At 43.9% G+C, this 56,819-nt stretch overlaps 3 protein-coding genes across 4 annotated transcripts; 1 reads left to right on the forward strand and 2 right to left on the reverse strand.

Annotated features, from left to right (window-relative positions):
- On the reverse strand, positions 1,901-10,965 carry LOC102181962 (acyl-coenzyme A thioesterase 1). Its single transcript, XM_018053994.1, has 3 exons — positions 9,940-10,965; positions 5,811-6,013; positions 1,901-2,884 (listed from the first exon to the last, which is right to left on the reverse strand). The coding sequence occupies exons 1-3, from the start codon at positions 10,523-10,525 to the stop codon at positions 2,279-2,281; spliced, it is 1,395 nt and encodes a 464-aa protein (XP_017909483.1). The 5' UTR covers positions 10,526-10,965; the 3' UTR covers positions 1,901-2,278.
- HEATR4 (HEAT repeat containing 4) lies at positions 17,550-55,279 on the forward strand. 2 transcript variants are annotated; one of them, XM_013967282.2, is made up of 16 exons: positions 17,550-19,298; positions 20,247-20,437; positions 21,686-21,826; positions 24,626-24,829; positions 26,604-26,747; positions 30,139-30,318; positions 31,158-31,318; positions 32,080-32,184; positions 34,249-34,367; positions 35,030-35,210; positions 35,754-35,823; positions 36,850-37,039; positions 37,719-37,797; positions 38,788-38,947; positions 40,331-40,389; positions 54,993-55,279. In XM_013967282.2, the coding sequence occupies exons 1-16, from the start codon at positions 18,346-18,348 to the stop codon at positions 55,149-55,151; spliced, it is 3,096 nt and encodes a 1,031-aa protein (XP_013822736.2). In that variant the 5' UTR covers positions 17,550-18,345; the 3' UTR covers positions 55,152-55,279. The 2 variants fall into 2 exon arrangements, with proteins under 2 accessions (XP_013822736.2, XP_017909484.1); XM_018053995.1 differs by lacking the exons at positions 35,754-35,823; positions 36,850-37,039; positions 37,719-37,797; positions 40,331-40,389; positions 54,993-55,279 and having other exon boundaries at positions 38,788-39,927.
- On the reverse strand, positions 40,030-42,582 carry C10H14orf169 (chromosome 10 C14orf169 homolog). The gene has a single exon (XM_018053996.1). It carries the CDS (start codon positions 42,473-42,475, stop codon positions 40,502-40,504), a length of 1,974 nt encoding a protein of 657 aa, XP_017909485.1. The 5' UTR covers positions 42,476-42,582; the 3' UTR covers positions 40,030-40,501.

The raw sequence follows: 56,819 nt of genomic DNA on the forward strand, positions 1-56,819 counted from the left end.
TGGTGGTGTCATCTGCATATCCGAGGTTATTGATATTTCTCCTGGCAATCTTGATTCCAGCTTGTGCTTCATCCAGCCCAGCGTTTCACATGATGTACTCTGCATAGAAGCTAAATAAGCAGGGTAACAGTATACAGCCTTGATGTACTCGTTTCCCCATTTGGAACCAGTCTGTTGTTCCATGTCTGGTTCTAACTATTGCTTCCTGACCTGCATACAGGTTTCTCAGGAGGCAGATAAGGTGGTCTGGTATTCCTATCTCTTTAAGAATTTTCGAGTTTGTTGTGATCCACACAGTCAAGGGCTTTAGCATAGTCAATGAAGCAGAAGTATATGTTTTTTCTGGCATTCTACTTGCTTTATCTATGATCCAGTGGATGTTGGCAATTTGATCTCTGGTTTCTCTGCCTTTTCTAAATCCAGCTTGAACATCTGGAATTTCTTGGTTCATGTACTATTGAAGCCTAGCTTGGAGAATTTTGAGCATTACTTTGACAGCATGTGAGATGAGTGCAATTGTGTGGTAGTTTGAGCATTCTTTGGCATTACCTTTCTTTGGGATTGGAATGAAAACCGACCTTTTCAAGTCCTGTGGCCAGTGCTGAGTTTTCCAAAGTGTACTGCTGCTGCTGCTGCTGCTAAGTCGCTTCAATCGTGTCTGACTCTGTGTGATCCCATAGACGGCAGCCCACCAGGCTCCCCCGTCCCTGGGATTCTCCAGGCAAGAACACTGGAGTGGGTTGCCATTTCCTTCTCTAATGCATGAAAGTGGAAAGTGAAAGTGAAGTCACTCAGTCATGTCTGACTCTCAGCAACCCCATATACTGCAGCAACCAGGCTCCTCTGCCCATGGGATTTTCCAGGCAAGAGTACTGGAGTGGGGTGCCATGGCCTTCCCCCCAAAAGGAGAAGTTATCTGCTAGTAAATGGATTATACGTAACTCCTTTTCTACTGTATAACTGTCTCTATTTTCCAAGTTTCCTATGAATTTTTATTACTTTAGATTCAGAAAAACTAAAGAAATCCTATCAGTTAAGACACATATCAAAAGCCATATCTCTGAATTCTTTTCTAATTTTCTACTCAATAGTAGGTAGTTTCACTGGTCCCCTGCATAAGGCATGCCTGTGGCATCTCTATTCCCCCTTTTCTTACCTCCTCCATTGCAAAATAATTTGAAAAGGAAGCCATCTTTGTGTCATTTGAAATACATGGTCTACAGATTTGACTTGGTCATTCATTTGCTGCCAAGTCTCTGATGCTTTAGCTTTTTATCACTCATGTCAGCCCCAGAATTTCTAGAGAAGCTGGATTCTCCAGCCTGGTTAACTGGAGATTTCTTCAATTGCCATGGAACATGCTATTTACAGAAAGTGGTGGACAGAGAAATATGGAAAGAGGAAGGGAGGAGGGCAGATCACACACACATTGTTAATAATGAAGGGAAGGCATGTAGGCATTTTGAGGTGCCTGTCAGCTCCTGCAAAACCATACTACTAGGTAATGGCCAGGATTTAAACATGGTTCCAGAACTATACTTTTAACATTAGTGCCCTGAAACCACCCCTACCCTCACACTGCAAGTCCAGGAAATCCACTGAAAACTTAGGTAGAAGAAAGAAGAGCCACTTCCTTTCCCTGTGGCTGCGGCTGTCACCCTGCAGAGAGCATGGATGAGCTTAACAAAGAGAGAAGAAACTGGATGTGGGGAGACTGAGCCCCAGCTCTACAGGTACCATGCAAAAATTTTTCTGAGTCTTGGTTTCTTCATCTGTAAAATGGAGGTCACACCTGCCTCACAGTGGGACAGAAGAAAAACTACTACTAAGTAGTAATCTAGCTAGTAATTTACAGCTAAAATGTTCACTTTCATTCTTAAATGAGACACTCAGTCTGATATAGTTTTGATATTTTATATGATTTGTATACATATATAGCAAAATCACTTATTAATAAATTATACAAATTCAAGTATAACTGATTCAAGAAACTTCCGAGCAGCAATTGTACACCAGGTATTATTCTTCCTTTCAGAACTAAAGCCTTGTCAGTTATGTGTTGTTAGGTATTAAAGGGTATGCTTTCTCCACCTGCTGTGGTGTCTGTAGAATCATTCTCTTCCCAAACAACTGAAAAAATATGGAATATATAAAAATCTTGAGAATTTCTCGATGAGTTCACTTTAATATTGAAGGGGGAAAATGTAATTATAGAAAAGAAAAACTACACACGTATACTAACTGTGGCAGCTGTTCCCAGGAAGATTAGCATAAAAGATCACCGCTTTGCTGGAATTGTCCCCTTTTCCCCACCCAGGTGTTTATGGAAGAAAGTCTGGAGCTGCTGCCAAGCATCTACCTGGGCCCTGGCATGAGCCCTGGGCTCCCCTCCCCAGATGACAGGAGCGCCCACCAAGGTGTGCAGGGAAGCCGGGCACAGGGGGAAGTAAGGAGGCTCAATGTAGTGCCCCGTCCCTGGGTAACAGATGACCTCGGGTTTTGCCTTCCCATGGGCCTGCAAGCGCTTAGAGGCCTCGTTAGCATAGAATTCACTCTTCCAGTTGTGGTCATCCTGACCCACGAGAAACAGGAAGGGGCACTCAGCCCTTTCCACAGGAATGAAGCTCTTCCGGTCAGGTCCTTCCAAAGGGCTGTTCAGGACTTCCACAACGTCTACAAAGCCATCTTTGGTCATCTTGATTCGATTTTGGTTGAAACCCACAGGCGGCAGAATCTCACCTTTGTAGTGTAAGTTTCCACCGACACGGGCCACAGAGCCATTGATTATGACGGCCGCAGAGATGCCCTTCAGGAAGGAAGCCATGGAGAGGCAGAGCTCGCCTCCTTTTGAAATCCCAAGCAGCCCAACTCCTGGACCCTTCACCTGAGAAAAGGTCAAAGGGAAAAGGAGAATGAGTCCATGAACAGTGTAGTGTGGCCAGTAGTGCCTGGACTTGAGAGTCGGGGAACTGAGCCTGAATCTGGGCTCTCCCAGTTATCAAGGTCTTCAGCCTTCGGATGGAGAAGGCAATGGCACCCCACTCCAGTACTCTTGCCTGGAAAATCCCATGGACAGAGGAGCCTGGTAGGCTGCAGTCCATGGGGTGGCGAAGAGTCGGACACGACTGAGCGACTTCACTTTCACTTTTCACTTTCATGCATTGGAGAAGGAAATGGCAACCCACTCCATTGTTCTTGCCTGGAGAATCCCAGGGACAGGGGAGCCTGATGGGCTGCCGTCTATGGGGTCGGACAGAGTCGGACACGACTGAAGTGACTTAGCAGTAGAAGCAGCCTTAGGATACTGGCCTATCCTTCCTCTGTACTTGCCTTCCACAATTTCTCCATCACCAATCCTTGTGTCTTTAACAACCAAGTGGATGACAACTGAATACTTTGGCCTCATAGTCCCTTGACCTCCAAACCTCCAGTGATCTTTTTCTCTCTCCCACTGAAGAGACACACTCCCATTGTCATAACCTAAACTGAGTCATCAGTAAGTACATCATCTCCAAGATCTCAGCTTTGAGCATTCTACTCTCTAATCACCCTCCTATTTACCTCCAGTTTAGCCATTCTAGTAGTGCCCACTGCTATCTCTTTGAGACTCTGACCACCATTTCTTCACCATCAGTACTTCTCTCCTGTTCTCACTTCCCACCTCATCCAGCTTAGATTTCAAGCTTCATCATTATTTTTACCCTCCTGCAAACACTGTTAACTATTTTAATTGGTCATACTTGCTTGAAAAAGTTCTAACCTCAGTTAAATGCACTTATAATTCACATCCTCAGGGCCTGCATTTGTGCAAATGAACACTGCTACAGAAAAAAATCACCGCTTGTGTTGACACAACTTAGGTTTATGTCATGATCACAAATTTCAAATAAACATCCATGCTGCCCCTTAGTCCTGAAACACATCACTGATATTTGCTTTCCACTTCTCTTAAAGACTGTTTCATCTTGTCTCCTACCTTTGTAAGCCACTTTAACCCTTATTCCCCATCACTTTCATCCCATCCTACTTTATGGAGAAAATAGAAGCTATCAGGTAGGAACTTGTCTTCATTTCCCCTTCCAAGTGTGCTTAGTTCCACATGAAGCAAGCTCCCTGCTTCCCTCCTGTTTCCTAAGTAGCTCTGTTCTTCTCCAAGGCCATCCCTCTGCTTGTCCTTGGAATCTCATCCATTCTCATCCTCAGTGACTTTGCTCCTGCAATGACTTCCTCTCTCTTTCCTTTGTAACTTTCTTCTCTACTGGCTCATCCCCATCGGTGTACCTCTTATATTTTAACTCTAGGTAAATTTTAGCTCTAGTTCAGTTCAATTTAGTCGCTCAGTCATATCCAACTCTTTAAGACCCCATGAATCACAGCACGCCAGGGCTCTCTCTCCATCACCAACTCTCAGAGTTAACTTAGACTCACGTCCATTGAGTCAGAGATGCCATCCAGCCATCTCATCCTCTGTCGTCCCCTTCTCCTCCTGCCCCCAATCCCTCCCAGCATCAGAGTCTTTTTCAATGAGTCAACTCTTCGCATGAGGTGGCCAAAGTACTGGAGTTTCAGCTTCAGCATCATTCCTTCCAAAGAAATCCCAGGACTGATCTCCTTTAGGATGGACTGGTTGGATCTCCTTGCAGTCCAAGGGACTCTCAAGAGTCTTCTCCAACACCACAGGTCAAAACCATCAATTCTTCAGCGCTCAGTTTTCTTCACAGTCCAACTCTCACATCCATACATGACCACAGGAAAATCCATAGCCTTGACTAGATGGACCTTAGTCAGCAAAGTAATGTCTCTGCTTTTGAATATACCATCTAGGTTGTTCATAGCTTTTCTTCCAAGGAGTAAGCTCTAGTACCTCTTGCATTTTAACAGTCCCTTGACCTCAAATCCACTCTGACCTAGTTTCTACTCCCTTCACAGCAAAACTTGTGGGAGTCTTTGTAGTTATTTTATTTCTTCATTCACTACTCAGTCCCCTCCAGAGTAATTTGCCCTGTTCCATAAGCACTGCTCTTGTCAATCACCAAACACTTCTGTTATAAATGGCCTTTTGATTAGCCTTCGAACAGCAGTCTTTTTTTTTTTTTTTTTTTTGTCATGGTTTCTACAAGAGCACCCTTAACTGATTTCAACCATTCATTTCTCATAAAGACACTGGAAATGGGATATGACTGTCATCCCAGTTTTTGAGAGTAAGAAACAGGCCCCAAGGTCATAAAGCTAGTTAAGTGGCAAAATGAAATCTCAGATTTAACTTTTCTCTATCAAACATATTGTGCTGGTTCCACTACACCCTGCCACCTTTTCTAAGAGCTCCAGTGGCTCTATTCACCTTGAACACATTGAATTATAAAATAAGCAATGTTCATGTTCTATTCCTCTGATATCCTAAACCTTTATTTCCTACTAGCCAGGTTCTTTGCCACCAGGTACCTCCTTAAAACTGAATACTCTGCTCTCAGATGGGCACATTAAGGAGAGGTTTGTTAAACACAAACATTTAAACTGGAGACAGTGATTTCCTTCCCCTTTTCCTCAACTTCCTGGGTCAAACCCAGGGTTCTCAATGTGTTTGGGCTTGTAATGAATTACTACAAAATACTGGAATATAAAATTCCATAATTTCAACCAGGACAACTTTACCAGCAGGAAATCTAGCAGTAATACCTAATTGCATGGAAACTCTCTGGGAAAAGTGACTATGAAAGGTAGTCAAGAATTTGGTCAAATTCTGTGAAAACCAGGAGCCTTTCAGAGAAGGAGAACTGATATGTAGAACATGAAACTAGAGAAGTTCCAACCTGAGGGTGATTAAGCAGGTAGTTCACAGCTTCTTCAAAGTACTCCAGGTGGAGGTTCTCCAGGCCCTTGGGGAGGTCTTCATAGTTATAATAAGCCAGCGCCATCACAGCAAAACCCTTCCCAGCCAGCAGACTAGCTCGATATTCCAGAAGGCCACCTCCAGCTCCCAAAATGTCCACAATCCCAGGAAAGGGCCCAGGTTCTTGAAAAGAAACAAAACACAAAACTAAACGATACTTGAAACTCTTTTCAATGGTGGCAAAAGCCATTTTTGCCTATTTGGAGATGTCAGAGTTTTCTGTTGCTAAACAACTCAGGTCTTCAAAGGTCCAGACTGTGGCACAGGCTAAACCCACATTCCCCTCTACACCCAGTGCCTCAAAGCCGCACAGAGTTTTTCAAAGACCATATACTATTTTTGTGAGTAAAAATCAGTTACAGGACTTCCCCGGTGGTATAGTGGATAAGAATCCGCCTGCCAATGCCAATGCTGGTTCCATCCCTGGTCCGGGAAGATCTCACAGGCTGCAGATGAGCTAAGCCCCTGTGCCACAGCTACTAAGCCTGCCCCCTAGGGGCCGAGTGCTGCAACTACTGAAGTCTTCATGCCCTAAAGCCTGCATGCCACTGCAACTACTAAGCCTGAGTGCTACAGCTACTGAAGCCCAAGCACCCTAGAGATCGTGTTCCACAAGAGAAGTCTCCACAAGGAGAAGTCCGAGCACCACAACAGAGTGTAGTCCCCGGTCAACGCAACTAGAGAAAGCAACAAAGCAGCAGTGAAGACCCAGTAAAACCAATAAAACAAAAACAAAAAGAATTTTAAAAATAAGTTACAGATGGGACTTCCCTGGTGGTCCAGTGGCGAAGAATCTGCCTTGCATGCAGGGGACAGGGTTCCATCATGGGTCGGGGAACTATGATCACACATGTTGAGGAGCAAGTAATCCCCTGCACCACAACTACTGAGCCCATGTGCTGCAAGTATTGAGCTCAAGAGCCACAACTAGAGAGTCCATGCACCGCAAGGAAAGATCCCGAATGATGCAGTGAAGATCCCATGTGCTGCAACTGAGAGCCAATATAGTGAAAAAAATAAATATTTTTTAAAAACAGCTACAGACAATGGAAGCAGCAAAATCACTGCCCTCTCCTGCACCCCCTCCCAAACTGACAATGCCAAATGCTAGTGAGGATGTGGAACAACTGGAGGCTTTACACATTGCTGGCAGTGTGAAAATTAGTAAAGGGGAACCTCACAATGGATCTGGAGGACCGAAGGGGAGCTCTCAGCAGCACCACTCCACATCAATTTTAGGAAGGACTGTCAATTACAAATCACAACAGAAGAATCATTAACAGGAAAGAATCATCAGTCACAGGTCCCAACAAAAAAAGATGTACATTGCATCCCCTCCAAGAAACTGACTACCCCAAGAACTCAGCCAGTAAGAAACCACCATCACCCTAAACTGTCACGTTTCGCCAATGGACTTTTGTTCAGAACAACTCCTCCCACCTTCCTCCTTTTTCTCTATTAAATAAGTTTCCTCTTCTTGGCTTGTTAGGTTTGCCTGTGGTTTTTGTCATGTCTTGCTTGTCTCAAATTGTAATTCTCTGTTATTTCCAAATTAACCCATTTTTTACTAGCCAAGTAACTAGCTTTTATTTTTAAGGGCAACAGTGGGGATGCACACTGATACAGTCACTTTGGGAAAAAACTGAGCAATTTCTTATAAAGTTAAACATACTTTATAAAGTCAAACATAACTTAGGTTATAACCCAGCAATCTCACTCCCAGGTATTTGCCCATGAAAAATGAAAATGTGTGGTCACACAAAAACTTAGATGCGTGTTTGCAGTGACTCCAAAGTCTTGGAATTCAAATATCCTCCAAAAGGCAAATGAAATAACAAACTGGCACATCCATTTAATGGGAAACTTCTAAGCACAAGAAGAAGGCGCTACCAACATATGGAACAAGAAGAATGAACCTCAAATGTGTTATGCTAGGCCCCAACAGCTACCTACTGTGTATGATTCTAGTTATTTCACCTTTTCACTGTTTGTAAGCACTTTATATTTTTTTATAGTTTTATTTATTTATTGACTAAGCTGGGTCTTTGTTTCTGCTCCAACTTTTCTCTAGTTGCGGCAAGCCAGGGCTACTCTCTGGCTGTGGTGCGAGGGCTTCTCATTTCAGTGCCTTCTCTTGTTGCTGAGCATGACTCTGCGGTGTGGGGGCTTCAGCAGGGGTGGCGTCAGGGCTCAGCAGTTGTAGTTCCCAGTCTCTGCAGCACAGGCTCAATAGTTGTGGTGCACAGGCGCAGTTGCTCTGCAGCATGTGGGATCTTCCCAAACTAGCGGTCAAACCCATGTCTCCTGCATTGGCGGGCAGATTCTGGAGCCTTAAACTTTTCTTCCTAAAGTTTTTCAGTTTTACAACTTTGCTTCTAACTTCCACAGTGTAGGGAACAAGGTATAAATAAGGTTGAGAAGTGCTTGCAAACGAGACTCTCAACCAGGGCTGAACATTCTTGCAAACGAGATGTTCAGCTAAGAATCCTGTTTGTTCCCATGGGAAAAGAACATTGCTTGCACACAAGGATGTTTCTCTGATTCCTCAAAAGGAACAGACCTTGGGACAAAACGGATTCTAAGTTGATAAGGAAGTTCCCCAAAACAAAGTCTTAGCTGCAGTAAATAAGTCAAGGTAAAGGTAATCTCGCCCTGCGCCTGCGCACTGTATAGTCTCTGAATCATAGCGCTTGGCAGCTTGCCCTGTAGGTTGTTGTGCAAGGGATATAAAATAAAGTAGCTGTAAGAAGCAAGTGTTAAAATATAAAGATTTAAACCACTTTGCAGTGTTGGTGATTCATTCCGTCGCCGGCACACAGTATATTAAGATTTAAGAAAGAGTAGATGAATAGCTATGTTTCTTTTTTAGCAGTGTATGCGAGTTCCTTTTCTTCCACATACTGGTCAAACACGGTAATGTTAAACTTCTAAATTTTGAGAATGTTTAATGTACTGTGTAGTCTTATTTTGCATTTCCTTCATTCCTAATGAGGATAAGTTGTTTTTTTTTTTTTTTTACTTTTTATTGGCTGGCTGCTTTTTATGAAATGGTAAAATTAACTGATAGTTCAGAAGCTCTCTGGTGGATAGCAAGAGACCCTCCACGCTGTTTTTGTTGTTTGGTTGTTAAGCCGTGTCTGGCTCTTTGTGACCCCATGGACTGTAGCCTGCCAGGCTCCTCTGTCCATGGGGATTCTCCAGGCAAGAAGACTGGAGTGAATTGCCATGCCCTCCTCCAGGGGATCTTCCCAACCCATGAATCAAACCCGCATCTTTCAGTCTCCGGCATTGGCAGGCAGGTTCTTTACCACTAGCGCCACCTGGGAAACCCACCATCTCCCGGAGTGTGCTCAGCTTCACATCCATTGAGTGGGTGACGCTATCTAACCATCCCATCCTCTGCTGCCTCCTTCTTTTGCCTTCAGTCCTTCCCAGCTGGTCTTTTCCAATGAGTTGGTTCTTTGCATCCTTCACGCTAATTTTCTTAAATCTTAATATACCATGGAAGTTAGAAGCAAAGTTCCAAAACTGAGAAATTTTAGAAAATGTTAAAAACTGGACACTACATATAGTTGTTGTTGTTTTCTCCTATTAAAACTGTCTTCCCTTTCTCTGAGATGTCATTGCCCTGACCTCTGTTTTGGAGCGAATCACCTTCCCAGCCAGCTTAACGGTCCAGTCCCGTCTCGGGTCCATTCCTGTTTCAGGCCCCGCGGACCTTCCGAATGTTATGAGCTACCTACTTATTACCTTCCTCTCTTACATAGAACCCCACTCCAGTACTCCTGCCTGGAAAATCCCACGGAAGGAAGAGCCTGGTAGGCTGCAGTCCATGGGGTCGCAGAGGGTAGGACACGACTGAGCGACTTCACTTTCACGCCTTGGAGAAGGAAATGGCAACCCACTCCGGTGTTCTTGCCTGGAGAATCCCAGGGACGGCGGAGCCTGGTGGGCTGCCGTCTATGGGGTCACAGAGTCGGACACGACTGAAGCGACTCGGCAGCAGCAGCAGCAACTTACATAGATAAACAAGGAAGCTGGCGGCTCACCTGGCGGCAGGAAGAGCGTGCCGCGCACCCGGCCCGCGCGCACCGGCTCGCGCCGCACCCCGGGCGCCAGGAAGTCGCGCTCGTGCACCGCCCGGCCCAGGAGCCGCTGGGCCTCGGGTTCGTGACCGTCGAGCACCTCCAGCTCCACGGCGAAGGGCGTCTGCACGTCCCGCTTCACCAGGCGCAACAAAGGCTTCTCGGGCTCCATAGCCCAGAAGAGCCCCATGGGCTCGAGCCCCGCGAAGCTGCCGCCCAGCGCGGGCGCGCGCTCCAAGTCCAGCAGGCCGGCGGCGTCGGCGCAGTAGCGCGCGTGGGCCCTGAAGAGCGCGCCCTTCTCGTCGCGCAGGGACGCGCGCAGCGTGACCGGCTGCCCCGGAGCCAGGCCGCGCACGGCGATGCGCACGGGCTCGTCCCAGCGGCAGCGGCCGGCCGGCTCCAGGCTCACGGTTGTCACCAACCGGACAGTGGTCCAAGAGACTGGGTTACCAGTCCTCAGCTTTAGAGGTCCTGCCAACTGCACCCAGGGCGTCGGGCCCCATCGGCAGAATCCAAAGTGCCTCAGGAGAGCCTGAGAGGAGGCTACCATTTTGCGCCTTCTTTAAATCTGGGATCAACTGAAGATGGCTGTGAAGAAAGTTAGAAACCCTCTTATTGGTAGGCTAAGCGCCCAATGCGGCGGAGCAGCTGCTGTGTCGTTTGGAGGGCCTGGGAGTCGTGCCAATCAGTGGCCTGCATTTGAAAGCAAGAGCGAAAACAGACTCACAGGAGCTTTATGCTGCGAGCTGTAGGAACTGTAATTCTGCGTCTCAGGAGCTCTTTGGCTTGGGCTGCGTGGGCTGTACGAGTGTTGCCCTTGCAGGCAAGTGGCATTTAACTGAGCCAGACATGACTGAGCGACTGAACAACAACATATCTTAGGTCTTTTCTTTTAGAATGTGCACTGTGGAGTTTTGCTTGTATATTATTTGTGTATATACTTATTTTTCCACACCATTCCACAACTAACGGGCCTGGCATCTTACTAGCTGTGTGATCTTACTTTCATTCCTTCAGTTCAGTTCAGTCAATCAGTCATGTCCTACTCTTTGCTACCCCATGGACTGCAGCAGGCCAGGCCTCCCTGTCCATCACCAACTCCCAGAGTTTACTCAAACTCGTGTCCATTGAGTCGGTGATGCCATCCAACCATCTCATCCTCTGTTGTCCCCTTCTCCTCCTGCCCTCAATCTTTCCCAGCATCAGTGTCTTTTCAAATGAGATATGAGTGTAAAAATAGCCCAATGAGGTGATAGTTATTATTTTGTTTTCTGGAGTCTCATGTTGCTCCTTTTAGGCAAGCGTTATCTCCCTTCACCCTGGACTTCTCACCTTTTCCCACTTTTTCTTAAGCTGTTGATTCCACTCAGTGGTGAATTTTTTAGGAAATTTAACTGCAGGCCCCTTCTAAGGTCTCATACTTGATTTTACATTCATGAATGTTCATGCTTTCTATTAGAGAAACTTGGAAATTGTATAAGCTTCAAGGCCACAAAACCTGTGTTTGCCTCTGTTCCTAATAAAAGCCACCTCCATGAACTTCCCAGACGAGACTTTTTGCCTAGTTTCAAATATTCACAACTGCCTTTTGCTCTAATTTTGTAACAGTTCTGTAGGATACTTTGCAGTATATTTTGTGCATAAGAATCTCAGAAACAAGAAATTTATGAGCAAATTAAGTCCCCAGAGAGGTGAACTGATTTGCTAAAGGTCACAGAGCTAGAAAGTGGAAATTCTGAGATTTATACCTTTGCAATCCAATTCCATCTGAACCATCATTCTTTGCTTCTCACATGATGATGTTCTAGTTGAGACGATGTGAGAAACAGGCTCATATACTGTAGGTGGATGCATATACTGATATGATCTTTTCAGAGCAACCTAATTAAAAATATTTAAAGGATACATTCCTTTGATTCACAATTCCACCTCTGGACATTTCACACATTTATAAATGTGTAAATATTTGGCTATAACAATACTTGCCATATCCTTGTTTTAATAGAGGAAAAAGAAAATAACAATATAAATTTGGTTTAGTCGGTTTAATTGTGATGCATTCATATAACAGAAGAGATGTAGCCATTAAAAATAATATAGCAGAATATGAGGAGAAAATTTTCATGACATTGAAAGCAGGTAGAGAACACTTTGTAGACATTATATATATTAAAACATTTTTAAAAATAAAGACTAGTAGAAAACTACCCTAAACTATTGTCTTAGGCTTTGGGGTATTATGGATAGTTTTTAATACTTATTTATTTGGCTGAGTTGGGTTTTAGTTGCAGCACGTGGGATCTAGTTTCCTGACAAGGGATTGAACGCAGGCACCCTGCATTGGGAGAGGAGAGTCTTACCACTGGACCACCAGAGAAGTCCCATATGGGTAGTTTTAATTTTCTTCTTTGTGCAGAATTTCACACACATGGCTTTTATAATTAAACAGGTTTTTTTTTTCCACTGTGGTAATACACAAAGATAAAATTTACCATTTTAAAATGCAGTTACCTGAGTATGTTCACATTGTTGCGCAGCCTTTAACACTACCTCTTTTTTATCACCTAAACTGAAATTCTATACCTATTAACTCATCATTCCTCCTTTTCCACCACAGCCCCTGGAAATCACTATTCCACTTTCTGTAGCTATTATTTGACTAAAGGAGATCCAACCAGTCCATTCTAAAGGAGATCAGCCCTGGGATTTCTTTGGAAGGAATGATGCTGAAGCTGAAGCTCCAGTACTTTGGCCACCTCATGCGAAGAGTTGACTCATTGGAAAAGACTGATGTTGGGAGGGATTGTGGGCAGGAGGAGAAGGGGACGACAGAGGATGAGATGGCTGGATGGCATCACTGACTCAATGGACGTGAGTCTGAGTGAACTCTGGGAGTTGGTGATGGACAAGGAGGCCTGGCATGCTGCGATTCATGGGGTCGCAAAGAGTCGGACACGACTGAGCGACTGAACTGAACTGAAGCACCTCTTAGATAAGTGGAATCATAAAGTATTTGTCCTTTTGTGTCTGGCTTATTTCACTTTACATGATGTCTTCCAGGTTCGTCCATATATGTAGCATATTTCTGTATTTTATTCCTTTTGAAGGCTGAATAATATTCTGTTATATATATATACCACATTTTGGTTATCCATCCATCCACTGATGGACATTTGGGTTGCTTCCACCTTTCGGCTGTTGTGAATATACTATGAACATGGGTGTGCAAATGTCTGTATGAGCCTCTGCTTTCAATTCTTTGGGTATATACTCAAAGGTGGAATTGTTGGATCATGTGGTCATTTTAATTTTTTGAGAAAACTTGACCAAGGTTTTAATACTTAATTTTAAAAATTCTTTCAGTTGTTTCATCTCAGGGAACACATCCATTCACTCCTTTGTGAGGGTCCCAGTGTCTGAGCACAAACTGAGTTGTGGCACTAAAGTCAGTGCTCAGGTTGGTCAACAAGAGATGGTGATCACTTGACTAGCACTGCCCCAGGTCAACTGGGCAGAACTTGATGGCCAGAAATTTTCTTTACTGTAAGGACAAATTCTTTTCACAAGGGGAATCCTGAAGACCAGTATTCTGTAGGCCTGGAATTTTATTATTAAAAATATAGGACTTGAAGAATCTCCTTGTAAAAACTATTATTGGCGGATAACCCAGCCAGAATTGGGGAAGCAGAGGAGATGGAACTGAACTATGTGAAGGAAGGAGATTAAATAGGAGCAGAATAGAAAGAGAATGGGAAAGGCCCCAAAGACACTCATTCTGCTTTACCATTTGTTTCATCAGGCTGCTGGTCTGAAGCATGCCAGAGCTGGGTGTTCATGTGTTCCCCTGCTTTGTCTCTTTCTCAGTAGGACTTTTGAACTGAGGTGGAGGGGAAAATATTGAGCTGCATAGACCTAGACATTATTTTTCAAAGGAGGACCGAGAAATCCATTTTGCCACCAATCAGTAAGTACAGTATAATTTCCCAAAGCTCAATTTACAAAGAAAGAAATTTAATAAATAGCGGAAGATACTCCTGATTGAACCTGTAGGTTCTGTGAGTAGACTTGTGGAATCCTAAAGAGGTGGTTGCCTAGTAACCAATATAAGCAGCTTTGGAATCTAAAACTAAGGAAGGTTTAAGATGGCAAAACCTTGTTTCCCGTTGAAGGTTGTGTGTGGGAAGCCACTTTGAAGGTAATTTCAAAATACTGCTGCTGCTTCGTCAGTACGTGAAAGGAGCTTATTAGCATCAGATGAATGATGAGAAGCAGTCAGGAGTAGTTGAAAAGATTTTGGATTAAGTGTCAAAGTGTCAGTTTGGCTAGGTACTAACTGGTACTGTGATCTTAGTTACATGTCTTCTCTCTGGACCTCAGTTTTGGCATCTATTAATAAAATAGTTGCAACAGATCGTCTCTATGCCAGAGTTTCCACAATAATCTGATGAGACAACCCTCTTGGTTTAGTGGTTAGGACTTGGCACTTTCACTGCCATGGCTGGGGTTCAGTCCCTGGTTGTGAAACTAAGATCCTGCAAGCCACGCAGCACAGCCAAAAAAAAAAAAAAGAAAGAAAGAAAGAAAAAGAAATTAAAGGGGAGAAAATGTAGGGAACTTTCTGTTAAGAAAGAGGCAGCAGAGAGAGGATATTTGAAATAAGCCTGGTTAAGTGTTCCCTGATCCCACTCTTCTCACTAACTAAGCTTCTTTCATAAATCCCATGGATACCTCCTGGAGCTATAGTTTCTCTAAATTTAATGTATATAAAAACCTCTGAGATTTTGCTAAAATGCCGATTTCTAGGCTTCACTTGCAGCCTCCTGAATCAATATTCTAGAGTGTGGGACACAGGAGTCTGCATTTTAATAAACTCCTCCGGTGATCTTGATAAGTCTTTTAGCCATATCTACAAGCACTGTCCCAGAAGCTGAGTGTCCCCTCTTGGGCCCTACCTCAGAACTTCAGAATCTGGAGGTGGAAATGAGAGTGTACTACTTTTTTAAAACTCTCAGAAGATATGGTGCTATGGCTTATAGCTTTTCCTTCTGTGGCAGTTTCTACTGCTTTAGTAACAGCAGGAAAAAAAACAAGATAATATTCCTTTTGTTGCTGTTTATCTGCTCAGTCGTATCCAACCCTTTGCGACCCCATGGACTGTGGTCTGCCCAGCTCTGCTTGTCCATGGAATTCTCCAGGGAAGAATACTGGAGTTGGTTGCCATTTCCTTCTCCAGGGGATCTTCCAGACCCGGCATTGAACCTGTATCTCCGGCTTTAGCAATGAGCCAACAGGGAAGCTCAATTATTCCTTTTAGCATGCATTAATTAGCCTGTTTCAACTATTTCTGCAGAATAAAGACAATAGACCAGGGGGTGAGGACACAGGTCTGGAAAGATGAAAAGAAGAGTGGAACTAAATTTGGAACTTCTCAGCACCCATTTTGAGTCTGGATTCTTCTATTGGGTTTTAACTGGAGGCATAAACCTTCTAGCCCCACTCCTGCCTATCCAGTCAGTTTCCTAGAAGTGCAAGAGATGATGCTGGTGGTTGCTGTTTACCAGATTACAGGGCCTCGGTCTGCAGTCATGCCAGATTTGAGTAATTGTATGATGCCATTTATTTAATTTTTTATGTTGTCCATGCACAAAAGCACCTGGGGACCTGCCATTCTGCTTTTGCTTCTTAAGGGCTATTTGTTGGGAGGGGACCCTGCCTCCATGTTGGTCTAGGTAACATTTAAGTTTGGATAAATGGAGCTTCCAACTCCATTTGTAGGTCTTTTTTTCCCTCTCTCTTAACTACCTAGGGCCCTAGTATTCCTAAACTTTTCCTTTAGTGCCCAGTGCATCTAACTGTGGGGTCCCAGAGACTTGCCTTCTAAAGGATAGTACTCTATGTTCTAAATCAATAATAACAGTTTCTCTCAGTTACATAATACTTTGCAGCTTGCAAAGAACTTTCATACACGTTCCCCTAGTTTTACCTTCATATCAACACTAAATTAGAACAGGTGTCAGACTCTATTTTCAGATTGGTAAACTAAGGCAAACCTTAGAGGACGAGATAGTTGGATGGCATCGCTGACTCAATGGACATGAGTTTGAGCAAGCTCTGGGAGATGGTAAAGGACAGAGAGGCCTGGCGTGCTGCAGTCCATGGGATCCCAAAAGTCGGACATGACTGAGCGACTGAACAACAAGGCAAACCAGGGTTATTGAATCATTTGCCAAGAGTAACATGGCTGGGAGTTGCAGAATCTGCCTGACAAACCTCTTTTGACCAAATCTTAGAACATTTTGTCCTGTTCCAATTCCTTTACAAAGACATGTCCACCTGTGTTTCCTTCTTTTTCAACAAGCCATCATCTTAGATGATGATAACTATTCCTTGAGAATTTATAATAACTGATAATGATAATATCATGTTCTTTCTGGGATAACATTGTGACCAAAGATTGTATATGTCACAGGCTAAAGGGCTTATATCTGGGGACACCCCAAATCATTCCGTATTGGTGAACCTTGGGGTGAAACCAGTCCTCATCCAGTTTTGCAAGTGTTTGGGCTCAAAATGCCCCCTGACTTAGAAACAAGATACTAACACATTGATAGGTTAAGAATGATGAGATGTTATATTAGGCAGTACAAAAGGCAGGAGTGCACTAATACTGTTTTCATCTAAGCAGTTCATTTCCCACCAGGCAGAACAGACACTGTTCAAAGAAAAATATCACCTTGTGAACACGCTTTACCCTTGACCTAATTTTTTTTAAATCTCACTTTAAAAAATACTCAGTGCCCTGTGGCCATGTGGCCTTTGTGATTGTGAAGAGATGAAACAACTAAATTTAATCTTATGTTCAAACACTCATGGAGGGAGATCACATTAATCATGTGTGACTTAGTTTATTAATTAGGTTATTAATTAGGTTATTAATTCTGGCCTAGTGACAACTATGTCAAAGCTGGCCCTTCACAAAAAGAAACTCACCAAAAGGTCAGATTTAATACACAGAAGACAGTGGGATAAATCAAGCCCTAAAAACAGCAGGTACTGTTCTGGGTGTTGTGAAGGAAAGAGAGAGGAGTCAGATCTAGGCTAAAGGGTACCCTGTGCACAGGGCAGGAAAGGCAGGAGTTGGCACTCAGCATGACAGGAAAATGATCTCACTTTCATGAGTACATGTTGGGTGGGGAGGCCCTACCTGCCCCTGAAAATGGCAAGGCCAACACCGTGCCATGGTGGGGAGTGGAGTGGAGCATGGGCCTAAGCCAGTGTGGCACAGAGTTAAGTGCTCTGAGGTTGGATCTGATAGGTAACTGTGAAGCCTGACTCTTCTATTTATGGCCAGTGTGATCTGAAGTAATTTACCAACCCCTCTGAGCCTCAGCTTCTTCCCACAAGCAATAAAGACCATAATATCAACCTGGTGTAAAGCTCTTAGCAAAGTACTCTATAACTATTAATTATCATTATTAGGCTAAGGAAGTGCTTCAGAAGGAACATTTCTTTAAAAACAAAAAAAAAAGGCATGAACTCCAGGCATTTGTCTATAGAATTTTCCATGCTAGCTAAAACCCAGAAACAGCTTGCCCAATAGTCAAGAGCTAAGGTGATTTATCTCCTTGATAAAACATTCTGCAGCTGTAAAACATTTTAACAGTGTAGACAGTGTAGCAATATGGAAAAGTGCTGGTGATACTGAAAGAGCAGACTGGAGATACTGTCCTTATGGTGCTGTTAAGGAGTCAAATACTTAATGGCGCAAGGTGTCACAGGGTAAAAGTTAAAATAACTGAAATGAACTAAGAGAGGCTTGTAAATTTATGTGTGACATGGAGGCCTGGATAGGTCAACAAAGAATTCCAGAGTAGGCAGGAACTGAGCTGTCCTGGAAGAATGGGCAGAATTTCATGTACAGGACACAGAAGGAAGCTCTACTTGTGATGGGAAGGACACCCAGAGAAGAGCTAGAAGAGTCAGGAGAAGAGGTTATGTTAAGACAAGATCATCAACAGGTTCTCGAGGAGAACCCTGAATGCCAGGCTGTGTTGTCTGAACTTTGCGCTGTAAGTTTTTTGAACAGGGAGAAAGCCACATTTGGGGGAAAACTGGAAGCATGGGATACTGTTAAAAGGCGGTAATCTCTCAGGAGATGAGGGGCTGAGTTTTGGGACAAATGTGAGAACCAGAAGCAAAGGTCTGACACAAGGAATATTTTGAATGTTGCAGCAACTCTTCGTCTTTCTAACTCACATGGCTTCTCCCTGCTCCCTCATCTCTTCTCCAAGTCTTTTCTTACTGACTGCTATGGGCCACCAACTTCTACTGACCTAGAGCTCTCATCAGTTCTTCCCATCCCCTTAACAGATGCCTGGCCGCGCCCCCAGGCCCTCCTCTGGACGCGGCAGCCTGGAAGGAGGCATTTGCTGGGAAACAATGACTAGAACAGAAAAGGGAAAGACCATTCTTCCACACCGTTTCCGTCAGTCACTCCTCCCACGGCTGGGATGGGGCATGATTTTCTCCAGTGTAAAACCAAGAAACAAAAAGGAATGCACCTCCGTTTCCGGTGTGCCTCCAGTCTTCCACTTCAGCCCACAGCACTGTGCATACCTCAAGAACAAATACCTGAACAACGCCGGTGCAAACCTGACGTTTTCTCAGGAGGTGGTGTGGCAGCGAGGGCTGCCCAGCGTCCCTTACAGCCAGTACAGCTTTGACCATCTCTACGACGCCAGTGGCATCATTCAGCCTCGCCAGGTCAGGAAGGCCCGGCCTGAGAAGAAGCCCGTCTACCTCAAGGTCTCAGATTCTCCAGGTCCCCCAACAAAGGTCACCTCCCCGGCTGAGAACACGGAAAGCTATGCCAATCTTACAAAACTGAAGAAGTCAAAGCCAGCTAGTGCAGGCCAGGAGGCATCTAGCCCCCTCAGTCTTCATCCAAGTGGGGAGCTGGACATGCTGGACCTGTCACTTGCTCCAGAAGTGAACCTGGAGGAGAGGGAAACCTGGCTTCCACCTCCTGAGAAGGAGGCCAGAGCCTGGGAGGCCGTGGTGCTGGAAAAGCTGAACAAGCGCACTGCCCGATGGATCCAGAGCAAGCGTCCTCCAAGGCCAGGGGTGTCCGCCAGTAAGTGGCAGAGCTTCTTGCGCCAGCAGTACGACTGGAGCCACATCCGTGATGAGCTCACTTCCTCCAGTGACCTGGACCTCTTGAAACAGCTGGAGGAAGAAGAGACGGCAGAATTTGAGGGTCGAAGTGTCATCCTGCCCACCCAGGAGGAAAAGAAGCCAGAGCTGCTGGTTCCTGTCTATTATCGGTAGGCTAGCCAGGGCCTCGGGCATGCCTTTGAGAATCCCTCGTTCCCCGTCAGGAACTCCCAGGTGGGCTCGCATCCCTCATTGCAGAACTCTCCCATTAACCTCGTGTGTTTTCCACTACCAACCTACTAAGACTTCCACAAAGTAAGGTTTCTCAACCTCAGCCCTCTTGGCATCCCGGGTTGGATAATTCTGTGTTGGGGGTGGCCGGCCCTGTGCGCTATAGGATGTTTGGCAGCATCCTGCTGGAAGCCAGTAGCACTCTCCAACTGTGACGACCAAAGATGTCCCCAGATGTTGACACATGTCCCTCTGAAGGACAAAACTGCTCCCAGTTGAGTACCACTGCCTTTAAAGGAAGGAGTTCTTAGCCTTTCCCAGCAGAGCCATTCTGCTGTTCCAGGTACTAACCAGGGGCTCCTAGAAATGTGTCCGTGGTGAGAGTGAGGAAGGCAGAGACCTCATGGTTCTGAGGTCTGGTCCCACCTTACTCTGAATAAGGAGCCAGTGTGTCACTCACTTAAAAACTGACTGGCAGCAGGATGGAGAACTAAACAAGCTGAGAGAAGAGGAGGATTGCTATGCATTTCTCATGTGGCTTCTTTTTCATTTATAACTAGAAGGAAGACTGGAGCTGTAACAGCCCTGATTCCTAGAAGTGAGCTAAAAATAAGTGGCAATATTTATTCCTTCATTTATTGCACAAATATACATTGCACTCCCACTACTTTCCAGGCACTCTGCTAAGTGCTGGGAATACAACGTAAATGAGACAGCTGTGGACCTATCCTTTAAAAAGCTTACAGTCTGTCCTCTGAACAACCACACGTGAGAGAAAGTGACGTCATGGAGGAGGTGGGCTCCCTTCCCCAAGTCCAGACACCCTCTAAGGGCACCGATTTTAAAGCTACCTGTCCCCCCTTTCTCCCCCTCTCAATCCTTCCAAGACTGCCAAATTACTTGCCGCAAGGGCAGACAGCTGAAACCATGCCTGGCACGAATAAGACAGCTGAGGAAATAGATGAAAAGGGGAGCGTCTACAAGTCCCCAAGCCAGAGCCACGTTCGACAGGTGAATCCCCGAGCTGGAAAGTTTGCTTACTCCACAGACAACACCTTTGAACAGGAGATTTATTTCGGTAATGAAGCTGGGTCCTGTAGTTGGGGCTGAGGGGACATGGAGCAGGGAGGTGGAAGGTAGCAGGGAGCTGGAGGAGTCATGGATGTGGGTGAGAGGCCCTGGAGGAACCAGGTGTTCATGGGAATATCTCCTGGTTAACTAACATGGGAAGGTTTTGGGCACGGGGTAGGGGGATGGACGGTGGGGATAGGGAGTAGGTATCCAGTGGGGACGGGACTTCTTCTTCCCCGCCTCTTATGCTGCTGCTTCTTCCCCTCATGCTTACTGAGGAGGTAGTGGAGGGTAGGATGGCAGAGCAAGCAAGATGTGGCTTTGGGAACAACCTACCTCTTCTCTGCACCCTTATCCCTTCTCTCACTGAGATTATTCCCCGACCGAGGTGTTGTGTTTAAGAAAAATCCTAGACTTTGGAGATCTGAGTTCAAATCCTGGCTTAGCCCCCTCCTCATAACCTTCAGCAAATTATATAATCCCTATAAGCCTCATGTACCTTATTTGTAAAACAATATCAACTAAAATGCTCTTCAAAGAGATGGGAACTATATAGTGCCCACCAGTGTCCACCAGCTTTCCCATCAGTCCCACTAGCTTTTAGATGCCTGGGCTTCTGGGATACACAGTCTAGGCCCACATGCTCCAAGTTGTTTCTTCTTCCCTACCCCTATCTTGTTCCTAAACTGCTTTCAACTGAAAGTTTTCTTAAAGTGTTTAACAAAATTATTTGGACAAAGGTATTTATGACTGCTGAGAGATGAATTAGGGAACTCTTCATTAGTATCTAGCTTTTCATAGGGAACAATACCTGTAAGTTAGGTTCTGACTTGGTTTCTGAGCCATTTTGAGGCCACCAGCTCATACTTCCAAGCAGTAGTCACCTTCAGGGGATGTCCCCAGAGCACAGTAGCCATGAATACCAGAGGCTAGAGTAGGGCAAAAGGAAACTGGGTCTCCTGTGTGCTTCTTGCTGAATCCTTTCTCCATCGTCCCCATTAACCAGGCATACCCACTACCTTGCTTTATTTATAGTTTGCCATCCATGTACATATCAATATGCAATAATTTTCATTTAGCATTTTAAAACTTCATATGAAATGAGATCATTCTATATTTGATTTGGTTTTTTAAATGGATTTTTCTGGGGAAATAAAAGGAAATTTGATCTGATCCTGGTAACCAAAAACCCAGGAAGAGAGGAGGAAGGGGTTCTATATATATGAGGACTCATTATTTCTTTGTCTGTTCACAGATGAAGTCCAGATCGTTCACCAGATTGGTGCAAAGAGAGACCAAATTCTCCTGGAAAATCTCAATCGGTACATCAAGCAGTTATCTAAGGTCTTCCCTGAAACCCCAGAAAGGTGGACTTCTCAGCCAGTTCCTGAATCAAGTAAGGAGGAAGCTGATACTGATAATGGGAGTAAAGATGGAAGTGGGCCTATTTCTTTAAGGTCCCTTTTCTGCAGGTGGGGACACCATCACATCTAGGGGAGTCCCTCCCAACTAACGAAGAATCATCTCATAAAATTATAAGATATTAACTGTAACAAGGAAAAGCCTCTGTGGCCCATACAGCTGAAATTAGACAGAACTTAAGTATAACCAAGCAGTTTAGGGCCAGTAATTACTAACAAGACAGATCTGGCTTAACAGTTCCAAAGGAAGTACATTAAACTTCTGATGTAGCACTCTACCCTCCCACTCCATTCTCAGGCCCATACCTGCTTCAGGCCCTAGGGTCAACCGGTGTTCCTTCATTCTGTATGTTAGGTAAGGAAGAGGGAAAGGAGTTAATCAAGAAATCAGCTTCTGAAACAAAAAGTGCCCATCCTCCAAGAGACTATATCTCAGTTCAAAAGCGTCAATTCTTCAGTGCTCAGCTTTCTTTACAGTCCAACTCTCACATCCATACATGACTACTGGAAAAACCATAGCTTTGACTAGATGGACCTTGGTCAGCAAAGTAATGTCTCTGCTTTTTAATATGCTATCTAGGTTGGTCATAGCTTTTCTTCCAAAGAGTAAGCATCTTTTAATTTAATGGCTGCAGTCACCATCTGCAGTGATTTTGAAGCCTAAGAAAATAGTCTCTCACACTTTCTATTGTTTCCCCATCTATTTGCCATGATGCCATGATCTTAGTTTTCTGAATGTTGAGTTTTAAGCCAACTTTTTTACTCTCCTCTTTCACTTTCATCAAGAGATTCTTTAGATCTTATTTGCTTTCTGCCACAAGGGTGGTGTCATCAGCATACCCGAGGCTATTGGTATTTTTCCCGGCAATCTCAGTTCCAGCTTGTGCTTCATCCAGCCTGGCATTTCACATGACGTACGCTGCATAGAAGTCAAATAAGCAGGGTGACAGTATACAGCCTTGATGTACTCTTTGCTCAATTTGGAACCAGTCTGTTGTTCCATGTGCAGTTCTAACTGTTGCTTCCTGACCTGCATACAGATTTCTCAGGAGGCAGGTCATGTGGTCTGGTATTCCCATTTCTTGAAGAATTTTCCACAGTTTGTTGTGATCCACACAGTCAAAGGCTTTAGCATAGTCAATAAAGCAGAAGTAGATGTTTTTCTGGAACTCTCTTGCTTTTTTGATGATCCAGCGGATGTTGGCAATTTGATCTCTGGTTCCTTTGCCTTTTCTAAAACCAGCTTGAACATCTGGAACATCTTGGTTCATGTACCGTTGAAGCCTGGCTTGGAGAATTTTGAGCATTACTTTGCTAGCGTGTGAGATGAGTGCAATTGTGCGGTAGTTTGAACATTCTTTGACATTGCCTTTCTTTGGGATTGGAGTGAAAATGCCTTTTCCAGTCCTGTGGCCACTGCTGAGTTTTCCAAATTTGCTGGCATATTGAGTGGAGCACCTTAACAGCATCATCTTTTAGAATTTGAAATAGCTCAACTGGAATTCCGTCACCTCCACTAGCTTTGTTCATAGTGATGCTTCCTAAGGCCCACTTGACTTCTCATTCCAGGATGTCTGGCTCTAAGTGAGGGATCACACCATCGTGATTATCTGGGTCGTGAAGATCTTTTTTGTACAGTTCTTCCATGTATTCTTGCTACCTCTTCTTAATATCTTCTGCTTCTGTTGGGTCCATACCTTTATTGAGCCCATCTTTGCATGAAATGTCCCCTTGGTATCTCTCATTTTCTTGAAGAGCTCTCTAGTCTTCCCTATTCTATTGTTTTCCTCTATTTCTTTTCACTGATCACTGAGGAAGGCTTTCTTAGCTCTCCTTGCTATTCTTTGGAACTCTCCATTCAAATGGGTATACCTTTCCTTTTCTCCTTTGCCTTTAGCTTCTCTTCTTTTCTCAGCTATTTGTAAGGCCTCCCCAGACAACCATTTTTTTTGCATTTCTTTTTCTTGGGTATGGTCTTGATCACTGCCTCTTGTACAGTGTTACAAACCTCCGTCCATAGTTCCTCACGCACTCTATCAGATCTAATCCCTTGAATCTATTTGTCAGTTCCACTGTATAATCATAAGGGATTTGATTAGGTCATACCTGAATGGTCTAGTGGTCTCCCTACTTTCTTCAGTTCTTGAATTTTGCAATAAAGAGTTCATGATCTGCGCCACAGTCAGCTCCCGGTCTTGTTTTTACTGACTGTATAGAGCTTCTCCATCTTTGGCTATAAAGAATGTAATCAGTCTGACTTTGGTATTGACCATCTGGTGATGTTCATGTGCACAGTCATCTCTTGTGTTGTTGGAAGAGGGTGTTTGCTTGTAAACCCTTAGTAGCTTATAATCCCACTCCTTCTCCCAAATTAAGAACACTAAAAAGGAAACAATAAATTAGGAATTAATGGCCAATTATATCCTACTTTTAATGGTAATATATCAAATGTGGAATTTTATGAGCAAATCTTATTACATATAAATATATTTATGTTCCTAAAGATTCCTTAAACATATATAAAGGTTTGTATGTACCTCATCTTTTCTTCCCTACATTTCTCTGCCCATCATCATGGCTTTATCATGTCTGTAGTCACCACCTGTCATGGCTCCCAATGGGACTTGTACCCAGTTTTCTACATAATCACAGGAAAGCTGGCTCTTGACGGTTTTGTTTTGCATTGGTGCTAGCTGGGAATAGGCATGTGATGCTGGCTGGGAACTCAGGCCCAGGGCAATGGGCATAATACCTCATACTGTCGCCCTGCCCAGCCTGCAAGCCTGTGAAAGGAGCCATGCGCTGGACAGCTTTGCCCACACCGGTCAAGGATCTGCTGCTGAAGGTGGGTGAGAAGGACGTGTCTGTGAAGACCAGGAAACTGAAGAAGCAAGCAGAGTCACTGAAGGAGAATGTGTCTTGGGAACTGGTGGTCCTGCGAAGGATGCTGCAGGAATGGAAGATGGCCTGGGCTCTAAGTGAGTAAAGGAGGGGTGCAGGGGCGGGGGTGGTGGCGGGGATCGTTCTGATGTAGCAGTGATTTGTGAAGGAAGAAGTTCTCACCTTGGCCAAGTATTTCCCAATCTTTGAAAATCCATCCCTCTCTTATGAAGAAAAAAAATCTGGTTGCCTCATCAAGGCTAGACTAGGTAAGAGCTTTTCATACAATGGCAGTTGCATTTATCTGGATGCTTTCCACATGGGCAGGTTCTACATCAGTAATTTGTGGAAACTCACTACCCAGCGAACTCTTCACAGGCAGAGGCCCTATCTTACTGACCCCTGAAACGTCACACTCAATACACGATGCATGAAAGAAAGGGTGAATATGCTGCCTAAGCAATGGAAATGCAGTGATCAAAAAATCCTGCAATTGGCTCTCCAAAATTCATTTGTAAATTTGGAATTAGCACATATTTACTTTGCCGTAACAGATTCCAGAGTAGTGTGCCTGGGGCAAAGGGCCCAGCAAGGACTGTTGAAAACTGCAAGATTTGAGGACTCAAGGGCTGCTGGCTTTCAGAACGTGAAAAACTAGTTAGTACAGAAAAAAAGAGGTGATCCATCACATAAACTGATTCAGATAAACAAAAAGGGTTGAAAAAGAGATTCTGAGTAAAAACTACCAGTAGGGAGCACCTACAGGTGGTGGGAGCACTGAAACAAAAGCTCACACCTATAAAAAGTGTTGCTACGCTTGTGGCTCAGCTGGTAAAGAATCTGCCCACAATGCAGGAGACCTGGGTTTGATCCCTGGGTTGGGGAGGTCCTCTGGAGACGCAAAAGGCTACCCAGCCCAGTATTCTGGCCTGGAGAATTCCATGGACTGTATAGTCCATGGCGTCACAAAGGGTCGGACACGACTCAGTGACTTTCGCTTTCAGGTGCTGTGTTTGGTTATGTCTCTTTGTGACCCCATGGACTCTAGCCCACCAGGCTCCTCTATCCATGGAATTTTCCATGCAGGTGTACTGGAGTGGGTTGCCAGGCTAGCCTCCAGGGGACCTTCCTGACCCAGGGATCAAACCCGCGTGTCTCTTGTGCCTCCTGCATTGACAGGCAGATTCTTTACCACTAGCACCACCTGGGAAGCCCCTATAAAGAGGGCAAAGTACCCTTGATCACCATCTTATTGTTCCATTTTCCAGATGATAACAATAAAGAGTTATTTATGGGAATTCCCTGGCGGTGTAGTGGTTCAGACTCAGGCTTTCACTGCTGTGGACCCAAGTTCAGTCCCCTGGTCAGGGAATTAAGATTCCATAAGCCATGCAGTGAGGCAAAAAAAGAAATTATTTAAAAAAACAAAAAAGACAGAGTACAGGATGGGATTGGGAGGAGTTTTGTTCGAGAATTATTAATACCTATGAAGATTCAGCTCAGTTGGTAAAGAATCTGCCTACAGTGCAGGAGACCCAGGTTCAATCCCTGGGTTGGGAAGATCCCCTGGAGAAGGAAATAGCAACCCACTCCAGTATCCTTGCCTGGAAAATCCCATGGACAGAGGAGCCTTGTGGGCTGCAGTCCATGGAGTCATAAAGAGTTGGGTACGACTGAGTGACTAACACTTCCCTAAGAAGGTTCAGGGAGCATCAAAGAAATAACTTGCTCAGGGCGGCATCTCTGGGGCCCTTTATGCTTCTGAGCTGTTTTGCTTGGATTGTCCTAGGGGAAGGGGCCTTCTTGTCACCTGTCTGCAACACAATATCTAACCCTAAGTGGTCCTCTTCTAATTCTCCTCCTGTGGTGTAGTCATCGAGTGGCACCATAAGACTGTCGAGGGCCTGCTGCAGAGCTTGGTGGACATCCATGATGACGTCCGGATCCAAGCCATCGTCACTTGTGCCACAGCTGCTTTAGAACGGCCCCGTGCTGCCATCAGTCAAGGGGACTCCGGTAAGAGCCACAACGGGCCTGCTTGAGAATATAAGCAATCTATAGAACCATAGAAGTTTTGAACTGGCGGGGACCTTGGAGCTTATCTGAGATTATTTCACAAAATGGAAACAAAGACCCAGAGACTGGCCTGAATATACACAACTTCTCAGCAACAGAGATGAGTTTAAAATTCCTGACTTCTGATCTAGTGCTTTTTGCACTAATTTCATCACCCTTGGATGCTTAGTAGTTCAGAAGTAAGTTCACATTGTTCTGCCTTGAGAGATCCCATTCATAATAACCAAAGAGTATATGTATATATGTATGTATATGCACACTTTTCTCCCGACTACAATTTAGTCCTTCTTTTCACAGCATGTTGACAGTCTCAAACTCACCATGTCTCAAACTAAACTCATCATTCTTGCCATTAGACCCCTCCTCACATCCCACATAGCAACCAGCAGCCCCATAACCCAGCCAGTTTGAGTCAGGACTCTGGGAGTCAGCCTAGACAAAAATCCTTCCTCTCCCCACAACTATTGACCAATAGAGTCTATGGATTCTGCTTCATAAACATTTTTTTTATTACAAAAGAAATACAAAGTGTCATTATCAGTCAACACAGAGGAGTTTAAAAAAAGGTTCCTTCCAACCCACCTCCCAGCCCCAATCCCACCCCATGCCATTTCCAGGGTATACAATGTTTAATTTGGCATTCTACAACTTTCTGTGCTTTTACAAACATATGCCAACATATATGTAGGTTTTTCTATTTATTACAAAACTGAGTGTTGGATTTTACCAGCCATTTTCTAGTTTTTTCTCCTTTATTTTGTGGTTATAATGAATTCTAGTGTTACAATCTTAGAATAAATCCTAATGGATCATTCTCGTATTACTCCACTGGATTTGATTTGCTCATATTTTAAAATATTTGTAAATGAAATTGGTAATTTTGTGTCTATTTACAGTATTTTTGTTAAGTGTTAGTGTTTATTTACAGTATTTTTAAGTGTTAGTTTTTTACTAGTTTTGTAAAATGAATTAAGAACTTGGCCATTTTTCCCAATGGCTGTATAACCTTTTGAAAAAGAAATGTCAATAGCATTTTTCTTTGCTAGCAATAAGCAGTTAAAAAAGGAACATTTCCCATTTACAAGAGCTAGAACTATAATCTACTGAGGAGCTGGTTTAACAAGACATAAGACTCAGATGACAGAAACTATAAAATGCTATTAAAAGGACATAAAACCCACTGACTCTTACTAACCCCCAAGTACCCTCTCAGATACCACCTTTTGTGTATAGCCTGGGCTGACATTTTTCCCTTCTCTGCTGCTAGTAGCATCCTAATATTATTCTGTCCTTATATTTATCATTCTGTCATAATTGTCTGTTTACTTTTCTGCTATCTCTACCAGGCAAGGAACTTCTTAGAGGTGGGGACTAATTTTATCTCTACAAAGTTGTCAAGTATTTAAGGTTTCTTTTTACTTAATTCCAGTCTACTGAGTTCCAGGCATGAGCATTTAAACTCCAACTTTTCAAATCTGTCTCTCCCCTCTGCTAGGAAATTTTCTCTCTCTCTTGACCTGATCAACTTCTATACATGCCCCTCAACTTTCAGCTAAGATGTCACCTCCTCCAAGGACTCTTCCTTGCCCCACCCCCCTGCTATACGCTTCCACACACGTGCTCAGCATTCGACTCTTTGCGACCCTGTGGACTGTAGCCCACCAGGGTCCTCTGTCCATAATATACTCATGTTTCAACACAGTAGTAATTTTAATTTTTTTTATTTAAATTTTTAATTTAATTTTTTCAACACAGCAGTAAGGGATTCTCCAGGCAAGAATACTGGAGTGGGTTGCCACTTCCTACTCCAGGGGATCTTCCCAACCCAGGGATTGAACCTGCATCTCCCACACTGGCAAGAGGATTCTTTACCACTGTAGTCCTTGGGAAGCCCATGCTTCCGCACATACACATTTTTTAACTGCTTGCTTTCTTGAGCATTAAATGGGGTGATATGTATTAGTGCCTGGCATAGAGAAAACCTTCCATAAGTGGGAAGAGATATTACCTTATCTCCAGATCTCCACATACAAGAACACCTTTGTCTTTCCCTTTCATGTGATCTCTTTCCTGGATGTTGAGATTTTGATTTGTCTTGTTTCCTCCCCATATCTTCCCAAAGAATATTATCTTACTCATTATTTCTTGAAATACTCAATTGACTTCCATCTGATCCCCTCAAAGGCACATATTTCTTCTAGCCCTTTCTAAACATATGGCATAGTGGCTTACAGTAGTGGTAAAAAGGACAAATGAGAAATTTTGTATAAAATCGTAGCTATAAGTCTAGCTCTGCCATATCGTGGGAAGTCACTTATCCTCTCTGAACTTCATACTAAAAATGGGAGGATAGTTGTGGACAAAAATTTAACACAACACTTTACCCTTCTACTTGAGAAATGAGCTTTAGTTAAATGCCTACCTGTTGCCTCAATAACCTGGTAAGGACAGAAATTATCTTCACAGGCCACATAGCTTATGATGAAAATGAACCCTGACTGCTAAATGACGTTTGGACTGGGAAGAACTACAAGTGAAACATACATGCCTGAAGGAGGTATCATCCTCCAGGCTCCCAGGAATGCTGTGACTTATCAAGGCAGGCCCTTTGAGGACCCTGGAATTACATCTATGGAGTTGTTATATAAAAGAGATAATAACTCTGGTGGAACATAAGACTTATGCCCAGAGTCAATTCTATGCTCATGAACTGTCCCCAGAGTGCTAGACAAACCATTCTCAAGAACTCTTGACAAAACGAACCCTGATGCTTCCCTGTGGGCAAACTATGTTCCCGTCCCATTTCCTTCCGAAGACTATGGCCTATGATAGTCTTATGAGGCTGTTTAGTTAAACCTAAAAGGATTCCTGAAAAACACATGTTTCAGGTGAGCTCCACAGTAATACCTGCCTTGCCTACTTCAGTGAGGGTTAGAAGACTGAAGGAGATAATGAATATGAAACACTATCCAAGTGGCAAAGCACTACCTAAATATATTTGCTATTATTACTAAAATTACAAAAATTGATTTTCATCACTAAAACTCATGGTGATAGTCACCATAGCCTAGTAGGAAACATATTCATTTGGCCTGAATACAGTTCTGCAGAGACCAGATGATAAAGACGTGAGAACAGGAATATCCAGCACAAAAGTTAGCCTTAAAATCCCACCCATTGTAGGGGTTCAGCTAAATTCTAATTAAGTAGCAGTAAGCATCTGTAACTGAGGCTGAAATGACCCCCATATGGCTACAGGGGAAACGCTGTGTTTTAGAGAAAAGCAAAGGGACTAGCTAACACCCTCTTACTGGCTCTCTTTTGATCACAGACAAGGAAGCTATGAAAGCCTTACCTATTCAGGACTTGCCAGAGGTTCTACAGCCCCCGCTAATGGCTGCTCTTTGTGACAAGAATGCCAATGTGCGGATGGCCGCAGCAGTATGCCAATATGCCATACAGTCACATAATCCTCTTGCCCAGGAAATCATGCAGACTGTCCTTCTGAAGGGTGAGTTACTCCTTGTTACTTCCGACCTGGAAATATGGGGTAAAGAAAGAACATCTCACCATCAGCTTTTCCTGATCCCTCCCTCTCCACCATCACGCTCTTACTTTAGATAAGAGGATTTCTTCCTCCCAGGTACTTTACAAGACGGGTACACTGCCACCTAGCGGTACCTGGGCTAACCGTGTCATAGATGTATTTGGCTAAACCATGTCCCCTTTCCTGTTAGATTTTTCAATTGAAAAGACAATGTAACAAGATTAAAGAATACATTCTAAAAATTAAAAAACCCACTTGAACACATCATGCTTCCATTTTTGCACATTAACTTGCAGGCACTGTCCACATGCATTGTTGGTGTGATACCAGCAAAAGGTTCTGTCTGATGTTGACAGGCTCCGGTACCTAACTACTCTGAAAGATGGACTTGCTCCTTGCATGGCGGCAGGGGTGGAGGACACCTTTGTGACCAGTTTGGCCTTCTGCACAGAGACACTCAACAACTTAATTCGTCTGTCTTAAGAAAGCTTCCACTCCAGACTTCCCAGTCTCTAGAGAGAGGAACAACTGTTCACTCAGGCCAGAAGTGACTTATTGCCCTGTTACCAAACAAAAACATTTTAGGATCTGACTTTTCAGGTTAAGATTTTCAGCCTACATTTAGAACCTCGATATGACCCATTTAAATGTGATTTAAATTAGAGATTGAACAGCAGACTGAGGGGGTACAGGCACCTACCTGTGAAGTGAGGCAAGCAGCAGTCTTGTGTACCAACCCAGACGCTGCTCTCTCTGTGGGGAGAAGAGATGGCTATTCTGGCCTTTTCACCTCACTGTGGCAGGGAATACCGTGGACAGCTGGGCTGCAGCTCAGTGCCTGGCTCTGGAAGGTGCTGCCACTTACCCCGTGATTAAGAGGATCCTCCACCAGCTGTTTCATAAGAAGAATGAGGACACCGAGCAACAGTCTTGTACGCTCCTGCGCCATCTCAGTGGAAAGACAGTATGTGTCCATTACAAGGTCAGAGAAAAAAACCAAGTCTGGGGGGAACAATTGGGTCTCTGAGGTCAGTGCATGTAGGGAACTGAAAATGCAGATGGGAACTTGCCTGGTGGTCCAGTGTTAAGACTCTGCGCTTCCATGGCAGGAAGCACTTCAGCCCCTGGTCTGGGAACTAAGAAAGATCCTGCATATGAAGTGCAGCGACAAAAAAATTTTAGAAAGAAAAAGGAAATGCAGGTGGTTGGTAGGATGATCTCATGCACAGGTAAAACTGGACTAAGTGTGGGTGAGGTGGGGTGTAGACAGGGAAGAGTGACAACAGCTAGCTGGGAAAGGTGAGGGAAGTAGGCTGCAGATGGTTTCTAACTCTATGCTAGAAGACTTACAACATGCAGAATTTGCTTGTGCTAGAAGTTTACCGTTGAAAACCACACAGACGTACAATTGCATTTACTTCCAGTAGAAATGTGAAACTCAGGCTGAGGCATATACAAACCATTTTAGGGGGAAAGATAGTTAAATCAAGAAGGCCCCAGGAATTTTCTGTTCAGATTACTAATCTGTATTTTTTCCTTGACATCAGTTGGCTTGGATGAAAGAGGGCCCCACTGTAAACCCACTCTTTACTTTGCTAGCAACAAGCATCCCATGTGTTTGTGACATTAATCATGCTGGATGCCAGATTAGGATATAACTTCTTTAAGGTCCCAGCATCTCTAAAAGTGACCATGGGTCTCCATACAAGTCTTCTATTTCCTCAGACCCTGATACATACCATGCTTGCTGTGGAGCTGAATAGCCATCAGTGGAAAGACCGCATTGTGGCCTGCCGGGCTCTCTCCCGGATCGGTGGAAATGTGAGTTTGGTAAGCCTTCTCTTTCTGTTTCCAGGACAGAAGGTCTAAGCAAAACTGGGCTCGGGAGCTTTTCCACTTTTTGCTGCGATCTAGTTTCCCATTCTTACTTCCCATTCTTCCCATGTTGCTGCCTCTTAGTCCTAACCCAGAATTATCTTCACATGCCAACATATCGTTCTGTTACTTAAGCCACTGCTTCTCAGCCTGGTGGGAGTCCACAAACTGTAACCTATCTACAGTGAAATAAGCAAAGAATAAAAATTTTAAAAGTTTAGAAACTTTTTATAGTAATTTGACATCCCCTCCACATTAAGGTACTTTATAAGTATCTGTCACCATAGTCCCCACTTTCAAAGAGCTGACATTAGTGTTGGAGTAACAAGATCAACATATACAAATGATTCAAGAACGAGAGATAAATGTAATGTACTCTCTTAAAACTCTTCAGAGAGACATTAGTATGAGCTGAACTTAGTAAAGTTCTGTGAAGGCGTGTGGGACAGCTGAGCAAGACTTAGAATTAAGGAAAGGCTTCCAGCAATGGGAAACCCTGACCATCATCTAGGCTTTCAACTGACCTCCTTCTTGCCATTATTTTAAAATCAACTTCAGCTGTCCAAATGGGAGTTTCCCCTTCTTCCTATATGCCATGATCTTTTCCTCGTAACACCAGGCAACTCCACAATGGCCCAGAACACTGCTGTTTTTGACCCTTGAATTTTGACATGGAAAGCACAGAACTTGGCCATTCAGTATAGTCAGTATAATTCTGGACTTCCCTGGTGGCTTGGATGGTAAAGAATCTGCCTGCAATGAAGGAGACCCAGGTTCTATCCCTGGGTCATTCTAGTCTGGGTTAACTCTGCCTGGACCTTGCTGCTAAAGTCCGGGACCAGCAGCACAGGTATCACTTGGGAATTTGCTGGAAGTGCAAAAATCTCACCCCGGGTCAATTCAGTCAGAATCTGCATTTAACAATGTCTTTTTAACAACATCTGATTCATTTGCACATTCACCTTCTCAGCACTTCTCATCTCACTCAGGATGGCCTATTGGAAGTAAAAAGCCACGCAAGCAGGGGATGGGGTAAAGATGAGACCATCACATCAGACTGATGGGGTTAAACAACATGTCCATCAGTTCTTTCACTTATTCAGTGAGCCTGCAGTTTCTGACCACATCTTACATGTTAGGCAGGTAGCTAGCACTGGGTATGCAAAGATAACATGTCTTCTCTTGCTAAATGTTACATGTAAACAGCTGTAACAGATGTAGCTATAAAGTATTATGGGGATTTCCTATTGCTTACAGAAGGGAGAGGTGAGTTCTCTGAGGACAGCCTTTTGAGGTCAACCCTAAAAGAATAGGAAAACATCAGGTATCAAGGGTGGAAAGGGAGCTATTTCAAGGAGGGAGAATAGCTTAGGGCACATTACCTAATCACCAAGTCATGTTTATCCCTTCTGCTTTGCGAGATATACTAACACACAGAGTGGCCAAAGGTCCTAGCTGGTCTAATACATAGGACTTGCCCAGGCAAATTGGGATGAGGTGGTCACCCTACTAATGTATCACCTTCAAATTTTAAGAGTCTCAAGTGCAGCTGACAATATAGTTTGGTTAGTTTAAAGCGCGCGCTTCAAAAATAGGCCTGGATCTGAGTTCTGGCTCCAGGACTCAACATGTTAACCATGAGTAAGAAATCTAAGCCTCCATTTTGTCACCTGGAAGTGCTAGTTATCTGCTGCATGGGATTCTTTGGGAGGATTAAGTGATGGGTAAAACTGCTTATGAGTACAGTGCCAATTACAAAATGGGATTCCCAGGTGGTTCAGTGGTCAAACAATCCGCCTGCCAGTGCAGAAGACAAGGGTTCAGTCCCTGGGTCGGGAAGATCCCCTGAAGGAGGAAATGGCAACCCACGCCAGTATTCTTGCCTGGGAAATCCCCTGGACAGAGGAGCCTGGCAGGCTACAGTCCACAGGGTCTAAATGATTCGGACCCGACTTAGCAACTGAACATACAAAACAGATGCACTGATAAACGGTATCTAACTATTATACTTATTTATAGGATATGAAACATAAGTTGATCCAGCTGATGTCGAGTGACTGGAATAAGAAAGTGAGACAAGCAGCTGCCCAAGCTCTGGGGCAAATGAACCTTGGAAAAGAGGTGCACGACACAATCAGGTAAGACCTTGTCAATATGGAGAAAGAAATGGCATTTGTTGAGCTGCTCAGTATGCTCAGCCTTGTACAAGATCCACTGCAGATTTTTTTTTTTAATAAAATAAAAAGTTAACAGTCCCTATAGATACTGAGAATGTAGCTAAGGGAAGAACCATTAATTGAATGCCCATTACGTGTTTAGGCACTGTTTTAGATGTCTTGAGAGTTCAAACGTATAACATGATTCTGATTATACAAGATACACGAATGCCTAGCAAGGTCAAGTTTCATGAAGGATGGATAAGACTACATAAGCAGAGAGAAGGTAAGACATTCCATACTGGAAGCCAAATACTGAAATGAGAGTAACACATGTGAAGGCACGAGAAGAGAGCTTGACTGAAGCAAGAGGTGTATGTTTCAAGTTTTCTTTATCCAGTCATTCAACAGGGCTAAGCATCTAGCATATGCTAGGTAATAGGGATTCAAGTAAATAAAACAGTTGAGGTCTCTACCTGGTGAAACAAATTAATGGGGATAAGGCTAACTAGGAAAGGGTGGGAGTGGATAATGGCGAGCCTACAGAAGCTACATTTCAGCCTGAGGGCACTGGAGGTAGTAGGGGTAAAGAAAGGAATGGAAAAAGTTTGAGGAGGGAAAATAAAAGCACCTGTGCCTTACAGAATCAAGCTGGGTCAAGGAAATTTCCAGGAGCGTGTGGAAGCCCTCTACCTGATTTGTGGGCTCAAGCTTATGACCGCCAAGCTTCTCCCAAGCTTTCTGAACTGCTTCTCTGATGACTTCATGGCAGTTCGGCGGGCAGCTTGTTTGGCAGCTGGTGCCCTGCAGATCCGTGATAATATGGTGAGTCAAGGAGACATGTACTCTTCTTACCTGATTAACCCAAGAGGACATTACTCTGTGCTCCCCTCATACACAGATCACTCACCATTCTGTAGGGACACAGAATGAGAGATCAGAACAGGAAGGTGAGGAGATATACAGGCCACACCAACAGTTAGGACCACACATAGCTCCAAGCCAGCCTAGACTCACTCTAGAGCACACCCCTGAATCCTGTTCTCACCTCAGTTAACCAGCTTCTCATTATGTGTGCTCACAGGCTTTGGGATCAACTCCAGTGGATGGAGTTAAAATCTATAGTTATTAGAGGAAAACCTGATGGAGGTACTCAAAAGCAGCCTATACGGCCAGAGATCTGTGAGCTGGGAAAATCAGTCTCTAGACAGGAGAGAGCACTGTGTGTAAGCTAGTACTTCTGGCTCCAGCTCATCTGTCACTAGATTTGATAGATCACTTTTCCAGTTAAAGCACATTTTAGAGAGCAAACCCTGTCCATTCTTGCTCTTATTCTCTCCACTCAACACTGCCTTTTATCCGTCCTAGGTCCTTGAATGCCTTCTGAATCTGATACAGGGAGATCCCTGCTGGAAAATCAAGGCCTTTGCCATTCGAGGTATTATGGCAGTGGCTCCAACTCCTCTACCTCTAATACCTTCCCATATTTTATAGAGGATCCCCAGAATCTCTTTAGGAAGAGGGTAGAGGGGAAGGGAGGGGATGATCACAGCTTCTCAGAAGAAATTAAAAATCATTTCCTTCAATTTTTAGTTAAGGATCCCGAGTCTAGGTCTATGTCTACGTTGTGGTAGAGGACTGACAAGGCAGTCCCTGCCAACTGTTGGGTATGAGTTCCAAGTAGGTATCCGCTATTGGATATACTTGCTTTCTGTAGAGGTGTCAACCATAGGACTCCGTAAAAGTCAGACCAGATTTAAGACTGCTACAAACCTAAAATCCTGCCCTCAAATTTCGGAGCTTCTTTTTAGGGATCTTTGACATTGCTTCTTTCTGACAGTCTGGCAGGTCCCTATGAGAATCAGCTCTGGGTAGAGCCATGAAGTATAACTATACCTTCCTTTCCCCTTACCTGACTAGGCTGGTCTTAAGTTATCTATCCCATATCTCATCCCTAGGTAAATACATTAGTGTATTCTCACATCCTAATGGATGAGGATGGTATTGAATATCCCCCTCCGAGGAATTCTCTAGAGGATTCCTAAAATACTGATTGTCATCTAAAAGGGAAGATATCCACTGGAGAAGGGATAGGCTACCCACTCCAGTATCCCTGGACTTCCCTTGTGGCTCAGCTGGTAAAGAATCCACCTGCAATGTGGGAGACCTGGGTTTGATCCCTGGGTTGGGAAGATACTCTGGAGAAAGGGAAAGGCTACCCACTCCAATATTCTGGTCTGGAGAATTCCAGGGACTGTATAGTCCATGGGGTCGCAAAGAGTCAGATACGACTGAGCGACTTTCACCACTTTTCAAAGACAATATACTCAGTTTTTCCAATATTTAATTTAGCAAGTGGTTGCCTATTCTTTCTTAGTATTTACTAGTAAGGCCACTTCTGGATGCTAGGACACAGCCAACTCAGTCTTAAGTGACAGTGGGACACGCCCTCTAATCCCTGCAGCTTTGGGGCAAATTGGCTGCGTGAGTCCCCAGCTGACAGACCTCCTGCTCTGGGCTGTCCACTATGAAGAATCACCAGGTGTACGACTAGAGGCTTGCCGGAGCATCCTAGCCCTCAAACTTCAAGGAGACCGGGTCAGGGACACCTTCCTCGACGTGCTGCTCCTAGAGAACCATGAGGCTGTTCTGAAGTAAGCACTAACCTCTGGTTCTTGCCAAGACCTCTTGTACTGCCAATTCTTCCAACCTTGTTAACAGACTATGTCCTTGACTCTTCAGGCTGCTTAACAGCTGTGAAAACCACAGGCTTATGCGTGCCATTCATCTACTTATCCACGTAGGCAACAGAAAAACAGGACTAAATTAGACTGAAAGTGAGGCTCATGTAGTTTACGTATTTGTTCAGCATTCCAGGTGGTTTTTTAATTCAATTAACATTTATCAAGTGTCTGCTTAGTGACAACAGGCTTTGGAGTCCAAAAGAGCAGGATTTTAACCCCAGCTCAGATATGTACTAGCTATGTGAGCTTGGGTAAGTTAATTCTCTGAGCCCATTTTTTCATATATCAGATGCAAACAGTAGTCTACCATATGGATAAGTGATGGTGATTAAGAAGATAACATGTTAGTACCTGTCATAAAGGTGTTCAATAAACATTATCTAATAGTACCTTCAAATACGTCATCTCAAAAACTACAGAACACCCCTATAAGCTAAGCATCATACCAGCTTTGCAAATAAAGCTCAGCAAAACTGCACAGTTGAGACTGGAACTTAGGATTCTTGTCTGATTCCAAGTGCTGTATTTTCCACCTGCATGTTTTCAAGGATAGGAAGATTTAACCTAAGAAGTCCTTTTCACCTTTCAGAGAAATTCACCATGCAATGAAGATACTCAACCTAGAAAATGAAGGAAACCAAGAAATGCTTCAGGAGATCAGGAACAGGGTAGATAAGTATAAGCTGTTTTCAAGAAAAAATTCAGGGTTCTCAAGTTTCTTCCAATGGCTCAGTGGTAAAGAATCTGCCTGCCAAAGCAGGAGATGCAGGTTCCATCTCTGGGTAGCAGAGATTCCCTGAAGAAGGAAATGGCAACCCACTCCAGTATTCTTGCCTGAGAAAGTCCATGGGCCGAGGAGCCTGGCAAGGCTACAGTCCATGGGGTCGCAAAAGAATCAAGACTAAACAGTTTCTCAGACTCCCTTCCCCGCCCCTTCCCCAAGCATGTAGATACACTTTCAATATTTCTAATCGTAGAAATATTTTCTACAATCCCACAGAAAACAGAAGGTACAAAACACATCTGTGCAAGACAGGATTACAAAATCCTAATAATAAAACGACAAACAGCAGCCTATTAGTCCCATCAGGTAGCCATTGAGATCAGTTTGTTGTTGTTTCTGAAATACTGTTTCCTTCCTTCCCGTGTTCTCCTCACCATTCTCTAAACCCAAGTTCCTTCTTTTTTGCAGATGGGTATAAAGAAGGAATGAGGGATTGAAGCTGGCCCCCTAGATTTTCTTTTTCCTTCTAAATTTCTCTTAATTCCTCATCTGGGCTCTTTCCCCAAAGGAACACTAGCTAAACAGATGGTTCTGGTTTTTCAAAGCTGCTGGCAGAGATGAGTAGAGGGGAAGAATACTTTTAAAAAGGCAAAAGATTCTTTCTAAATATAATTCACAAAACCAATTTCACATCAGGCATTTCTTAGCAGATTCCTCATGCCCAAAAGCTAAAGTACATTTTCCATTAACAAGTGGTTTTTTCATTAACAGGTGTAAAAATGTCCAACCAACATCACAAGAGAACAAAGTTTTCAGGCATTTTATGTACCACCTAATATTAATAAGCATGATGCAATATGTTACTTCACTAACACTTTTTGATGATCTGCAGCCTGATAAGAGTTTTTTTTAATCATCATCTGTTCTGTTTCAGATTCAAACACTAAGCCAAAAGGAACTGTTGATACAGAAAGTATTCAAGATTGAGGCAGCCGTAAGAAAAGCGAAGGAGGAAGCAAAACGTGTTTATGTGCAACCCAAAGAAGGGCAAAAACCACTGAAGCTCCATACTTTTCTCCAAGAAAATTTTCAGAGTAGGTTTTCTAGGAATGAGTCCTATGCCTTGATTCCCTTAACAAGCCTTTTCAGGACTGGCGGTCTGGGGACTTAGTTGTGAGCCCTGTAGGATGAGAGCCAGGAAAGGATACTTCTCTTTCTTCTTGGCCACCATCTCAGTCTGTTATCTTTTCCTTGCCCCTTGGGTTTTGATTTTGCTATCTGATCCCTTTAGAAAAATGAATGATGTAGCTCTGAACCAATTTGAAAGTGAGGTTAAAAAAAAAAGGACACCTTAGAAAAACAAAAAAACTGCTGTATGTCTGGCTAAGCACTCGGAAAAAGCCTCGAAGCTTAAACTTGAATAGGCTGAGATGTACTCTCATGTATATCTAGGCTTTTGCAACTTAAAAAAGACTTCATCAAGTTCTCAACTTTATATAACTGAAACTTAGCACTCATGGCAAAATGATCTTAAAAGTTCCAGATACAACCTAAAATGATGAGGTGGAGACATCAAGCTGTACCAAAACATAAAATCAAGTGTGCCCAGGCATAGCAGCAGCAGCCTCAGGTCATTCAGCCAGCTAGCTGCCCACCAGCCACCACACCAAACCCAGGTTTTCTGGTTCCAAGTCCAGTGCTCCCTCTGGTACACCAGGCTCTCTTCCACCAACCATGAGAATATTCATTTGCCAGATTTGGGGAAGTTTCTTTCAACTACCAGAAAAAAATAAAAGAGTAGAAAGTAACTTGAACAGCAGCGTTCCCTCACGGCCAGCCTGCTACAAGCTGGCTGACTGTGGCTTATGACAGCACAGCTAGTGACATGCTGCCTGTTTTAGCAGCAGCGCCAGCCACTGATGCAAGCAAGCACTGAGCAAAAACATAATACCCTTTAAAAAACATAATATACTCATAACTTTCCTAATAGGATTGTGCTGTTTCGGGTTCAAGGAGCATGATTAAAATGAATCAATTACCTCTAGGGTTGCAAAATTGGTCCCAATCCTACATCCACCCTAAGTTACCTTGCGCCTCAGCCATTGCAGTTTTCCCATACCTACCCTCCTCCTCCCACATTTCTTCAGACCATGCCACACAATAATCTAGCCTCAGAAAAGGAAAAGTCTTTGGCACTTTAATAACTTTTCTAACATTCCCACAAACTCACAGTAACAAACAGGAAACTGAACCCAACCCTCCCCACAAACTGACGAAAGAGAACTCAGATGAAGGATGCAAATTCCAAGTAAAAACTTCTGATGTCTCAAGCAGAATAACACAGCAAATCCCACACAGTACTCTGAAGCCTCAGGGTGATGATGAAGTTGGTCTCTCAAATGATCAGGAATCAAGTTACTCCTGCAGAAAAGGCTCCTTTTTCCATCTCCAACTCCTGCTTTTACTTCTGTGCCTAGGTGAGGAGGTGTCTCCTAGAAGACCGTCTGACTTCTATGATTCTGAGGCAGTCATAAAGGTAAATATGAACACACTGATGGGTATCAAGTAAGAAAATGAGTTTTCTCCCTCAAAAGATGGTGGGAGAGAACCACTACTGTCTTATTTCTGGCATTTAGTGAGTAACTAGTTCAGGTTAGAGGCATCTTGGTGAGCAGCAGCCCCTTATCATATAACATGGTTGCCAAGGAAAGCTGGTCCTCCACAGTGTCACAGGGCAAGTCCCCTACTCGCACAAACTCTGGGTAGGAGCGAAGCAAGAGTTCCATGGCATCAGCTTGCTGGGGGTATATCTCCAAGCACTTAGGCTCTTCCAGGTGATAAACTCGGGAGTTCTCCACTGTGTAATAAAGAAACAAATGGCCCCCCTCACCCACCAGCCGAGCTATACCATCCTGAAGCATGTGCACTTCTGTTTCTGTTGTCAACTGGGCTCCCACGTTTACAGGTTCTCCAGCCTCCCAGCGAATTGGGAGCCCATAAACGCTTAGTGCCCTCTCTCTGTCAGTCAACACAGGGGGCAGAGAATCGTGGATGAAGTCTTTGGCTCGCTGGTCAGCCACAGCATCAACTGGGGCAAAGTGTCCCAAGCGGGCAACCAGGACCCGCACCTTCTCCATGAAAGCGGTTCTTCGCGGATCCTTAGAATCCGAATGCTGGGCCCCCATGTAATCCATAAAGTCTCGGGGCAGCCCCCTACGAAACTCCACATTTTCCTCCATTGCGGCCTGCACTGCCAGGGGCAGTACAGCCTCCAGGAAGTCGCCCCAAGTATTGCGCTGGAATGTGGACAAGGTCAAGTGCAGAGAGTGCACCCCATCCTGGCATTCGGCTTGGTGAATGAAGCCTCGGGGGAAATAGAGCAAATCTCCAGGTTCCAGCACCGTCTGCAGCACTGGCTCTCCGAGGTCGTCCTGGCTGAAGTTGGGGCTGGACGTCAGGGCCAGTTCCTCGGTCGGCACCCGCGGTCTGTAGACCCGCCAGAGTTTCCTACCTTCCAGCTGCAGCACGAAAGCCTCGATGTCGTCGTAGTGGGGGGCAAAGCCCTGCGAGTTGGGGGGAGTAAGGTAAACGTTGGAGCCTGCCATACTTCCGAACTGCTCCTGGAGCACGGCCAAAAACTGCCACACGGTGGTGGAGAAAGCCTGCGGACAGAGGAGGCGCAGGGAGCAGCCGGCCCGGTACAAGGACCACGCGGCGGCGGGCAGGGCGCGGCCGGGAGGGTTCAAGGTCTCGCGCCGCCCATTGACGTAGCGCGCGGCGTCCAGGTGCTGTCCGAATTGCACCTCCTCGTTGCGCAGTATGGAGTCGAGGTCGGCGGTAGAGAAAAGACCCTGGTAGTAGCTGTGGTCCTGCCGCCGCACCAGCACTGCCTCGCGCTCCCACAGGCGCCGGTAGAAATGGTCCGGCGGCATGGGCGCAATGAGCCACTCGAAGAGGCGCGCCGCCCGTCGCCGGCTGCTAGGGATGCGGTTCAGCTCGGCCAAGATGCGCTGCAGCGGGGAGTCCCAGGGCAGCTCCTCGCCCGTGCTTTCCCCCTGCGGCCCCGACAGCGTGGCAGGAGCCACGGACGGCGGGACGGCCGCCGTGTGCTGGGCAGAGCACAGCAGGGCCGAGGTCTCCACCAGGCGCGCGGACGGCCCCGAAGCCGGCACCAAGCGCGCGGGCAGCGCCGACGCCTCCAACAGGCGCACCGGCGGGGTGTGAGCTTCCACCAAGCGTGCCGCCGGGGTCTGCGCCTCCACCAAGGCGCGGGGAGTCTGCAGGGAGCGGGACGAGGGCGAAGCCTCCAGCAGCTCCGCGGGCCCGAGCTGGCCGTGCGGCTCCCGCCCGGTCGCATCCGAAAGGGCCGCCGCCCCTCCCGCCAGCGGGTCCCTGGGTTCACCGACCGTCGACTCCACCCTTGAGTCCTCCAAGTCCTCGCTTTGCAGCGTCTGGGCCCTGAGCGCGGCCATTCGGGACGAGACACTTCTCCTCAGCTGCCGTCGGATCTTTCTGGGCCTCAGGGGCAGGGCCAGGACCGACCCGCTATGTGGCTGTTGCTGGCGCCGGCGTCTCAACCGCCCGCGTCTCAGCACCCCACCGCTAGCCCTAAGCCCGTCCATGGTCCGAGCCTCCCGCTAGCCCAGCGGGAGACGGCCGGAAGCCGGCTCACGCACGCGGCGGCCGCAGTGTACTCTGGGAAGGGGGCGGGCCTCCAGCTGCCTTCAGGTTGTCCACGCCTACCATTTTTCCTCCGGCGCTTCCCGCTTCCCCAGTTAGAAAACGTTAAATTCTCGGGTTCGCCTAGAGCCGCGGAGTCTCTGCCAAGTTGACATTGGTTCCATATTTAGAGGGCAACTTAAAAATCAGATTGTCAGGGACTCCAGGAAAAAGTTGCGACTTAACTCTCCTTTTCTTCCTGTGTCTGTAGATTGCGGTGTTCACAGGCTTGTCCCCGTTTCCGAATAACACGTTGCCCAGCAGCTTTGCATGAGAAAGCTGACAATTCTTGGTTTCAAGGATTGCACTCAGGCAAAGTTCTAAGTTCAGACTTTTGGTCCATCTGGTCCTCTTTACAGATATTGATTGAAGCCCTAAATTCCGCCGCCTAACTTCCCTTTGTCCTCTCTCCATTACAAATTTTCAGTCATAGCCCTATCTCCCTGAAGGGAAAAAAAAAAAATCCATGGACTTTTCTACTTGTATTTCTTTTTTAATATAACAAATGTTTACTGACTACCTACTAAGTGACAGACATCGCGGCAGCATGGGGTAACAATCACAAGCAAAACAATGAAACATTATTACCTGCCTTCTTGGGACTTATTTCCGAGGACAAAATCAACATGTGAGATAATGCACAATCCTTTTTCTTCCCTTCATCTTTGCGAGTTTGATCCAGCTCAAACTTCAAGATCATGGAATGATTTCTGACTTAATTCCATATTCTGTAAACATGCTGACTTTACCTGCGCAGGGCTTCTCTGGTGCTCAGCTGGTAAAGAATCTGCCTGCAATGCGGGAGAACTGGGTTTGATCCCTGGATTGGGAGGCTCCCTGGAGAAGGGAACAGCTAAAAAGCCTCTTGATGAAAGTGAAAGTGGAGAGTGAAAAAGTTGGTCTAAAGCTCAACATTCAGAAAATGAAGATCATGGCATCTGGTCCCATCACTTCATGGCAAATAGATGGGGAAACAGTGGAAACAGTGTCAGACTTTATTTTGGGGGGCTCCAAAATCACTGCACATGGTGACTGCAGCCATGAAATTAAAAGACGCTTACTCCTTGGAAGAAAAGTTATGACCAACCTAGATAGTATATTCAAAAGCAGAGACATTACTTGGCCGACTAAGGTCCGTCTAATCAAGGCTCTGGTTTTTCCTGTGGTCATGTATGGATGTGAGAGTTGGACTGTGAAGAAGGCTGAGCACCGAAGAATTGATGCTTTTGAACTGTGGTGTTGGAGAAGACTCTTGAGAGTCCCTTGGACTGCAAGGAGATCAACCAGTCCATTCTGAAGGCGATCAACCCTGGGATTTCTTTGGAAGGAATGATGCTAAAGCTGAAGCTCCAGTGCTTTGGCCACCTCATGCGAACAGTTGACTCATTGGAAAAGACTCTGATGCTGGGAGGGATTGGGGGCAGGAGGAGAAGGGGACGACAGAGGATGAGATAGCTGGATGGCATCACGGACTTGATGGATGTGAGTCTGAGTGAACTCCAGGAGTTGGTGATGGATAGGGAGGCCTGGCGTGCTGCGATTCATGGGGTCACAAAGAGTCAGACACGACTGAGCGACTGAAATGAACTGAACTGAACCGAACCCACTCCAGTATTCTGGCCTGGAGAATTCCATGGACTGTATAGCCCATAAGGTCGCAGAGAGTCAGACAAGACTGAGTAATAATCATTGTCACTGTTACCTGCCCAACCCCCCAACTCCCCACCAACCCCCCACTGTCCTGGTCTGTGTGGCAGGTTGAAAAAGAATTTCCAGACATGAGGCAGAAAGAGAGAAGAATAAAGTTTGTTAGAGTGGGACAAGCTGTTAGAACAGTGAGCCAGCTTAAGGGAGAGCCGAATGGGCTGCACGCTAGCAGCCCATTTTTATAGCTTCAAGATAGAGAAAATTCCTACTGGAATGGTGGCATTAGGTGATTGTTTAGGATGCTATAGGGTGGATAGTAGGGTGGGTATTTTATATAATATGAAGTCTGGGAACTGGCCAGTTTTGATCCAAAAGCTCATGGCAACAGTTGCTATAGGGCTTGGTCAGGTTCAGAGAATTTTATCCTGTGCACTTTGTAAGGGACTCCACACCTGTGACCTTGGTGTTGGGCTCACATCCATCCCAGTAGGAAGACACAGAATTTCCTTTGGATGACCATTCTTTGTCTTACACTCAGTTGCTATGGATCAGGTGGGGCTCCACTTGGGCTCCAGAAGTGCTGCAGAGCACAGTGAATGCTCCAGACTGTGGAAGACCTGGAACATCACTGGAATCCAGTATCCTAAAGCCACATTGATTGGCTTGTGCTTAACCACGTGACCCAAATTTCTCCATTCCAAGTGAATCAAAGGAGCTTTGCTCTACAGACAGGCTGCCAGAGATTCTGGAGTCCACATGCAGAGGTGAGCAATATCCTCATCATTTTTGGTGGCAATTGAGCATCCATCCAAGAAAATTCCTGTGTCCCCAGACTGCTGTGGGAGACCAACTTTTGAGTTCTGCGTTTTCGCTCCAAGCTGCCCCTGGTATTTAAGAAGAACTGCAAGCTGCACCTTGGGCCAGGGTCTCTCATCAATTACCTGCCCCGAGCCCAGCTTTCTTGGGTGGGAGGGGTGGAGAGGGGGCCGAACTGAGATTCATGAAGGGAATCGGGGCTATTCTTGTATTCTTGATATCTGCCCTTCCAACCCCCTCTGGAATTCTGTTTTATTAGCTTTAGCTTCTCTCTACAGAATCTTCAATCGCACCTCCTCTGAACCTTAAATCAACTTCTTGAATCTGGGCCTCTCATTTTGTTGGGGCCAGTGTGAGGAAAGCAGGAGAGACTCCATCTTGAAGCCTGTCATCCATCTTGAAGACAGGATGTGAGCTGGGCCTGAACCCTGCCCAAGAGTGAGGAAACCATTGCTAGTGAAAACGAGGTCTCCTGGAGACTTCCCTCCCTACAGATGACAAACGGAGACTGTAGTTGAAGTCGGGCTGCCCCTGTTAGATTAACCATGGAGGCATCCCCCCTTGATGTATAGTCACTGGCAGCCAGTTCAGTCAATTCAGTCGCTCAGTTGTGTCTGACTCTTTGTGACGTCATGGGCTGCAGCACGCCAGGCCTCCCTGTCCATCACCAACTCCCGGAGTTCACTCAGACTCACGTGCATTGAGTTTACACCCTTGCAAGCAGTTATGAACATGTTAGATTTACATCAAGTTACTCTCTCAGATCTCAGTAATCTCATCTGTAAAGTGGGAATAGTCATTGAATATACTTCTTCATAGAATTGTTGTGAGGATAAAATAATGGATGCAAGGCACTTAGTGCAGGATCTGGTAAAGGTCTACACACTTTAAAAATTGTAGTTATAATTATTATTATGAAGCAAAGCCATGGCCGATGGCTTTGGTGCCTCTGGCCCAGTTCGGAGGATCTAGGAGTGCAGGAGGCAGAGAAGTACTTTAGTTGGGCAGGATGACAGCATGAAATGGGGAGATTATTCATGCGCATGCCCTGTGGAAGTTTAAGTGGGTCACTGGGACCATATCAGACAAGGCCATTGTGTGAGATATCACGCTGCAGTTACCTGGCCAAGAGCCAAAGGCCAAAATAAGGGTTGAAACCGACTGATGTTCCCCTGGAAAGTCCTGTGCCCTAATCTAGGGCTGCAGTGTCTGAAGGAAGGGCCAGCCGAGGGGGAGCCTTCTTCCTAATTGACAAACAGGCTGTGTGTGCTTGCCTGATAACAAGATTCTCTGGGGAAATACTGCAATGGGCAAGTTAAGGCTGTCACTGGCAGCTGTGTTTTTTCAAAGAGAGCAGTCTTCAAAATAAAGTGGACCCATCCTATAGTGAACTGGGGCGATGAGCTATGCTTCTTGGCTGGCAAAGCTGGGGAATACTGTGCTTAGCTGGAGGAGGGCCATAGATTTGTCTTTACCACATCCTGTACAGGTATCTTCTACTCTAAGTCTTTCCTGTGACCTCATCCCCTTCTTTTTTTCAACATTTTTGTGATTTCCTCAAATAAAGAATGTTGTTTCTATCTGTCTTCTAAGTTTCCCTTGTGACTGGGAGGCACCTTTTGGGAACTGGCTTATCTTTAATTTCATCTTTTTCCAATGGATCTACTTAGTTCAACAAAAGTAGCTATTAATAACCATTTTCTAGGACTTCCCTGGTGGTCCAGCAGTGGAGAGTCCATTCTTCCAATGCCAGGGGTGCAGGTTTGACCCCAGATTGGAGAACTATGGTTCTACATGTCACAGGCGTGGCCAAAAATTTTCTAAAAAACAAAACAATTTCTAGAAATATAATTTACTGACATGGAATAACTTCTCAATATATCTTTGAATAAGGAAAAAGAAACAGACAAAATAAGTGATACAGTAGGTTCCCATTCAGGATGTGTGTGTGTGTGTGTGTGTGTGTGTGTGTGTGTGGTGTGTATGTGTATTTCTATCTATACATCTGCCCATATATACATACTACTGAAAGAAGTTTGGGAGTCCTTATGTCACAATATTTAACAGTGATTGCCTTTGGATGGTGGGATTTCAGGTAATTTTTATTTTCTTCTTTTCTGCTTATTTGCATGGTCTGGGTTTTCTACATTTTAAATATCATTTATACAATTAAAAATATAGTGTTTTTTTAAACAACAAACTTCACTTCCTCTAATTCTTTCATTTTTCCTGCTCTCTAATCATTGTTTGCCTTGCTCTTGTTTTCTTGAATTACCTTTATTAATTAAAGAAATTTGATATTGAGAATATAAATGTTAATAATTGTTCATCAGAGAAGCTGCTGTAGAAAAGAGGTTGGATAGAGCCTATCCCATATTTAAAGCTACATAGAATGATTTGAAGCCTCTCAGAAAAGTTATCTCCTCCACCAAAACCCATTGTTAGTTTTTCCTTCGAATTCAGTTCAGTTCAGTTCAGTCGCTCAGTCGTGTCCGACTCTTTGCAACCTCATGGACCACAGCATACCAGGCTTCCATGTCCATCACCAACTCCCAGAGTTCACTCAAACTCCCGTCCATTGAGTTGGTGATGCCATCCAACCACCTCATCCTCTGTTGTTCCCTTCTCCTCCTGCCCTCAATCTTTCCCAGTATCAGGGTCTTTTCAAATGAGTCAGCCCTTCACATTGGCCAGAGTATTCGAGTTTCAGCTTCAGCATCAGTCCTTCCAATGAACACCCAGGACTGATCTCCTGTAGGATAGACTGCTTTGATCCTCTTGTAGTCCAAGGGACTCTCGAGACTCTTCTCCAACACCACAGTTCAAAAGCATCAATTCTTTGGCGCTCAGCTTTCTTTATGGACCAACTCTCACATCCATACATGACTACTGGAAAAACCATAGCCTTGACTAGACGGACCTTTGTTGACAAAGTAATGTCTCTGCTTTGGAATATGCTATCTAGGTTGGTCATAACTTTCCTTCCAAGGAGTAAGCGTCTTTTAATTTCATGGCTGCAATCACCATTTGCAGTGATTTTGGAGCCCAGAAAAATAAAGTCTGCCACTGTTTCCACTGTTTCCCATCTATTTCCCATGAAGCGATGGGACCAGATGCCATGATCTTCGTTTTCTGAATGCTGAGCTTTAAGCCAACTTTTTCACTCTCCTCTTTCACTCTCATCAAGAGGCTCTGTAGTTCTTCTTCACTTTCTGTCATAAGGGTGGTGTCATCTGGATATCTGACGTTATTGATATTTCTCCCAGCAATCTTGATTCCAGCTTGTGCTTCATCCAGCCCAGCATTTCTCATCATGTACTCTGCATAGAAGTGAAATAAGCAGGGTGACAATATACAGCCTTGACGTACTACTTTTCCTATTTGGAACCAGTCTGTTGTTCCCTGTCCAGTTCTAAATGTTGCTACTAGTCATTGCCTTTTTCATTAATTCTTCCCCCTCCTCCCATTGGGAAGATATATTAGATTGCCAGGGCTACCATAGCAAAGTACTACAGACTGGCTAACTTGAACAACAGAAATCTACTTTCTTACAATTCTAGAGGCTGGAAGTCTGAGTCAAGGTTTTGATGGGACTGGTTTCTGGGTCCTCTCTCCTTGGCTTGTGAATGACTGGCTTCTCCCAATTTTCATATGGTCTTTCCTCTGTACAAGTCTGTGTTCAAATTTCTTCTTTTTATAAGAGCCATCAGTCATATTGGATTAGGGTCCATTCTTAAAATCTCACTTTAATTTCGTAACCTCTTTAAAGAACTTGTCTCCAAATACAGTCACATTCTGAGTTACTGGTTAGAATTTATGAATAACACATGAATTTTAAGAGACACACTTTAGCCTGTGACAGAGGGGTGATATATACTAAATCACAAATTCCTTGAAGCACTTTTCCTTTTTGAAGGAAGGATAACAAGATAAGTTATTGAAAAGGAGATAGGGAGAAAAAGAAATTTAAGGAACATAAAAGAAAACAAATGTCCAGGGTAGTGGTTTTCAGCCCAAGATGACTTTGTACCCACCCCCCGCAACCTCCTTCCCAGGGGACATTTGACAATATCAAGAGACATTTTTGTTTGTCACAACAGGGGAGATGTTACTGGCATCTAATGCATAGAGGCCAGAGATGCTGCTAAACATTCTACAATGTGTGATACAGCACCACACAAAGGATTATCCAGACCCAGACCTAAATGTACCAAATATACCTAAATATACCAAAAGACGCTTGCTCCTCGGAAGAAAAGCTATGACCAACCTAGACAGCATATTAAAAAGCAGATATATTACTTTGCTGACCAAGGTCCATCCATTCAAAGCTATGGTTTTTCCAGTAGTCATGTATGGATGTGAGAGTTGGACTATAAAGAAAGCTGAGCACTGAAGAATTGATGCTTTCGAACTGTGGTGTTGGAGAAGACTCTTGAGAGTCCCTTGGACTGCAAGGGATTCAAAGCAGTCAATCCTAAAGGAAATCAGTCCTGAATATTTATTGGAAGGAAGGACTGATGCTGAAACTGGAACTTCAGTACTTTGGCCACTTGATGCAAAGGACTGACTCATTGAAAAAGACCCTGATGCTGGGAAAGATTGAGGGCAGGAGGAGAAGGGGACGACAGAGGATGAGATGGTGGATGGCATCACCGACTCAATGGACATGAGGTTGAGCAAGCTGCAGGAGTTGGTGATGGACAAGGAAGCCTGGTGTGCTGCAGTCCATGGGGTCGAAAAGAGTTAGACATGACTGAGCAACTGAACTGAACTGAACTGAAATGTATCAAGGTTGAGAAACCCTAGGATAAACTTTTGGATGACTTCATCAATATAAAATTTGAATATCTTTGATCCAGTAATATTAATACTACTTCCAAGAATCTATCCAGCAGAAATATCCACCCATGTGTACAAACATATATATATAGATAGATACTTATTGTTTATCAGTTCAAAATTGAAAATGGCTCAAATGTACTAAAGATCAAGAATTCTTGTTAAAAATTATTACTAGGAAAGATGTTGAAAATATATTGTAATTGAAAAATCAAATTCCAGAACAATATGTATGTTGTCCCTTTTTGTTGTTAAAAATGCAATCCATGTACATTTATATATAGTTTCTTTAAAACTACATGTGTTATATATGTGTCTGTGTGCACAGTTGAATACCTGAAGTCAGAGGTTCCCTCTGGGGAATGGCGTTATTGGCAATAGAACTTTCATGCTTAAATTTATACATTTCTGAGTTACTTGGCTTAAAGTCTCAAGGATATAGGACTTTGCTTTGGCAAATGTGAGACAGACTCCAGGCTAACTTTGAGAATATTGACTCTTACTAATTTGGATCATTGTTTCACCAAATTACTGTAAATCAGGGAGCAACGTATTGTAATAATCCTCAAACCAAATCTGGCAGAACTCCTGTGGACTAAGAATGATTATTATCTTTTTAAATGGCTGATTGAAAAAAATCAAAAGAAAAAGAATATTTTGTGATGTAAAATTTATACAAAACTCAAATTTCATTGCCAACATATAAACTTGTATTGGAAGTTTGTATTGTACTCATTCATTGGAGACTCCCTGGGGCTACTTTCATGCTACAACAGCAGAGTGGAGTAGGCTGTCTCACACTCAAAGCATAAAATATATACTATTTGGCCCTTCACAGAAAAAGTCTGCAAAGTCCTGCGGTACAATACGTAAGATGTTTTCTAGGATGTTGAACTTCCAACTCTTTTGCTACGGTCCCACTAAAAGAATTGTGAAAAACCATGTCACCTCTTCACCTTCTTTCATCGACATCAAAAATGTTTTTAAGGACTTCTGTGGTGGTTCAGTGGTAGAGAATCCACCTGACAACATGGGAGACACAGGCTCCGTCCCTGATCCAGAAAGACCCCACAAGCCACAGAGCTGCTCGGGCCCTGTGCCACAGCTACTGAGCTTGTGCTGTAGAGCCTGGAAACTGCAACATGAGAAGCCTGCACACTGCAACTAGAGAGCAGAGAAAGCCCACGCACAGCAACAGACTCAGCACAGCCAAAAATAAATAATACATAAATAATTTTTTTTAATGTTTTTAAGTAGATACAAAGAGTCTAATTTCTAACATCTACATATTCTGGCATTATATATTGATATTTTAATTAATTGTTATATCACTTCAAAAATGCATCCAACTAAATCTCTAACAGTTTGGTACCTACCATCCATCCCCTGGAGAAGGAAATGACAACCCACTCCAGTATTCTTGCCTGGAGCATCCCATGGATGGCGAAGCCTGGTGGGCTACAGACCATGGGGTTGCAAAAGTCAGACATGACTTAAGCAACTTAGCACACATATATCATCCATATTAAAAACTGTAATAAACAAGCTCTTCTTTGAAGTTGAAAATTTAATCTTTTTTTAAACTTACATTCTATTTTTAAATGAGTTCCACACAGAATTTTATTCTAATATATTCTATATGCTTGAAAATATTTTTTATCCTCATCACACTATCTGTAACAAAAATATGTGTTTAAATTGAGGTTACAATTATAGTCTCTTACCATAGTCTGGGTTTCTTCCTGGGACTCCCCGACCTCCTAAATGATTTTTTTTTAATTTGCATTCATTGAGACTCGTTCTTTTGTTGTATAGTTCTATAGGTTTTAACAAATGCATAATGCCTGGTATTCATCATTTTGGTGTCATAGAGGCTAGTTTCTGTTCAGTTCAGTTCACTCACTCAGTCGTGTCCGACTCTTTGCAACCCCATGAATCGCAGCATGCCAGGCCTCCCTGTCCATCACCAACTCCCAGAATCTACCCAAACCCATGTCCATTGAGTCGGTGATGCCATCCAACCATCTTATCCTCTGTCGTCCCCTTCTCCTCCTGCCCTCAATCTTTCCCAGTATCAGGGTCTTTTCAAATGAGTCAGCCCTTCATTCACATCAGGTGGCCAAAGTATTGGAGTTTCAGCTTCAACATCAGTCCTTCCAATGAACACCCAGGACTGATCTCCTTTAGGATGGACTGGTTGAATCTCCTTGCAGTCCAAGGGACTCTCAAGACTCTTCTCCAACACTACAGTTCAAGAGCATCAATTCTTCGGCACTCAGCTTTCTTTATAGTCCAACTCTCACATCCATGCATGACTACTGGAAAAACCATAGCCTTGACTAGACGGACCTTTGTTGGCAAAATAATGTCTCTGCTTTTCAATATGCTATCTAGGTTGGTCATAACTTTCCTTCCAAGGAGTAAGCGTCTTTTAATTTCATGGCTGCAATAACCATCTCCATTGATTTTGGAGCCCAGAAAAATAAAGTCAGCCACTGTTTCCTCTGTTTCCCTATCTATTTCCCATAAAGTGATGGGACCGTGTACCATGATCTTAGTTTTCTGAATGTTGAGCTTTAAGCCAACTTTTTCACTCTCTTCCTTCACTTTCATCAAGAGGCTATTTAGTTCTTCACTTTCTGCCATAAGGGTGGTGTCATCTGCATATCTGAGGTTACTGATATTTCTTCTGGTAATCTTGATTCCAGCTCAGATTGTGCTTCTTCCAGCCCAGCGTTTCTCATGATGTACTCTGCATAGAAGTCAAATAAGCAGGGTGACAATATACAGCCTTGGCGTACTACTTTTCCTATTTGGAACCAGTCTGTTGTTTCATGTCCAGTTCTAACTGTTGCTTCCTGACCTGCATACAGGTTTCTCAAGAGGCTGGTCAGATGGTCTGGTATTCCCATCTCTTTCAGAATTTTCCACAGTTTATTGTGATCCACAGAGTCAAAGGCTTTGGCATAGTCAATAAAGCAGAAATAGATGTTTTTCTGGAACTCTAGTTTTTTCCATGATCCAATGGATGTTGGCAATTTGATCTCTGGTTCCTCTGTCTTTTCTAAAACCAGCTTGAACATCTGGAAGTTCACAGTTCACGTATTGCTGAAGCCTGGCTTGGAGAATTTTAAGCATCGCTCTACTAGCATGTGAGATGAGTGCAACTGTGCGGTAGTTTGAGCATTCTTTGGCATTGCCTTTCTTTGGGATTGAAATGAAAACTGACCTTTTCCAGTCCTGTGGCCACTGCTGAGAATAGTTTAACCACCCTAAAAATCTTTGCTTCCTCTTTTCCATCCTGTCTTCCTCCCCTCAAACACCCAACGATCAATGATCTTTTTATTATCTCTGTTGTTTTGCCTTTTCCAGAATGTCATATAATTAAAATCATACATTAGTAGCCTTTTCAGGCTAAATTCTTTCACTTAGCAATATATATTCAAGGTTACCCATACTTTTTTTGTGGCTTGAGAGCTTTTCTTGTCTGAGAATAATATTTCATCATATGGATGTACCACTGTTAGTTTTTTCATTCACCTATTGAAGATTGGTTCTAGTTTTTAGTGATTCATAGTGATTATGAATAAAGCTGCTACAAACATTCATGTGCAGGTAAGACTTTTTATCATGATTTCAGTTTTATTTTTTGAAATATTTATTTGTCTGCTTCGAGTCTTAGTTGCAGCATGCAGTTTCATTTTTAGTTGCAACAATCAAATTTTATTTGTGGCATGTGGGATCTAGTCCCCTGACCAGGAATTAAACCCGGACCCCATCATTGGGAATGTAGAGTCTTAGCCTCTGGACCACCATGAAAGTCCCATCATTTTTCACTTCAAGCATAATATTCAAAGAATATAATAAAAATGATCGACAGAGAAATACATCTTGAAAGTCAAAATTAAAATTATATAGCCCATCATAATATATTATTCAATTTTTTAAGTAATAAAAAACAAGATAATAAATAATTTGTTGGTTCTTACTACTTAAATAGCAAAAATACAATATAATATGTAGCTGAAATTATGTTATTTGTGAGGTAAGAATTATTATACAAGGCCCAGTGTTCTTTCTGCAAATATGTAAATAGGCATATATGAAACTCTGGAGTTAAACTTTTGAGATTAATTAGAAAATATTTAAGTATATAAAAACCAGAAACAATCTCATTAAATTCATCAGACGTCATAACAAAATTGTTCCTATTTATTTATTTAATGAAACAGGAAGATACATGCAAACACAAAGGCAAATTCAGTGTTTGTAGTACCAGTATAGATTTGTTCCCTGCAAATACACAGTTCTGATGTGTACTATTTTGCTTGATTCCTATTACAAAAGAAAAACATATGGTGCAGTTATTGATAATGCAGTTTTCCTGCATCATCATATTCTGGTTAAAAAAAAAACCAGGGAAACTTCAAAGAATGTAAAATTTTCAAATTCGAAACGGTCTTTTTGTCAAGGTAGGTGAGAATATATTTTATTTAACAGTTTGTTAGCTTAATTGATAGCATGTATATATTTAGATATTTAGTAAGTGGGATTCCATTTATACTTTGACCCTAAGAATACATTTAGGAATGAGATAGATATCACTTTTTTTATTCCATAGAGTAACACAGAAACTTAGGTTGATATTAGAACAGCCTAGACTCCTGGGAATGCTTTAACCTAAGTACAAACTTAACCCTGACCATCACTACAATGGTTTATAAAATGAAAAGAGAGCAATGCAGTGTCCCCAGGGACTGTTCACTCTGATTGAATCTGTTTCAGCACATCTGAGGAATAAAGCTCTTGAATCGTTGCTACTATAGTTCCCATAGCTGCTGCTACTTCTGCGTAACAGTAAAGATAAAGAAAACCCAGTCTCTCCCCAAAGATCACCATGTGAAGGTCCAAGCCTTGGGTGGGCAGTTCAGGCATATTCTCCCCATTAGGCTGCTAACTGGGATCAAGAGTCAGGGCTTGAACTCATAGATTGAATTCTCTTATTTATGATGCTGGTTCATAGAGCTATGGCTGAAGAGGCTTTGTCTTTGGATATACCTGTCACGTGAGGACCGCATTTGGCATATGTGTTCACATGTTAATATTTCTCTGCAGCCTGTGAGGCCCTGCGCACTAAATCCCTGGTCACAGAGTCCAGTCCTGGGCCTAAACACAAGAAGCAGAGGTCGCTCATCCCTTGTCAAAGATCTACGCACTGCCCGGGAAAAAAGAATTGCGATGGGACCATTTGGATATGACAACCAAGATCTCTAGCTAAGTGAAAACTCAGAAGTTTTTCCCAGGGCTTTTTCCCCTTGAAAGAATGGTAATTATTTCTAGGATGAGTCCTTCTCTTGCTCCAAGACACAGGCAGCAGTGGACTTAGTCACATTCTTCTCTTTACCTGATGTTGTATAATCTCTTTGTCATTATTTTATAAAGAAATATCTATTTAATGTTGACCTGGCTTTTTTTTTTTACTTGGCTTTTTAATTTGCACCATATACACAGAAGGTTCAAGAAAATTGACATCACACTAGGTGATAGCACATATTTTTCCATAACCTAGGAAAGTCATATACTAAATGTAGGTCAGAACTCCAAATTTACTAGAACAGAAATATTCAAAGACCCAGAATCTTTTGCAAGGTATACAAAGAGCCCTTTGAAACCCAAACTAGAATCCCATTAATCTGGGAAAGAAAGTCATAGGTGATGTTTTCTATCCACAAGTCTAGTCTTGTTCTAAAGCAAGGTCTATAACTGCAGCCCACAAGGCAATGAGGAAACCATGTCACAGGACTTTCATAAGAAAGCAGAGTCAGTACAATATTTCCCACCTTGTATTGTGTGCATGGGTGTGAACACTTTTAGATCCCTGTGAAGCATTGCTGCAGTTTCACAAGGCTGATCAGCAATTCTTATGAGCCTCAGTGTAGTTAATGCTTAAAAGATTTAGATATCATGGGAGAGTTACAAACTGTATCTGTATCCTAAGCTGGGATCCTCTAAGAGCACACAATACCCCTAAACTTGCCATGGAAGAGGAAAGATCCAGAATTCACAGTAGTGTGAATCCAGCTTTCTTTCCAAACTATTGATTGCTATTTACGCCCTAAATAGCTTTGGAACATTCAGTGATTATTGTAAAATAAAGGTAATATGAATCTCACTCTATTTTTCTTCTGATGAGATCCTCTCTTCTGGTGCACTATTATGACCAGAAATATGAAAAGCAATAATTTCCACTATGAACTCCTGGCAGCTATGGAACATGGAGGGAAAAAAGAACTTTGGGGAATATCAGTTAAGTATGAAAAAGAAAATCTTCCTTTTTCCTATTTCATGTAACCCATGTTTTTATTTGTTAATTTACACACTTCATCCCAGTGAAACACTAATGCATTAAGCACCACCACATATATCAAAGTCAATCTGAAGATCCCCAGATCTGGCTGCCATGAGACATTTGAGACAATAAATAATTCTGTATGAGTACTTTTTCAGCCCCTGTATCTGACTTTCACTTCATAATGAAAGGACTTTATTGTGCTCTCTGGATCATTGGCAGGAACAAGAGGGCTGAACTGAACTCTTCAGTAGGTCAGTAAGGCCAAATAGAGGGTCTGTTAGGCTATCTGTACTGTGGGAAGGGCAGCAGCAGAAATCACCCTTGTCTTTGAGCGAATTTATAAGACACACATTTAAGAACCTTTCACAGACAATATGCTTAGTCTAGTAGGAATTGTCTGGTACACTGCAGATGTGCTGTGAGAGGCCAGGGGAGGGGGGTGCTGCCATAGTCTTGGATCTCAGAGACAGCAAGAGCCTTAGAGAGGGGAGAAGACCCTCCAGGCTGGGGAAAGAACAGGAGAAAAGCTGGAGGAAGGAACTTGGCAGGGGTCCTTGAAGGCTCCATTTTCAGCTCCTGGTTCCCAATCG

Source organism: Capra hircus, chromosome 10, assembly GCF_001704415.2.
Source record: "Capra hircus breed San Clemente chromosome 10, ASM170441v1, whole genome shotgun sequence".
NCBI lineage: Eukaryota > Metazoa > Chordata > Mammalia > Artiodactyla > Bovidae > Capra > Capra hircus.

Excerpts from the sequence above, each read along its gene's own strand:
- HEATR4 (XM_013967282.2), top strand. The coding sequence starts at position 18,346 with ATGCCTGGCCGCGCCCCCAGGCCCTCCTCTGGACGCGGCAGCCTGGAA. Across the intron at positions 20,438-21,685 it reads TGAACAGGAGATTTATTTCG|ATGAAGTCCAGATCGTTCAC; the intron begins GTAATGAAGCTG and ends GTCTGTTCACAG. Across the intron at positions 34,368-35,029 it reads GAGGTGCACGACACAATCAG|AATCAAGCTGGGTCAAGGAA; the intron begins GTAAGACCTTGT and ends TGTGCCTTACAG.
- C10H14orf169 (XM_018053996.1), bottom strand. The coding sequence starts at position 42,475 with ATGGACGGGCTTAGGGCTAGCGGTGGGGTGCTGAGACGCGGGCGGTTG.
- LOC102181962 (XM_018053994.1), bottom strand. The coding sequence starts at position 10,525 with ATGGTAGCCTCCTCTCAGGCTCTCCTGAGGCACTTTGGATTCTGCCGA. Across the intron at positions 6,014-9,939 it reads CACGCTCTTCCTGCCGCCAG|AACCTGGGCCCTTTCCTGGG; the intron begins GTGAGCCGCCAG and ends TTTCTTTTCAAG. Across the intron at positions 2,885-5,810 it reads ACCTGCTTAATCACCCTCAG|GTGAAGGGTCCAGGAGTTGG; the intron begins GTTGGAACTTCT and ends ACCTTTTCTCAG.